This window comes from Dermacentor variabilis, chromosome 8 (genome assembly GCF_050947875.1).
Source record: "Dermacentor variabilis isolate Ectoservices chromosome 8, ASM5094787v1, whole genome shotgun sequence".
Taxonomy (NCBI): Eukaryota; Metazoa; Arthropoda; class Arachnida; order Ixodida; family Ixodidae; genus Dermacentor; species Dermacentor variabilis.
The window spans coordinates 85,585,446-85,657,534 of record NC_134575.1 but is presented as its reverse complement, the minus strand read 5'-3'; the positions used below and the strand labels follow the sequence as shown (position 1 = coordinate 85,657,534).

At 45.5% G+C, this 72,089-nt stretch overlaps 1 long non-coding RNA gene across 1 annotated transcript; it reads right to left on the bottom strand.

The window, feature by feature from the left end:
• Positions 1-24,276: 24,276 nt before the first annotated feature.
• Positions 24,277-50,012, bottom strand: LOC142591158 (uncharacterized). The gene is made up of 3 exons (XR_012830367.1): positions 49,922-50,012; positions 28,421-28,538; positions 24,277-24,461 (listed from the first exon to the last, which is right to left on the bottom strand). It is a non-coding gene; the product is annotated as an uncharacterized LOC142591158 (long non-coding RNA).
• Between the last annotated feature and the right edge of the window lie 22,077 nt (positions 50,013-72,089).

Here is a 72,089-nt window from a genome sequence, read left to right as displayed (position 1 = left end):
GCAAGATGAAGGGGCAATATAATGCTCACGATATATATATACCAGTTTTTCAGTGAAGACTTTCAAAAAATTTTAGAACTTCCTTGTGGCAGATAGCAGAATTCTACTTCATGAGCAGGTCTGCTCGAAAAGGTAGACATTACTTGCACAAAAGATTAAAATGCATAGTCAATTTATTAATAAAAACTAAATGCGTTTCTGGATAGTTACCTTATGGCACATTTTACCATTTATACATTCTAGCCGGTGAGATTGCAAGACGGATCCACTTGGAACAAATTCCCTAGATGGCACCGGTTTCACGATTTAAATTCGTGAATGTCACAGAATTGCATCTGCATTCCAAATACGTTTATGCTTCAATGCATAAGATGATGTTTTGTTGAGAAAGTAAGTGGAACGACAGTGCAATTTAGCGCAAGTTTGACGGTGCATACTTCGTTCATGGTGCCATACACACAATTCTTTTCACGAGAATATACCTTGCAGCCTCACCCGCTGCAATGTTAAATTGCAATACGTGCCATAAGTTAAACACTCAAAGGCGTAAGTAGTGAATCTTGGTTAATTAGTCAATTATCCATTTTAATTTCCTGGGTCTCTTCTTACCTTACCCTATATTTTAGAATGATGTTACATGTGGACAGACAAAACAAAGACACTACCAATGATGTATTTATAAGAGCAGCACAGGCACACATCAAGATGGTATCCAGTTCGTGCCAAGTAAAGATACCTGTCTTCATCTTCCATCGTGCAATGTCTTGTAAGTGGCTGTTGTATCGCGACAACATTATGTAAATCAAGTGATACGTATTGCTCGAATCAATTATATGCTGTGTAAAACCTTATATGTTGCAATATGTTGATATTAATTCGCTAAAAGGTGATGTGAGGATGCACTTAAATGGCCTGATGTCGCGGTACCTATAAAATGCCTATGCTTCAGAGCCGCTGGTACTCAAAGTCGATGGAAGCATCTCCTGGTCGGCAGCCAAGATAATTCACATCAACAAAGAGACGAGATTGACAGTGCTGGAAGCGTTACAGGCACAGGAAACTGTACAATAAGCTGATATATTATTTCATCATAATCATCAACAGTCTATCTTCAGGCCAACTGCAGGAAGAAGGTGATATCCAATCGCCCTTGTCTAGCGCTAGCTGATTTTACGTTCCGCCAAAAATTACCTCATTTCATCACCCCACCTAGCTTTCTGCCGTCCTCCATTGCGCTTCCCTTTCCTTAGCGTCCATTCTGTAACTCTAATGACCCACCGGTTGTCTGCACTACACATTGCATGGCCGGTCGAGCTAATTTTTTTTCTCCTAATGCAAACTAATATCTCGACTATCCCCGTTTGCTCTCTGATCCACACCACTTTCTTTCTGCCTCTTAACGCCTCTTTTTCGTTCCCTCGCTCTTTGCGCGCTCCTGAACTTGTTCTTGAGATACTTCCTTAACTTCCAGATTTTTGCTCCACATGTTAGCACCAGTATAATGCAGTGATTGTATACTGCGCTGTTACGCGAAAAAGTGTAATGCCTTGTATCTGCACAAGAATGCGTAGTTTGCAAAGTTAAGACATTTACTTACTATGATAATGTAAATGCAGATGATTGGCAGCTTTTAGGCGATAAGAAACAATTTAAAGCAAAAAAAAGTATATGCTTAAATAGATGGAAAGGGCTCCTTAGAAGATGCAACGGTGGGCCCACTGAAATTCGTGCTTGTGCCAACTTGAAATTTAGGGTTGGGTAAACTTAAATCTTGGATGTGGGACAACTGAAATTTAGATGTGGGCCAGGTTAAATTTTCAAGTGGGCTAACTTGAAATTTGCAAGTGCTCCAACTTGAAATTTGTGGGTGGGCCAATATGAAATGTGAAGTGGGCCTACTGAAATTGGAGAGTGTGTCAACTTGAAATTTCGACAGGGGCCAAATTAGGTTTGGGGGTTGGCCAACTTGAAGTTAGAAAGCGAGCCAACTGAAACTTGGGGGAGGGCAAAGTTGAATTCTAGGGCGGGGCCTACTCAAACTTAGGGGGGCAGGGGCAACTTGAAGTTTCAGGTTGGCCTAACTCAAATTTGTGAGTCGGCCAGCTTAAATTTGGGGGTGGGTCGACTTGAAATTTGCATTTGGGCCAACTTACATTTAACGGGTAGGCCAACTTCACGTGTGTGGCTGCGGGTTGTTCAAATGAAATTTAAAGGTAGGCCTATGAAATTTGTGTTGGTACAAATGAATTGTGAGGTTGGGCCCACTTGAAGTTTAGGGTAGCCTGCCTGAATTTGGTGGTGGCTAACTTGAAATTTGGGTGTCGGCCAACTAGAGATTTCGAGGTGGCCTGATGCCAAATTGAACGCTGCTGAGCTGCCTTCGAGTCATGAACTCCTCGTGGGGAAGCGAGCGCATTGAGACGTTTGGCGCGTTTTCACTGGGCCTAACCGAGGCGCAATCAGAACGCAGGCCAGAGCTTGCAAGGACAAGGAAGGCGCGCATAACACAGGCTCGCGTGAGCAGCAGCGAGGGTGACACGGCTTCGCGGCAACCCTCATTTCCCTCACGCAATGCGTCCCGCACTACAGTTGCAGCTGGTGTTGCCTTTCGACCACTTTCTTCCGTCGAAGCGTGCTCGTGCCCAGCGTTTCGGCTCAAGTGTTGCGATTGCATTGAAAGGGACAGATGCGGCACACAAATCTGCTAAAGTCTACTAAAGTCTACTAAATTCTAAGCATTCTTGCTATCAGAAAGGCAATGGGCAGACGTGCATAAGCAAGGAAAACCAAATAAGCAAAACTAAGCAAGGACGAAGTGACAGGCCGACTCACAAAATGCTTACGCATTAGTAGACAATGCTGAAAATTTCTGAAGCTTTTCTTTTCAATGACGCTGGTAAGCCCCCACTACGCGCTTAGTAATGGCTATCGTATGCACTCCAAGAATTTTATTTCTTCTTTAAGTTTCCTCCTCATGATCAGGGTCCCCTGTGTGTAATTCACCTATATAAATGTACACTCGCCCACAAAATATTTCGGGGCGTGTGAGCATGTGGCGAAACCACCCTTCTCCCCTTTTAGCGGCGCACCCCTGGCGTCGAGACCGACGCCTGCGCGTATGCGGGTCCCTCCGAGACTGCATGCGCGCATGTTTCGGTGCTTCCTCCTTGCGGCCCGGCGATAGCCGAATATAGCCGCGAGGTGCCCCTCTTGCGATTGGCGCAAAACTATGGAAAGTGTGGCCTTGCGCGCGCCGCTGAGGCCGCTTTTGGTCGAGTCACGAGCGCTTACGCATAGGGCCCGGTGGCGAACGCAACAAGTCGTTTTTGTTTCGCTTCACCTTTTCGCGGCTAATCTTAGTTTCCTCATGTTTAAGAATGGGGCGTTCTCACACAGAAGAGCGCGGCATAAAACCCGCTCTATAGAAGGAGACAGGCGAGACAAAAATGAACTCTTGATCTCCGTTGTACAAACGAAGTTTTGCACGTCGAAGCAGCCACAGAGCCTGTCGCAAGAGGGGCACCTCGCGGCTACATTCGGATATCGCCGGCGCGCAAGGAGGGAGTGCGGAAATGTGCACGCTTGCAGTCTCGGAGGGACGCGCATGCGTGTAGACGTGGCAGGCGTAGGTCTCGACCCCAGGGGAGTGCCGCTAGAAGTCAAGGAGAACCGTTTCGCCCCGCACTTACGCGCCCCGTAATATTTTGTGGGCGAGTGTATCTGTGTAAAAATTGCAGAAACATACTGTAGATCAAGAATCTTTATTAACTTGCTAGCTTATTGAAAATAATCTTTTTGCTGTGCTTGTTTATCTTGAACGCCACTCCCTCAGTTTCTTGGTTAAGGTACAAAATCATTGGTTTAATTCGCCCCCCTGTTGCTGAACAGTTCAAGGTTATCTGCAAACCGAAGGTTGCTGACATATTCGCCAATGATCATCTTTTCTAAGCCGTCCCAGTCTAATAGGTTCAATATTTCTTGGCATAGAGTGAATAACATCGCAGAGATTGCGTCTCCTTCCCTGATAAGCAAGTTCCTAATTTTCGCGTGGGGAACAAATATACCTGCACCAGCCGCCTTTCAACATACAAGAAGACTGGGAAGAAGCCGTCAAAAGCGACGACCTTCAAGTCCAGCTTCGGGCTGTCCAAAGGGCCTGCGACATGGCTGAAGATCATTGTATTCAACCCCCGGAGCGGATGCGGCCCGCGACTACGATGACGTAGTTTCTTAGGGCCAAATAATGTTTTTTGTCTGCATGTCTTTGAAAACTTTGTAGATATTTCTCAAAATATAATCCGTACGCCTCCTGTGCTCCTTGATTACGCAACGCCTCTGTGAATGCTGAAATATTAGGGTAATAAAATGCTTTTTCGTAATCTGTGAAAGCCATATAGCCAGATTGATTGTACTTTTTAATGTTTTCGGTTACCTAATTAATGGCACGGATGTGATCAATTGTAGAATGTCCCTTCCTGAAGCCAGACTGTTTTGTTGGTGGATTGAACTCAAGTGTAACCCTGCTTCCGTTTGATATTACACAACAAGCGAGCTAATGGGCGTATAATTGTTCACTTTAACGTAATCCTTCTCATGGATTGCTATAATGTTGACATTTTTCCAACTGTCCGGAAACGCTTCAAGTCGTGAGGCATTGCGTATAAAGGTACGCAAGCTTTTTAAGCATAATTCCTTTATCTTTTATTAAGCAAGCTGTTCCATCTTCTGCTCCCGCTTTTCCCCGGCATATGTCTTGCAAGGTCCTTCTAACTTCATTGCTTGTTATATAAGTAGCCTTTGCACCCTGATCATAACTAGTTCAAATGAAGGTAGCGTAGCGGCTCTGGGTATTGTACAAGTGAATATAGAATTCTGCCTTTATTATATCACCGAAATTGCTGATTCCCGTGCCTTGCTTATATTTCAATGCATGCATCTTGCCTTGTCATATGTCAAGTTTTATTCTGATTTAACTGATTTCATGCGGCGGAAATTTTTTACTGATTCTTCAATCATTCCCACGTTATAATATTGAATATCCCTTACTTTCTTTTTGTTGATCAATTTTGACAGTTCCGCGAATTCTATTTGATCTTTCGCTCTCAGGCATCCTTTTTTGGAGATTAACATAACACTCAGCCAAATAAGAAACAAAGCAAGGTAAACTGCGTAATACGTTCGTATCAGTGTCACCGCAGCTTAGAGGAAACAATAAATTCTGCTGTAATGTGGAGTTTGCACTTTTAAAAACTTGCACAAGATTTTTCAGCTTTTTCATTATTGTAATGATTACATTTTTTTTATTTCAGGGCATTGCATTCAATCTAATGTGTTCTGAGTGAAAAAAGAGGTTTTTTGTAGCCTCTTCATCACAGCACCGCTAAGAAGCTTACTGTATTTTTTATCATACAATTAATCAGTACACATTGACTGCGCACTTACAGTACACAGAGTACCTTTGCCTAATTGAAATGTGTCATGATATATAGGTTCCTAGCTAGAAAAACAATGTCAACATGTGCACAAAAGAAGAAATGCCACGTTAACTTATTTGGTGGGCTACAGGGTTTTCGTGTTTGCTTTCTTTGGCTTGCTGTGCCTCTGTGTGTACACTGGTACTGACCAAGCAGCAATAAAATCAGTTGGTAGTGGGACCTGTCTTGAGTATAACTTCTCTGTGTGGTTTCCTTTGTTTACTTGACATATTTATGTATCACATGCATACAGTACAGCAAGGTGCCTTTCATCCATTTTGACCAGCTCAAGGAACTTCTATTTCAGTATTACAGCTATGTTGAGATTGCACGCACACATCTTTCGCGTGAGGACACAATTACGTTCATACACCACACACTTACGGCTCACAGCACTTCTGCTTCCTGCAGTGGCGCTGGACAGACACTAGGTGCCATTCCTGTTGCCTGGCTGCAACGCTTCCGCCAAAGCTGAGGTGCCTGGTTGCTGCGAGTCACTCGGCGTTTATGAAAAACAAATTGTTAAGCTTAACAGAGGCAGACACAGGTAACGATAGTTACAAACGGTGAATCATATTTTGCAATGCAGTAGTAGGCTTTGCTCTTTGAGGCACAACATTGCCTCCAAGGCCTTTGTTTGTAATGGCAACTGGTGATTCGGCATTGTTTATTGCTTACAAGTTTTATTTACAATATCTGATTACGCCCTTCCTTTCTGCCTTGTTACACAATACAACAGGACAGGTGACAGTTTCCAACTATCAATCCTAGCCTTTCTAAAGGAATACAAATAAACAAAGCAGATTCTCACTTCGCAGTCACGGCTCATGAAAGGTGCAGGTCTTGCATGTATGGTGCTCGCTAGGCCAAGCAAGGCGAGCACTCGGCCCTTTGCACTCCCGAGAAGCCCACCGCCTGAAGAACTGCAATGTGGTTCGTGCAAACACTCGAAACAGACGTTACCGTTAAACATGCACGCCTCTTTTAAGTAAAAAACGCGTACATGCTCAACGCTAACGTTAAGCATTTCAGCGGAGAGATGGCCTGCGTCAGCCCTAGCACGACTGACGGATTTATTCCACCAGCAACCCCACTGCACCACGGGCTTTGTGGGAGGTCCGGAATGATTCAGCAAATTTGCGAGCTCTTCCAACATTTCCTCGTTTTCTTTTAGTAATGAATTTTTCGTCCAGATGTCCCGATGGTTTCACTAAGCGTGGATTATTTTCTATTAAGTTGATCATAATTTCTTGTTGACGATGGTTTATATGAGGGCCAATATACCGTGGTGCCATGGTATTTTGATGGACAAACGCGGTTATCTGGAAGCTTGACCGTAGACCAGTAAAATATTCAAGAAAGCGTTCAGACCGCCACGGGACTCTTTTATTAAGCACCATGAATAAAAGCTTCGCAATATACTCTTCTTCAACTCGTGTGCCTGTATAAAGATTCTTACGTGCAGTCAACGTCACTGCCCTGTGTTCATCACCGCGACTTACCTTTGCATGTCATATTTCGTCGACGCAGCAGATGATACAAATGTCGGTGTGGTACTAGAGGCAGTACGAGTTGCATGTTCTATCGAAGCATCGCAGTCGTGACGACTACTCATACATCGCCTGGTCCATCACCATTCACAAATATTTCAGTAGTACTGTCGGAGAATGCACCGATACAGCAACCTTCAACATGACATACTGCCACCACCAGTTTACAGGGGTTACCCATGCTCAGTAGCCGACGATCCTGCGTCATCTATTCATTGAAAGCGTAGAGGCTGCCATTTTGCGTTTCAGTTCCAACACTAGTGTCAGAGAATGAACCAAGACAGCAAGCATCAAGATGACACACTGCTGCCGTCAGTTTCCGGGTAGGCTCGGTATCCGACAATTTATGGTCAGCTGTTTCATTCATTGTAAACAGCTGCCATATTGCGTTTCGGGTCGCTAACGCGGCCTTCTGGTGACACACTAACAACTGCAACCATTACAATACCGCAAAAAGAGAAAAACGCCGCCCTACCGTATACAAAGCTTATGCGAATAGAGTTTTCAGACAGCTTATATTGTTAGATGTTGCCCGGCCAAGCTCGTTCCACATCTTCACTCAATAAACCACAACCGAAACTAATAGCAAACGGCTAAACGGTATTTCATTCGATTTGCAACATCGCGGGTGGCTTCCAGAGTGCACCAGACATTAGGTTATTCGTGTACGAGACCTTGCAGTTCAGTTTCGAGCCCGTCCGCATCCCCTTCTGATGACGTCAGCACTCGCCGATGTTTAGGACAACAGAACGCGCTCTCATGACGTCAGGCAGAATGGGACTTGTCCACTAAGTGGACGCTTGCGGATAAGCACCCCAGGCCAGGACTCCAGAAATGGCTACGCAGTAGTTGACACGAGGAAGTGTCCCACGCGCCGACGCGCTCTACTGACGAGAGCCGCTGTAGCTGTTGGTAACCACCAGCTCTTTTCCCGGCCGCCGAGGGTTCCGAGCTGGGTACAGGCCATCGCCGAAGTCACTGCGCACAACTTGCCACAGCATCTCCAATGCCCGGGTTCGCTCGATCATAGTCCGGGGCAGCAGTGCAGACATAGTGCATGTGACAGCAAACGTGGGGTGGCTCCACCCATGCTGCGCACATTCAACGCACTAGGCAAACACTAAAGTTAAGAAAATGAGAGGAATTCTGCATGCGCATCGCCCATTTGGTACGATATTCAATTTGGCTAGCAAAAGAGCAGGCTGCTGCTCGGATGCTAAGTTCACGTGAACAAAGCTTGCTTACTTGAGTCGAACGAGTAATTTCAATTCGTGTGACGCTAAATATACTGAGGGAGGCAAACTGCAACACATCAAAACCCCAATCCATCAGGTTGTGTCCGTCGACGTGGGACAGGCTGCTTCGTAAAGCATTAGGCCTAATGCGTGAATAGCCTGACAACGACCGGCATCCAAAAACACCCAAAATGGGCGCAATATAGGAAGCTGTGAGGAGGCGTGAACTTTATGAGAAACCCGCTAGGTGCACACAGCATCCAAGTTGACGACGCCCGCCGTTCCAGACGGTGTAGGAGCATCCTGTGCCAGGCCGCAAGACCAGTCAGCCCGTACTGAGACCCATGGACCTCGGCTACCAGGCTCCCAGAGCGGCGACATAATCAGAGTCAAAGAGATGGAAGAAGCTATTTACGTAAGAAATTTGGAACACCCACGAGGCCTACCTACTCACTTGCTTTGAGCTTGCCATTGCTCCATAACCGCTAAGCGTAGCTCTCCCAGGAAATGGATCATGTGGCTCTCGTACAGACTGATGTCATCAAAATACCACTCGGAAAAATGCTTAACATGTTCAAAAGTTCAAGCACACTACAGGCACGACAAGTCAGTGGGGGATTAGGCTCTAGGAATAGCAGGGGAGAGTTAATAGTAGAGTTTGCAGAACAGAATAATATGCGGATAATGAATACCTTCTTCCGCAAGCGGTATAGCCGAAATTGGACGTGGAGGAGACCGAATGGCGAGACTAGAAATTAAATAGACTTAATACTCTCCGCTAACCCTGGCATCATACGAGATGTGGACTTGCTCGGCAAGGTGCGCTGCAGTGACCATAGGATGGTAAGAACTCGAATTAGCCTAGACTTGAGGAGGCAACGAAAGAAACTGGCGCATAATAAGCCGATCAGTGAGTTAGCGGTAAGAGGGAAAATAGAGGAATTCCGGATCAAGCTACAGAACCGGTGTTCGGCGTTATCTCAGGAAGAGGACCTTAGTGTTGAAGATATCATTAAGGAATGTGCAATAGAAGTCGTTGGTAAGTGCGTTAGAGAGGATGCCAGTAAGCTATCGCAGGCAACGAAATATCTGATCAAGAAACGCCAATGTATGAAAGCCTCTAACCCTACAGCTAGAATAGAACTGGCAGAACTTTCCAAGTTAATCAACAAGCGTAAGAGAGCTGACATAAGGAAGTATAGTATGGATAGAATTGAACACGCTCTCAGGAACGGAGGAAGCCTAAAAGCAATGAAGAAGAAACTAGGAATAGGCAAGAATCAGATGTATAAGTTAAGAGACAACGCCGGCAATATCGCTACTAATATGAATGAGATCGTTCAAGTGGCTGAGGAGTTCTATAGAGATTTACACAGTACCAGTGGCACCCACGACGATAATGAAATAGAGAATAGTCTAGAGGAATTCGAAATCTCACAGGTAACGCCAGAAGAAGTAAAGAAAGCCTTGGGAGCTATGCAAAGGGGGAAGGCAGCTGGGGAGGATCAGGTAACAGCAGGTTTGTTGAAGGATGGTGGACAGATTGTTCTAGAGAAACTGGCCACCCTGTATACGCAATGCCTCATGACTTCGAGCATACCGGAATCGTGGAAGAACGCTAACATAATCCTAACCATAAGAATGGGGACGCCAAAGGCTTAAAGAAATTATAGACCGATCAGCTTGCCTACAAAGTATTTACTAAGGTAATCGCAAATAGAATCAGGAACACCTTAGACTTCCGTCAACCAAAGGACCAGGCAGGATTCCGTAAAGGGTACTCAACAATAGACCATATTCACACCATCAACCAGGTGATAGAGAAATGTGCGGAATGTAACCAACCCTTATATATTGCTTTCATTGCTTACGCGAAAGCGTTTGATTCAGTCGAAATCTCAGCAGTCATGGAGGCATTCTAGAATCAGGGTGTAGACGAGCCGTATGTAAAAATACTGAAAGATATCTATAGCGGCTCCACAGCCACCGTAGTCCTCCATAAGGAAAGCAACAAAATCCCAATAAAGAAAGGCGTCAGGCAGGGAGATACGATCTATCCATTATGCTATTCACAGCGTGTTTTCAGGAGGTATTCAGAGACCTGGATTGGGAAGAATTGGGGATAAAAGTTAATGGAGAATACCATAGTAACTTGCGATTCACTGATGATATTGCCTCGCTTAGTAACTCAGGGGACCAATTGCAATGCATGCTCACTGACCTGGAGAGGCAAAGCAGAAGAGTGGGTGTAAAAATTAATCTGCAGAAAACTACAGTAATGTTTAACAGTCTCGGAAGAGAACAGCAGTTTACGATAGGTAGTGAGGCACTGGAAGTGGTAAGAGAGAACATCTACTTAGGACGGGTAGTGACTGCGGATCCGGATCATGAGACGGAAATAATCAGAAGAATAAGAATGGGCTTGGGTGCATTTGGCAGGCATTCTACGATCATGAACAGTAGGTTGACATTATCCCTCAAGGGAAAAGTGTATAAAAGTTGTGTCTTACCAGTACTCCCGTACGGAGCAGAAACCTGGAGACTTACGAAAAGGGTTCTACTTAATCTGAGGACGACGCAACGAGCTACGGAAAGAAAAATGATAGGTGTAACGTTAAGGAATAAGAAAAGAGCAGATTGGGTGAGGGAACAAACGCGAGTTAATGAAATCTTAGTTGAAATCAAGAAAAATAAACGGCCATGGGCCGGATATGTAATGAGAGGGAAGATAATCGATGGTCATTAAAGGTTACGGACTGGATTCCAAGGGAAGGGAAGCGTAGCAGGGGGTGGCAGAAAATTAGGTGGACGAATGAGATTAAGACGCTTGCAGGGACAACATGGCCACGATTAGTACACGACCGGGGTAGTTGGAGAAGTATGGGAGAGGCCTTTACCCTGTAGTGGACGTAACCAGAAGGATGGTGGACAGATTATTCTAGAGAAACTGGCCACCCTGTATACGCAATGCCTCATGACCTCGAGCGTACCGGAATCTTGGAAGAACGCTAACATATTCCTAATCCATAAGAAAGGGGACGCCAAAGACTTGAAAAATTATAGACCGATCAGCTTACTGTCTGTTGCCTACAAAGTATTTACTAAGGTAATTGCAAATAGAATCAGGGACACCTTAGACTTCTGTCAACCAAAGGACCAGGCAGGATTCCGTAAAGGCTACTCAACAATAGACCATATTCACACTATCAATCAAGTGATAGAGAAATGTGCAGAATATAAGCAACCGTTATATATAGCTTTCATTGATTACGAGAAAGCGTTTGATTCAGTCGAAACCTCAGCAGTCATGGAGGCATTACGGTATCAGGGTGTAGATGAGCCATATGTAAAAATACTGGAAGATATTTATAGCGGCTCCACAGCCACCGTAGTCCTCCATAAAGCAAGCAACGAAATCCCAATAAAGAAAGGCGTCAGGCAGGGAGATACGATATCTCCAGTGCTATTCACAGCGTGTTTACAGGAGGTATTCAGAGACCTGGATTGGGAAGAATTGGGGATAAAAGTTAACGGAGAGTACCTTAGTAACTTGCGATTCGCTGATGATATTGCCTTGCTTAGTAACTCAGGGGACCAATTGCAATGCATGCTCACTGACCTGGAGAGGCAAAGCAGAAGAGTGGGTCTAAAAATTAGTATGCAGAAAACTAAAGTAATGCTTAACAGTCTCGGGAGAGAACAGCAATTTACAATAGGCAGCGAGGCCCTGGAAGTCGTAAGGGAATACATCTACTTAGGGCAGGTAGTGACGGCGGATCCGGATCATGAGACGGAAATAATCAGAAGAATAAGAATGGGCTGGAGTGCGTTTGGCAGGCATTCCCAAATCATGAACAGCAGTTTGCCGTTATCCCTCAAGAGAAAAGTATATAATAGCTGTGTCTTACCAGTACTCATCTACGGGGCAGAAACCTGGAGGCTTACGAAAAGGGTTCTACTCAAATTGAGGACGACACAACGAGCTATGGAAAGAATAATGATAGGTGTAACGTTAAGGGATAAGAAAAGAGCAGATTGGGTGAGGGAACAAACGCGAGTTAATGACATCTTAGTTGAAATCAAGAAAAAGAAATGGGCATGGGCAGGACATGTAATGAGGAGGGAAGATAACCGATGGTCATTAAGGGTTACGGACTGGATCCCAAGGGAAGGGAAGCGTAGCAGGGGGCGGCAGAAAGTTAGGTGGGCGGATGAGATTAAGAAGTTTGCAGGGACGGCATGGCCACAATTAGTACATGACCGGGGTTGTTGGAGAAGTATGTGAGAGGCCTTTGCCCTGCAGTGGGCGTAACCAGGCTGATGATGATGATGGACGTAACCAGGCTGATGATAATGATGATGATGATGACAGGCAGTGCGCCTTACTCCAGAAGGCACGCCGCTGATGCTAGCGATAAAAATACATGCTGACCCTACGCGTACGTTCGATCATAGTTATCGAGCGAAGCAAAACAAAAAATATTGTCCGATACCCCATGATGTCCACGTTTGGCAGCCAGATGTGAAGTTCTCACCGGTGCTCTTGGGACAAAGGGGACAAAGGAGACAAAGGAACGACAACACAGTAGTTCAAATAGTCATAAGGTTATTTATTGCTCCTTTCATACGCTAATGTTTGCTATCCGAGTTGCTTTCCACAAAACATGCCGATGGGCGCCCGACAAGCAGCGGAAGTCCTACTCACCGCGACGGCATAGCGAACGAATATGCTCGCCCCATGCTCGACTCTAACGCCTCGTAGTTTGCGCGTACGGTCACGCGAACGGTGGCGCGTTCGAACGATCGTATTTGTTCATTCAGGTGGCCTCGCGAGACGAACTCGCAAGAGCATGGATCGGTGCACGCGCGGATGCTCCGCGCCGTTTCCCGAACTTGAGCGAAGGAGGATGAGCTTACTAGCTATGGCACCCTACTAATCCCACCGTTGGGTAGCGCTAGCAGGTCAACACTCGCGCCATCTTTCGTACAACCCTGCAAGGAGACCGACCTCAACCGCGAAGCCACGCGCCAAAGCCAGATTGTGGGCGAGGAGAGCTAGTCGGGAAAACAACATATCAGGGTACGCGTGAGAGGCGCGCAACCCCCCATACATTTGCATCAGAAATCATGTGACTTGAGTTATGTTGTGGCGAAATTGGGATGACACCTGCCCCAAGGAGTGCCAAATCTTGCCATGTGGAGGACTCATCTCTATTGTCAAGTACGCATCTTTCCCGTCCTGGGGTAGCTGAAAGCAAGCGAGAAAAACAAGGGCTGATAAATAGGCAAAACACGAAAGGTGTGATACTCGAAGAGATATTTCATACAAGTGCAGAGTGCATTAATCCTTAGGCACTTTAGTCAATGAAGATTTTCTTTCAAAGCTTTGCAGGTTCTTTGGTGTCATCATATCATGCAGTGAACCAGGATTCCAGAATTGCAGTCCGCGTTATTTATACGATGGCCCGTTTTATTAGAAACAGGCTTGAGGAATAATAGTTCTGCAGCGCACCATAGTTTTTGGCATGTAAGCCACCAAACACGCCTACCATGCTTTTTAGTCTAGTTCAGTGCAGAGCTCATAGGTAGCTCTACATAAAGGCCGGACATTATGGGACTGAGTAATAGGTTTCAAAGGCACCGATGCTTGCGTGAGGGGGAAATGTGTAATTTACAAAGGTATTGAAATAATAAATAGCAATATATATGTTTCAAGCTTAAAACGGATAAATATCATTTTGGCGGTCTTAATGTGACAGAGGTAGGATAATTCTATTAACTTAAATTAGAACTTCTTTTTATACAGTGACGTAATCTTAATGCAAATTTTTCACATATACATCTAAATTGCCACAGAAATAATCATACTCAGTTACATAATAGTCAACCCAGTCTTGAATGTCGGCGATGTAAGTTTATGTAAAACAGTGTGTACTAGCATCGTTTTCTTGCAGCAGGCTTGGGACAGGAAGAGTTATCTAAGAGGTCGCAGATTTTATGCGTGGAAACATCTAGGGGGTGTGCCACAGTGATTGAAGACAACATTGGCAGGCATGAAATTTGGATAGGGTTGGTTAGTACTGACACATTCGTCTAGGTTGCACCAACGTTAAAGTGTGCACCACCTTGGCCCAAAAACACGTCAGGTTTACGAGAAGGAGAAATAGCTGTGTAGGTGGGAGCAAAGTATGAAGTAGCTGGCGGAAGCGATGTTCTTTCACCAGAATAGCTGAGTGCTATTACGTAAATATAGCCACTACTGAGCTCCATGGTGAGTACCGGAAGCTATCTGCATCTACAGTGATTAAGACCACGATCAAGTGATAGATGGCAATGTCATGATACATATGGATAAGAGGTTTAGCAAGCAAATGTTGATTAAAAAGCATTATTCAATAGCTTCGTGAAACAGTGTTATGGAATCAAGCGCTTGGTTCTTCTCACCACACAGTGTTTGAGGACGGTACAGTAGAGGACGGCTCAGTTACGTTATTAAATAGGTTCAAGTGCTGGCGTAATACGACAAGTAAAATGTTGGAGTACATGAATTGTTAACCATAGGTACAACATAATAATTTTGTTGGTAGAAAATTTTGTGGCAACATGACGAGGTTTGATTGCATTGCTGATCGGAGGTAACTGTCAGTTTGCTTTTTAGGGTGCTTAAATGTAACAAAGCCTGAGGATGCTGATCACCTGTCATTTGAAATGGTTGGAACATCGCTTCATATAGGGTGCGGCATTTTAAACAGCTTCCACATATTTTGACAGAGGGTTGGCCAAAACAGCTTCAACGCAAGTGACATAACAGAGGTCGACGTCATGACACCTCAATACGTTTCAAGGTAAAGCTTTAGTGTTTATTGCTATATTAGGGATTAGGTAGGGTGGGTGAAAAATTCTTGCAACTTAAATTCACTACTGTCCACAGGCGCCGACTACGGAAAGTAGGGGGGGAGGCGGGGGGGGGGGCTCCGGGGCCCGAGTCCCTCCAAAGTTTTTCGGGGGAGGGCGGATACCTTCTTGGAGATGCCGAAGGCAACCCCCTCTAGAGTGACATTACCAGAGTTCTACGATAAGACGCCAACAATGACACCAAGGAAAACAGAGGAAATTACTTTTACAAATTAAACGAATTAAAGAAGTGATAAATTAGGCAATAAGGTGGATAAAAAAGCAACTTGCCGCAGGTGGGGAACAATCCCACTTTTTCGCATTACGCGTGCGATGCTCAACCAATTGAGTTATCGCGGCGCGGCGTGGCACCTTGGGAGTGTTGACCAGAACCACTACTCACAAACCTTAGCGGCGGATGTCGAATATCCTTTCTGGCGCAAGCGTCACGAGTACGTGATGTTTCTGGGTGAATGCAACTGGTCAATAAACCCGCACATGCTACCTAAAGGGGTCAATGTTGCCGGATTCGAGACCCTACTTATGTAAGAACGAGAAGAAACGGGGCTAACCGAAGGGCCAGATTTTTTTATTAATCATATGATGAGAAGCAAACAGACACCAAGAAAAACGGGGGGAAATTACTTCTACTAAATAATTGAATATGATAAATAAATGACAATGAAAGTTGACGAAAAACAGCTTGGCGCAGGGGGGGAACGATCACGCGTGTTCGCATTACGCGCGTGATGTTCTAACCTACTCTGCTACCGCGGCGCGCTTTCCCCATCCACTTTCTTGGGTATTTATGTGCTACTACTAGAACTAACCTTGCGTTCTGTTACTTACATCATTTGAGGTTTCTTCTGAGTGTCCGCTACCTTCTCACTTAAATTTTTGTTGTGATGGTGCTGGTGAGTCGTAGCAAGCGGAGGGTTTCTTCTGGCGATGAAGGGCGGTAATTGCTCCACCCAAGCGCCCCTTATATTATCACAGCGGTGTTTCACCACTTGTCTATCAACCCAGTCTCTCTTAAGCTTGCTTTAAGGCGACGTGAAGTTTCTTTTTGGGCTATAACCGTTGCTTCGGAGAACACAAGGCGCTGCAGGCCTGCATTGAAAAGGTCCTATTCTTGAAGATTTTCCAGAAGAGAGTCCCTTACATCTTGGAATTTCGGGCACGAGCACAGAAAGTGTTTAATGTTCCCTGTCTCGTCACATGCTGTACACTACAGATAATTGATACGCCCCGCCTTAAGTAAGCATACTGGTGTACAAGGAGATGCTGTGCTTATTCCACATACAAGTGAGGCTTCCTGTTGAGGTGGTGGTGGTGGTGATAAACTTTATTGAAAGGGGGGGGATCGCTTGGTTGCGCAGGGCATATGTGGTGGAGCCCCAATTGACAAACAGTTTTCAAATATCAGATTTTTAATTTGATTACTCTTTGGGGCATTGACTTTGGTAGGATGTTTGAGCACTGGATATGCAAGAGCATCAACGTTTTCGTTGCCAGCAATACCAGTGTGGGAGTGAATCGACTTGAACTTTACTGTGAAGCCTATGTTGCTGAGTTCTTTCACGAAGGCTAGTGATTTGCACTGGAGCTTGATTGAAGATATACCACACTAGAGCTGTCGCAATGTGGCTTTTGAGTGCGTAAGGAGAACAAGTTTTTGGAGAGGCAAAGTCTTTAGTTTGCTTAGAGTAACAGGTATTGCGACTAGGCTATACATTCCAGACGGCCAGACAGGGAATCTAGAATGCGGCCGCGCAGCGGTCATTGTCTACTTTGACAGAGCCATCTGTGTATACTTGGAGGTGATTCGGGTAAGTCGCCTCCAAGGGTTCCATAACAAGTGACATATCTTCTGGAGATGAAAATCAGCTTTTTGGCTACGATGGTGGTAAACTTAAGCTGCTTGTGATACCTTCGAAAAACCAGGGTGGGTCAACTGTTTCTCTCTGTCTCGAGCAGAGCAATCCTAAAACTGGAAGCTTGTTCAGTGCTATATAAAATGTGACCATGGTCTGCTACTTATACCTATATGACAGTTGAACTGATCTGATGTCACCCTCAGATAGTCAATACGAGCACTTAGAAGACATGAACAGCAAAGGTCGTCGACTGTGCCCGGGATGTCATTAGCCGGCGTCGAACAAAAATGTCCTCTACGAAGCTGAGTCACACCCTCTGCGACTTCAGGCTTCCCAGACTCTCATGACCCAGCTATTAGGTTTGAGTAGGTCTTCGCCCGGCAAAGCACTCACAAAGAATTTGTTGCGGCTCAAAGCTTACTGCATCATTGTTGGGGAAGACGTGCACGGCTTTAATTCATAATTTCAGTTTATTTCTGCATATCTCGAGAATTGTAAGACAAGCTCATTAGAAGCACCAGCAGTGGCTACCTCATTCGTTATTCTTTACCTCAACATGTTTTTTTTTAATTCCGCAGATTTTGAATGATTCCCGGCATACATTCGAAGAATTAACCGACGCCTTATTATCGAAAAGGAAGTGCAAGTTCCACGAACCACCCTGATATCATTCTCAAGTCGGTGGACGGTTTATTTTCGGCACATCGCCCACTTTTATATAACGCCACGCCGACACGGCCGCTAAGCCTGACCCAACGAAGCTGGTGGCTGGAGCCCCGATGGCTGGAGCCCCGCCGCTTTTCGGGCTAGAGCTGCAAGATGGCAGCGGTGAGCGTCGAAGGGGATGATATAAGGAGAGAAGAGTATGAGGGCGAAGTTGGCGTGTTGTGAAGGGAGGGGGATGTGCCAATGAGCGGACAAAATCTCACGGAACCAAGGATCAGGCAGCGCGCTTCTCCAGCGAGAACGCATTCAATAATAGGTGGAACAAGCGACAAAAAGCAAGACAAATCATGGCGGCAAGCAGGATGCCCAGTTTGCCGAAGGCAGAGTACAATATAATAGTGCGCCCACAGGACAGCTTCAAGGTCACCGGCTATGGGATCAATCGCCTAGAATGCTGCGTCGCCAATGCCGCGGGAATCCCCAGGAAGGAATCGGAAGATGACACGGTGTGTCCCAACTACAAACAGAACATTCTTGTGATCAGCACGCCATCGGAGGAGCGCGCCAAAAAATACAGGACTATCACTCGACTGAGGATGGGAGACAATGAGTTCGAAGCCAACGCGTACGAGTCGGCTCCAGAGGATACATCTAAGGGAGTGATAAGAGGAGTAACGCATGAGGTGTCTCCTAGAGAAATAGTGGAGATGCTTGTAACACCAAGAAATCCCACGGTCCTCATGGCCAAAAGGATGGGAAACACCACGAACGTCATCATCCTTTTCGACGGGCATCACGTCCCAAACTACGTGCGATACGGAAGGGCACTGGTCAAGTGCTCACTATACCGGAAACAAATAGACATATTCTACCAGTGCGGACGCCTCGGACACAGAGCCGATGTCTGCCCGAACCCGAACAGCAGGATATGCAGAGGCTACGGGATGGAGAACCCGCCACAGGACCACGAGTGCGAAGCGAAATGTCAGCTCTGCGGCAAAGACCACCCTACGGCGGATCGCCGATGTAATGCCAGATACAAGTTACCATACTTGGTAAAGAGGCGCCGCTGGGAGCGAGTCAGACGAGAGGAAGAAGAAGCGATGTACCACGAAAGGGAAGCTGAGAGACTGTACAGGCCAGGACGGGAAGACTGGAGACAGCGGTCGGAACATCGGACAAGGGATGGATCTGGGCAAGAAGACTTCCCCAAGCTCCAGGCAAGGGAAAGGAGCCGCTCGACGTCGAACAGAACCAGATCGAGATCACGGTCGAGATCGAGATCCAGACCCAAGACCAGTAATACCGAATCTCCCAGAGCACAGGGGGGAGGAGGATCCCAGAGCCCAAAAGGAAAGAGCAACGTCAACGGCGCCGCGGGACCCTTACAGGTGAGCTGGGCGGACGCGGCTTCCGGGGTACGTGCGGAGGCAGAGGCTGCTTTTCAATATAGAGTTAAGACGCTAGAGAAAGAATTGGCGCAGATCGGGCAGAGCAATGTTGCGTTTATGGATGAAATTAAAAAACTCAGGGAAGAGAACGACCGTTTGAGGAGCGAGAAAGTGCCACGCAACGAGGAAACCTCGCGAGTTATAAGGGAGGAAAAAGAGACAGCAATGGAAGAAGACGTAGCCCTCACCGCCATTAAACGTAAAACCGAGAACGCTCCGATTGAAACCGGAGTAAAGAAACCCAAGCCAGCCACGACGCTCCAAGGAAGACAGGAGGAATTTGAACAGAAAATCGAAACCATCATCAAACAGAACGAAACAAAATTTGAAACTAAACTAGAACAACTGGAAGTGAGGATTGAGGCAAAGATAGAGGCGCTAGGAAAGGCGATACTACAGCAAGTGCAACAAATGATGGCTGACATCGAAGCGAAACTAGCAATATGGGGGCCGCAAACAAGTAGGGGGGGACCGGTTAAGACGGCCATTAAGCCGTACACTAGGCCCCCGGTACCCGCCGAGGGATTGGAGAACCTGTAATGCCGGCATGGACAGACGAATTAGATACACGATTTGGCAATGGAATTGTGGAGGGTACGATCGAAAACGATACATTTTGCAACAACACCTTAAAGACAAAGAAAACCCGGATATTATAGTGATGCAGGAAACAAATGGGCTGGCAAAATTGTCGGGTTACAAGTCCTTTGGTACTGCCGAAGGGGAGACGAAGGCGCCAACGACGTTGGTAAAGCGAAATCACTCGGTCGTTCAACATGACATGGAAGTTAAGTCAATCGATCACACTCTTTTAGAACTTATACCCATGCGGAAAACGAAGCACAGTCTCTTTGTATTAAATATTTATAGCAGTCTAAAATGCAGACACCATAAATTTCGATCGTTCTTTAAATAAACCCTAGCCACAGCGGACAACCGAGCGGTAGCGATCGGAGGCGATTTTAACGCCCAACACGCGGCATGGGGTTACAAAATCGAAACTCAAAAAGGCAGGAACCTATGGCTAGACGCGCAACAGGAAGGCCTGACTCTGGTGACCGACCCATCGGTTCTCACGAGAATAGGAACCAGCGTTTGCGCGGATACTACGCCAGATTTAACATTCACCAAGAACATACGGGACACGCAGTGGACAAATACGCAACACGACTTTGGGAGTGATTACAATATACTAGAAATAACGGTAAGGGCAGGACCGCGCAAGACAAAGGGTAGATACTTAAGATTGTCGACTGGGACAAATTCAGGAAAATAAGGTTGGAGGCCGACGACACGACACAAGGTATTGAGAAATGGACCGAAAACTAAAGGGAGATGTGGCGGCAGCTACGAAAACGGTCACGCCGGAGGCGCATTTAGAGAACGTAGACAGTAAGCTTCTACACATGTGGGAAGCTAAGGCAGGGTTGCAACGGAGATGGAAAAAACAAAAACACAACCGGACGCTTCCTAGAACGATAGCCAAATTGAACAGTGACATAGAACAGTACGCCCAGCAGTTATGCAAACAACAGTGGGAAGAAAAATGCAACAACATGCACAGTCAGATTGGAATGGCAAAAACGTGGAACATCCTTCGATATTTGTTGGACCCGGACGGTAGAAAGTCGGCACATAGGCAAAATATAAATCGGCTAATACAAATGTACCGAGGGACAGAGCAGGACTTCCTCAAGGAAATCGTGAAAAGATACATCTCGCAAGCACTGCCCGTCATACACCCTTACTACACAGGGCAGGTAAATGACGAATTAGACCGCAAAATCGGCGAGTCAGAGGTCAGGGCAGCCCTACAGAAACTCAATACCAAGTCGGCACCCGGACTAGACGGTGTAACGAATAAAATGTTAAGGAACTTGGACGAGGAGTCTATAGCTAAGCTAACCGAATATATTAACGAATGCTGGGTGGCAGGGCGGATTCCGCACCAATGGAAGACGGCACAGATCGTGTTAATACCTAAAGCGGGCAAGCGACTGCAAATTGAGAACTTGAGACCCATATCTCTCACTTCTTGCGTGGGGAAACTCATGGAGCACGTGGTCCTAGCGAGGATAACCACCTACCTCGAAGACTGCGACGCGCTCCCGCCCACGATGATAGGATTCAGGAGAAACCTCTCAGTGCAGGACGCTCTGTTACAACTAAAACATCAGATCATAGACGATTCGGGCAGATCGACAAAGGTAATTCTCGGGTTGTACCTAAAAAAGGCATTCGATAACGTAACACATGCAACGATACTAGGTAGAGTAGGCGAACTAGGACTGGGAAAACGCACGTACGATTATGTACGCAATTTTCTAACGGGCAGAAAGGCAAAGATTACGATAGCGGACCTAGTTTCAGAGAAGATCGAGATAGGAAGCGCAGGTATGCCACAGGGCTCGGTCTTATCACCGATGCTATTCAATCTGGCGTTAATCGGGCTGCCAGTCAAGCTACAAGAAATCGAGGGTCTAAATCATATCTTATACGCTGATGACATCACCATATGGGTGAGAAACGGAAGTGACGGGCAGATATAACAAGCGCTTCAAACAGCGGTCGAAACAATTGAAAAATATCTAGAGGGGATAGGGTTAACATGCTCGGCAAAGAAACCGGAGCTGTTGCTGTACAGACCGACTCGCAGAGGTCGCAAACCAGGCAATTACAGGGAAGATCTCACCCATAGAGAGGAGATACAGGTAAAGACGGCCGACGGGAAACCCATACCCAAGGTCGATAGGATCAGGTTATTGGGGCTCCTCATTGAAGCCAAGGGCAACAACGGAGAAACTCTCAGAAGACTGGAGGGAACTGTAGTGCAAATCATGAGGCTAATCAGAAGGATAACAAATAAACAAAGCGGGATGAAAGAGGAAAACACGATCAGGTTAATACAGGCTTTCGTAATAAGTAGAATCGTATACGTAGCGCCGTACTTAAGATGGCAGGTCGCGGAAAAGATCAAACTAGAATGCCTTATTCGGAAAATATACAAGCTAGCCTTAGGACTACCGATCAGCACCAGCACGGACAAGTTGCTGCAATTAGGCCTACACAACACGATAGACGAGCTCATTGAAGTGCAATGTACGGCACAATATGAACGCCTCTCTAAGACTAGAGCAGGCAGACACATCCTAGAGAAATTAGACATGGGTTCCCACACACAGCATGGTGTCAAGGTGGACATACCGAGATAGACGAAGGAAAGATTGGTAATACCTCCAATACCAAAGAACATGCACCCAGAACACAATAAGGACAGAAGAGAGAACAGAGCGAAGCAAATACAGAAGAAATTCGGCAGCGACAAGGACGCAGTGTTCGTAGACGCGGCTCGATACAGTCGCAGACGGGGGTTTACGGCAGCCGTGATCGATAGGGAGAAACGGTGCAAAACGAGCGCGACGATAGGCACCACAAGTAACGAGATAGCTGAAGAAGTAGCCATAGCGCTCGCAGTAGCTCAGACTAACGCAACCGTGATAGTCAGTGACTCTCAGACGGCAATAAGAAACTTTGCCAATGGCCGAATCTCCCCAGAGGTACTACGCATTCTTCGTGCACGAGGCCAAAATTACAAAAGAAAGATATACATCACCTGGACACCCACTCACAACCCCGCGGAGGACGGCAACAACGAGGCGGCACACGAGGCGGCTCGAGGGCTTACGGACCGAGCCGCAGTCGCAAGTGACGGCCCGACACCCTCCGGACGTGACGGTGAGGTAAATGAGTAGGAATGGGAGGACAGAATGACAACATATAATGACATTACGAAACATTATAGGTTACAGAGGCGCATATTCCCGCGACCTCACGCAAAACTGACAAAAAAGCAGTCTGTCGCATGGCGGCAGTTACAAACTAGGAGTATCCGAATCCTGCGCTGTCACACATCATATATACGGATGTATATCCTTCGGACAAATGCAAAACATGTGAATCCAGAGCCACTCTGAAGCATATATTATGGGAATGCCGAGGGATAAATAACAATAAAGAAACCGCGGCCTCTAGCAGCAGCCTTCGCGCGCGCTGGGAAGCCGCGCTGCTCAACCCCGCCCTCGAGGATCAACTATGGGCCCTCCAGCGGGCCGAGGATGCCGCCAGGACCCACGAACTCCTGGCCGTCACATAGGCGGGGCCTTTGGCCCTCCCAACCAACTCGCAGGGCACACAATAAAGTTCTTTCCTCCTCCTGCGGTGAACACTATGCGCTAACACAGTATATTTAAATATATAAAGAGCACAAAGTTTAGTGCACTTTTTAAAAATTGTAAACGGACGGTGGTAGCCAACTAACTCATTTCTAATGGTATGGATATTCTATGCCTAGAGAATGAGCGTGTTGCTGTATGTTCGCCTCTCTTTATGTGTTCAAATTTCTTTGCGTACTTTTATGACCCAGCAAAAACCTGGAGATTTCACTGAGCTTTCGACAAATTCTTTTATCAACTTCGTATGAAATGCATGTGACTGATATGTGTCTTTTTTGGGATAGAAACATCGCATTTGCATGTAGAGGTCATAAATTTATGCAGTTCACGCACTAACCGTTATGACACCAATACGGATTCACTCGATATATATATATATATATATATATATATATATATATATATATATATGGCCTAATAGTTCTACGGAAACACGCAATGTGAAGAGAAGCAATTATCAAAGGAAAAATAAGACATCCACACAATCGTAGCAATTGCTACAAAGGAAACCTATTCGGGTCCCTCGAAAGAAACGCCTCGCAGTTGAAAAAAACTTCCTCCTGGACCGGGACTCGAAACCGGCACCAGTGCCTTTCCGGGCAAGCTGCTCTACCATTAGAGCTTACCAGGTGTCTAGCTGATGGGCATATATAGTTCCGGGGACAGTGCACCGCGGAAGAATGAAAGCCTTCCCCCTATGCTACTGTGCAAACAATTCACACTATATCAGATTCGATGCTTACGAAAAAAGTTAGTATCTTTAGCAGCGCTTGTTCTGCTGCGACCCTTCACAGCGTTGGACCAGGGCAAAACTGAGCTGTCAAGAGCTAAACTGAAGGAGCATGTCAAGCAGAAATAGTCATCTCGATAAGTTTATATTTTACGGACAAGCTTTATTGCAAATAATTTTGAAGCAAATCGAACATTTCAGTTTAGTCACGGTATCATCTGCATGAGGGACTCCGTTGGGCAGAAATCTGGTGAGGGAGTAAACGCGCTATTTGGTATTGTTGCAGCATACAGGCCAATGATAGGGACTCTCTATAGGAGGCAATTGACCTTTGTTTGCTGGAGGCGGACATCTGCAAATATAAAATGTTGGCCAATAATTTTAGAGCAACATTTTGCACAGAGAACTGCATAGCACGCACAGACAACCTATGTTATAGAGGTCAGTTATTTTGTATATAGTAATTCATTTTGCAGCAAAACCACCTAACCGCTGGGTACACACCCACTTGGTTGTGCACTGCCTTTGGCGCTGCGCTTTGCTGAGCCCGAGGACGCGAGATGAAATCCCGGACACAACGGCCATATTTCCATAGAGGCAAAATGAAAAAAGAAAACATTTCTCTTGCACGATGTATTTGCTGCAAGCTAAATAACGTCATGTGGTAAAAACAACGAACATTCCATCGTACAACTCGTTTGCAACACTGGTGAAGGTATGAGGCGTGCAAATAGTGCACTATGCTCGCTCAGCGGGATATAGTCCTTGGCGTAACTGTCTCAATAATTGTACGAATAAAGAACATTGCTTTTGCTCGGCACATCATAAGTGACAGTCATAAGTGAGATATTAGGGCCTTTGCGTATTTACATCAGTTACCATCAATTACTGCGGCGGTGAGAAAACGGCGAGGAGCGGATGGTCACATCAAGAAGGGAATTCGGTTTCCCTATTGGCTAAAGAGTCCCGCACCTTGCACCGTGCTGCAAAAACTTTCGCTGCACAGCATATGGTGCCCCACTATGGGCGCGGCTCTAAATATATTGTAGTTTTGGCAAGTAAGAAACGAAGCAGAAAATTTTAATAAAACTAGATATACTTGGTTTCTGCATTCCCTCATTTACACTGTCAACTATCATTTCGTGACAACTACGGTCAAATCATAGTTGGCAAGCGATCTCCTCATCATCAGCTGCATGCTCGCCATAGCACAAAGGAAAAACACTTTTCCCCAACATCCACTCTCTGACGCAGTTTCGAATGAATTATAGTACGTCTATTCAACATGACCATTTGTCGTTTATATATATATATATATATATATATATATATACATATATCATGAGAACCCAACAAACACCGACACCAATGACAACATAAGGGAAATTACTTGTGCTTAATAAATGAAATAAAGAAACGATAAATGAATGGAATATAAAGTGGATGAAAAAACAACTTGCCGAAGGTGGGAACCGAACATACAACCTTCGCATTTCGCGTGCGAGGCTCTACCAATTGAGCCACCGCGGCGCCGTTTTCCCATCCACTTTCTTGGGTATTTTGTGTCCTAGTAGAACCCTCGGAGTGTTAGCAAGCGCTACCACTCCCGGACCTTGGTGGCGGACGTGGAACGTCCTTTTTGCCGCAGGCGTCACGAGAGCGTGATCTTTTTGGGTGAAGGCAACTGGTCAATAAACCGACATATGCTACCTGAAGGCATCAATGTTGCCGGATTCGAGACCCTCGTTATGTTATACACGAGTAACCCCCTCTTTTCTCGTATGTATATATATATATATATATATAGTAGAAAAAACGAAGGGGCACTTAAGAAAATTGCATGTTTAATTTGTTAACGTTTCCGCCACGGCAAGGCCTCCGTGAAAATAAAGACATACAAGCGCGCAGCCGCTTTTATGAGCATGCGCACGTCCCATACTCAGTAGTACGTGCACGTGTACACTTATAAATATTAAAAGAAGAAAGTTCAGCAGCAAGTATAACTTAGCACGCTAAACGAAGTGTATGAAATATCATTATGGTGCCACGATGAATGTACAGGAAGTTACAGAATGATATCAATTGCGACTTGGCAAACTAGGGACACATAGATTTGGCATGCTTTATCAATTCTGTGCAAGAACATAAACATCGAAATATGACAGAAAGATATGACATTTTTCATACGCTCTCGTTGATACGCTCTCGTTGATGCTGCGAATAGTTCTTGGTTCACTACACGTATGAGATGGTGCAGCTTCTTATCTTCACTCATGTTCCGATCAGTACGCTTGAGCAGGTGGGACATGTCCTCGATGTACATCGCCACGTTCTCGTTTGTGAGTTGGTTCCTAGCTTGAAGTGCTATTTCCGGCTTTGCTTTACGATCCGTGCTGGCGTTTGTTGCTAGCAGCTATCGTCGAAATTCCTCCGAAGAGGACAAAGAGGGTTTTCATACCACGTTTTTGCGAAGTCCTCCAAAGCGAAATATACGTTACGGAGCTTCTGTCTCTCATCCCATTCATTAAAGCTCGCCAGTCTCTCAAACTGTTCGAGCCAGTCTTCCACATCTTCGAACGAATTGCCGTGGAATGTTGGCGGTTTGCGAGGTTGGCTAACGGCTAGCTATGCCGATGTTACCTGGCTAGTCAGTGTGATGACGTCGGTTGTATGAGTTTCCCTTGGCGTGATGAGAAGAGGGCCGAATTCGGGCGAGTCGCCTCGAAGACGGCGGCTGGTCCGCTGGTACACAGGTGTCCGTTCCATGGGATGGACTCGCTGGTGGTTGGGGCCACGCTGAGTTTCGTTCGTGGGGCTTCGACTCATACCCAGCACCTCCACAAGAAACGTAACGATGTTGAGGAATCCACATTAACAAAGCAACAATATTTATTAAGGGGGAACCTGTGCCCACAACTAAAGGTCACTGCGGTGGTGAAGAATCCCCGGCAGTCGCGTTCTCAAACTGGCGCTGAACCGACTCCTTCTTTCTTCTCGCGTGATACCTCGTGCGCGTGGCGCATGCGAGCCGTGTCCAACCGGCTACTCGTGCCACGAAGGTCGCTGCCTGTTGCTGAACAAGACCGCGGCACGGCATGCATGTTGTCCAATACGAAAGGCGCGCCACTTGACGGCATTTGAGCTGTCGCGGCAATATTATTGATCGGTTTTTAACTATGCCAAATCTATTTAGTAGTATTAAGAATATTTTATAGTTCGGCTGATGACTGAGTGAATATTATACAGATAATCGTTCTAATGCGCATCAGTTTGTAGGCGCATTATTTCTTCGAGATATCTTTGGCCACCTAATTTTCACTAACTTCCAAAACCGCCTGAAAAGCGGCAATGACACCACCAACAGCTTTTTTAAAATTATCTAGGCACAGTCACAAATATGATCAATGATCTGGTGCCGTTGTGAAAACGAGGCTTCCTGGCTCACACGTTGGCGAGAGCGACTACCTACTGGTTTACGGGAATGCCAGCTATTATACGGCGCAAAGAATTTCAATATACGCTGAATAGAATATACCACATTGAAAGGTTTTACCTCTCGCATTATGGGTAACTGAGAGACGATAGCTTCATAAACCGTTATTCCTTGAATAACGGTTTATGACGGTTAACGGTTTATAACGGTTAACGGTTATTTATTCTTTGAATAAATTGAAGTTGCTACTACCTAATTTAAAAAAAAATACTTAAGAAATATTTGCATCCCTCATCTGAGATTGCTATTGATATTTGGTACGAGATTTTGAGGTAAGTAACAGTGTAGCACGCTATCTGTGCTTAATTGGCGATGATGTTTGGGAAAATGAGCTAAAATGCTACATTGGTCGGCGCTGGAGCAACTTTATAGAAGATGAGTTTTCATGAAAACACGTCATACGTGTTTGCTATGGACAAAGTTATTACGGTGCAAATTGTTAAATTCCCGAACTATTGTCCTAATCATCATGCTATTGTAACCAACTTTGTTAAGTTGTTCCTGGTAATGAGAATCAAATAATATTTCTTTTTATTCCTAACGGAGATAATCAGGTACCGTATTTGACATACGAAGCAGCCGTTATCCTCCATTAATCGTAACACAAAGCAGTTTTATTTATGGGCCCAGAATTGATAAAAACGGAGAGTCACTGACACAGTGACAGTGCGGCGAGTACTGCAAAGGAAGATTGCGGTAATATATAAAAACCTTCATTGAAACACATATGAGGTCTTCATTTATTGCAATATCTAATTTAACGATACAGGTATTTGTGTATTTCTTCCACATTTATAATAAAATCAAGCCTAACATACCCCGTGACATGGATGGTGGATTTTGTTGCATTGTAGGTATAGAACCACCTCTCACAGATGCCATTAGGAAAATAGTGCATTCCATCCTTCCCATTCCAACCTCGAAACGTACAAGTGCCTAAAATATATGTAAAAAAGCAAACTGACATTGAAAATTGTTATATTCAATCATTTTATTGCGATTATAATTAGTCGCTTACTTCATGCATAATATGCTTATCTATCTATCTATCTATCTATCTATCTATCTATCTATCTATCTATCTATCTATCTATCTATCTATCTATCTATCTATCTATCTATCTATCTATCTATCTATCTATCTATCTATCTATCTATCTATCTATCTATCTATCTATCTATCTATCTATCTATCTACCTACCTATCTATCTATCTATCTATCTATCTATCTATCTATCTATCTATCTATCTATCTATCTATCTATCTATCTATCTATCTATCTATCTATCTATCTATCTATCTATCTATCTATCTATCTATCTATCTATCTATCTATCTATCTATCTATCTAATTTTGCGAACACAGTGATCCAAGGCGTCCACTAGCTTGAGCCTGTAGGGCATGATGCCCACGAGGATGGTGGAAATGATGTTATCATTGTTGTTCCATTGTCATCACTCTAGCTTTGTCGTCCGACTTTAGTATAACTGTCTTCGTCACGCCGTCATCATTATGCAGTCGTCGCCATTCATTTCCGCTAATTTGTCATCATGTCATCGTGGTCATACCACCTTCATCTTTCAATCGACGCATTCGATCGACATTCCATTTTCATTACGCTGTCGTGATTCAACCGTGATGAGGCCGCCGCTGTCGTGGTGTGATTGTCATGGCGTCATCGTCATGCACTTGTCGTAATGAGTGTTTCCTGATGCGACCCAGTTATGCCGTTGTGGTCATTCCATCGCCCTGATCCAAAATCTATCGTTTGATTTTTATCATGGCGTTATCGTCACGCCATCGTTGTCATACTGTTGTCATATTGTTGTCATACCACCTACCACGCAGTCGTTGCAATTCCATGATAGTGAGCCGTGCTAGGCCTTTCATTGTGGTCATTTCAGCTTCATCGTCCAATTTTCGTCGTACTTTCGTCGCCACGCCGGACTTCGTTATCCAGTCGTCGTCAGATTTGCTTCGTAGTACTATCAGTGTTGTTTTCTATTCGCCACTCCATCGAATTTATATTGTATACATTCAATCGTAAAGATGCCGCCGATGCGATGCCATCATCGTCATTTGACGCAATTCCATCATTGAATTCTCACCATAATGTTGTCGTTACGCCATCATGTTCATACAGTTATCTTGACACCTACGTCACAACAACGCCGCCGCCGTTCCAAAAAAATAACTTGTGCTTCGTTATTCCGCCGTAATCGTAACCCTGTCATTCACTTGCGCATTTACCATGGTTGTCGTGCCTTCTAGCTCGTAGCGTCGTCATTGTAGATTCACTGCCAAGCATTCTTTCTCATACAGTTGCAAAGCCGCCGCGTTTGTTTTAGCGTCGTCATTCTTGTTTCGTCGCCCCATTTTTGTCATATCGTCGTCATCACAGTGTCACAACCTCGCAAACGTCGTCACAAACACATCGTCATGCTGCCACCACCATACATTCGTCGTCATGCTATTGTGTTGCTGGCTTTCATCGTCAAGATGTTGCCACACCATTGTCACCACTCGAGAATCATCATTCCACATTGGTGGTGCAGTCATGCCATACCGCCTTAGTTATTCTATCCATTTCATTCGATTGTCATCAATGCGTCGTCGTCATCTAGTCATCGCAACGATGTCATGATATTTGCCGAACCTAGCGAGAGTGCTTCATAGCAACGTTGGTCAAGTCCGGAGAGCATGTATGTCACATGTTGTCAAGTGTACTCATCTATACTTTATGTACGGGACTGTATTTCACCCGCTAACTTCAAGTTACCAATCAACGCAAGCACGCCTGCGTGGGGATATTATTGTTAATTCTTTCTGTTGTGTAGGTTCTTGCCGAACCTAGTGTAATCTAACTGTATTTGCGACACAACTTGTGTAGAATTGTGTGGAAGGCACCTGGACGCCAGCGATGACGATGGAGCGTTCGACAAGTCAACTGTAAAAGCCGGCGTCCAAGTCAGGTTCTGACGATCGCCGAGTGTGTTCGCCGCTATCGTTGTGCTTTGAGTGCAGCGTGTTTTTAACACCACAAGTTCACTAAATAAAGAGTTAGCTTCGCAATATACAGTACTGTGTTCTTCGCAGTCACTACAACGTCACATTTAGTGGAGAAAGTTCGTTGCGTAACAGAAACCTCCTGCAAGCCCAAGCGTTCAAGGTCTCGTCAACGTCGCCACGGAATATCGAGTCAGGCGTTATTTGCAAAAATTAATGCTCTTGCGCCTGGGGTTTGTCGACTATAGAGACGTATTCTTTAAGCACACGAATACGAGACGAAAATATTTATACAATATGCACAGATACAGCCGGTTATAGCACACCAATAGCAATGGAAAATCGCAGGAGACCAATCGGGCGGCTAGTGGCGACTCTGTCTCTTAAGAATGGGCCGGTTAACAATGGGCAGGAACGATCGGGGTGGGCGGTAACGTCGCCCTTGTCGCATTCCGTTTCTGTCGCGGCAAAATTCTTGGCGCGAGGCGTCACCGGATTCCTCAGTTCGACCGACGGAAGCGCGTGGGCAGTTTCGTTGAACTTCGAAGGTTCTTACAGATATTTAGGCCAGTTTGCTTGACATGACGATGCCAACGTTGTCAGTGTATATTTGATGCTCTGAACAAGCAAAACCACTTCAGAAGAACGAGAGGGGAGGGAGAAGCACCAGTTGTCTCACTGATAAGCACGCAATGTGGCACAATAGCAACACCGCCGCCAGACAATTCTATCCAGAAGTTCAGCTGTCCCACGCAGCTCGGACGATAGGATGCGCTATTTGAGCGACGTCTTTGATTGATTCGAGAGATCGGCTTTGCCGCTTTATTTGCCGGTGGTATTCCGTGCTGCTCGGCTTTGAGAAGGTCGATTCGAATGACCCAGAATCAACACCGCCAGACCACTCCGGCCAAAGCAAGGACCCTCTGAATGCTCTTCATACCACCAGACCAAAATCTCTGAACGAAGCACATTCTGAGATCTGGCTACGATAAACGAAAAAAGTGGGGTTTTCAACAACAGGAGACACGTATCCGAGAGAAAATTGGAGATGCGGATCTTTCGTCCATTCTCAACGCGTGACAGTGTCAATCAAATCAGATTTGCTTCGTAAGCGATTCTCAACTGTAATGCGGGTAGGGTGGTGAAGACAAAGTTGCTAAAGATGACCTGATTTCACCCTTGAAAGTCATGGCCCAAGGGCTGAGCGCTGCTAATTTGTGGGCTTGAGCGCTACTTCGCAAAAGTACGGAATCACATCCGACAGCTGTAGCCACTTCCTAAAAAAACATCTTCAATTGTCTTCGCATGGTGGAAACTTTCAGGATCACATTATCAACGTTTCGCGATTTTTCCTCTAGTGCGTCTAGCCTTTTCATTGTACTAGAAACTTTTGAGTCAAGGTATTTTTGTCCACTTCTTATGACCTTAACATCAGCAGTAATCTCGGCGTGGAATTTTGACATCTGTAAGGAAAGCGTATGCATGTCCTATATGAGCTTGAAGATTATACTCATCTGCTCAGAGGGTTCATCTGGAAAAACTCACTGTAAAGTGGATATTTATCGCTGATGCCTAAGATCACTCTCAGAGAACAGAAGCGTTATGCTCAAATTGAGAAAGAGGTTCTTGATTTAGTGTGGGCTTGTGACAAGTTCAGCCATTACTTTATCGGCAAACTGTTCAAGCTGGAGACGGATCCCAAGCCTTTGGTTCCCATCTTTACTTCTAAGAGCCTTCACGGGCTGACGAGATTGCGTGCGTTCCAAGCAAACACCTTCTAGCTGCAGACATTCTGTCTAGAGCACCTCTACGGAAAACAGAACACACGAATGAAAGCATTCGTACGCTCTTTGAAGACATCTATTCCGACAAAGGAACATTGCGTTTATTGATTGAAGGTTTCTCAGCAAACAGTACTTCTTCGTCCGCAACTTCGCTGGTTGAGCAAAAAAGAATGGCCCTGCAGGTGAGATTTACCAGTGGACCTAAAGCCCTTCTACGGGCATCGAAACCAGCTCACACTGGAGAAGAGATTACTCTACGCTGCTCGAGGGGTTATCCCTGCTACTTACCAAAAAGAAGCCCTACAACTCTTAAACGAAGGGCACTTCGGCATTAGAAAGACACTTGTTCGAGCCAGAGATTATAGGGGCTGATGTGACGTCCCTGGTGGAGCGATTTTAGTCATGCATTGAAACAAGAGCTAGTGGAAAAATGCCACTAATAAGCTCCCAATTTCCAGAACGACCCTGGCAGCGCATTGCACTGGACATGTTTCACTTTAAGTGCGAATGTTGGCACTCGGATCTTCAATGTTGAATGATAAGTTTGAATTATAATACCTTGAATATTAATCAGGTTGATAGCTACTCATTTGTATTCAAGTTACCCTGAACTGGTTTGACTGGGGAAGCTCACGTCCGCAGCTGTAGTCTACCACTTCAAGTCATATTTCACACGCCACACAATTCTTGAAGAAGTGGTTTCCGACAATGGCCCATAGTTTTCGTCGATTGAATTTTCACTTTTCGCTGAAGGCGACGGTTTCACGCATACTGCATCTATTCCTCACTGTCCTCAGATTAATGGACTTGCTAAGGCTGCAGTAAAAATCATCAAGACTTCCGTGACAATCGCGAAGGTTCCTTCCTTACCTCACATATTTAGCTTCCAGGTGGACTTCTTTGATGAATGGTCCTTGAAGAACGGATAGTCGACTAAAAACTAAGCTTCCTCTTAGTTCCACCAAGCTGACACCCCAACCGCCACATCAAGAGTGCCTTTGGAACTTCGAAGAAAAATACTAGAAATTTCAAAGGAAATACTTCGACATGTTTCTTGGAGTCCGCGTTCTGCCAGAGCTTTTCTACGGAGAGCACCTCCGGTTGACAGAGCTCAAGCGCAAAATGACAGCACAAGCGCCAGCCGACGCGCCTCTGTTTAATGGGTGAACGCTGACACTGTTGTTACACGCAGAAATAGGACCCAGCTAGTTCAGTATCTGCCTGCATGGGTGAACGCTGACACTGTTGTTACACGCAGAAATAGGACCCAGCTAGTTCAGTATCTGCCTGCAAACACCAGCGAAGAAAGTTCCATTATCAGTGAAGGTGCTGCAGACGCTCTTTTGCGTTGCCAAGAGAATTCCCACAAGCATACAAGAAGTGGGAGATCCGTGAAGGCACCTGCAGCAGCAAACTTCTCTTGCTCTATAGGGGACCTGTAGTGTTCCTGTATATGCTCCTGCAGGCAGCAGAGTTCAGCTTAACGTTTTCGCGCCGCTTGCACCGCTATTTTCCCAGCGCTATCACGTGGTAGAAAGCGACGTGAAATATTGAACTGCGCAGCTGAGAAGCCAACTTTACGAGCGTGACGCCGACTCATCGCTTCCCTCAGTGTCATGAACATTGCAGTCAGCCGACCGTCGAATGTGCGTTTCATTCATCGGCTCCCGGTTACTGGTACGGTATTCGAGGATATTATGCCAGGGACCCTGGGGATGTGAACGAAACTGACAATATTGACACTTGTATTACAGTATGACAGGATGCAGGGCATCTAACTGCACAAACCACAAGAAACTAGCCAAAGCTTCTTACGCGGCGCCTTGGGGACAGACAGACGTGCGCCGGTTATTGGTATGGCAACTGCGCATGGGCTGAGACAGAGCGACTACGAAATGGACCAGAATTTGCGTGATGAGTTCGCTTAATTTACAGGTAAAGCAACAATTATTTCGACTAACACCTCTTTACCTCTTATTTCGACTAACACCTCTGTACGCCTTGCATGAGAAGTCCTTGACTTGTATGACTTTTGGCGCATATGTGAAGCGTGATGCAGTCGAAGGTCAAATAATGAACGACAGGTCTGCGTCGAGCTGCACATATACGCCAAGAAGGTTAATCTAGCAACTCATCCAAGTTGCTGTGTAGCTTGTACGAATGTTCTGACTATGCAGGGGCGCTATAACGTAAAGTTATTACAAACTTTTCAATTGTAATTCTGCAATCAGCCTTCCGTGATTGGTCAAAAGCTTTTTTGGACCACCCCACTTCGCCTGTCTGTCGCGCGACGTCAGGATAACCATGATAGCTCTCCATCTGATATGACGGGTACACACTGATAATGCATGATTGGACCGGACAAAAGAAAAAATAGTTATTTCTCATTCGACGCTATTTCGCCATTAGCCCACGACTATTGGTCAAAAGTTTCCAGGCTGCACTCACTTCACCTGCCTGTCACGCGATAATACAAAACCTCGAAACCTCACTACGTCAAAGTGACGTGTACGCGTTAAAGATTCAATAATATACTGAAGAAAACTAAATTTCTTCCTGAATAGCTGCAGGCTGCCCCATTCCGAAAGAAATAAAACATGGATGCCGCAAATCGCACCTGCCGGAGAGCATGGGCTTATTTGCGTGTAATAAAACTTTCTGCGTAGACCTGTAACGTTTCGAGCACTTCCGGCAGGTTTACGATATCGGACTACCAACTCTTCCTTGCTGAGAATCCGTTTTAGCGGCATTCTTGACCTTCCGTTGCACGCCACCGCGATTTTCGACCAGCCACCGCAAGCAAAAAAGGGGAAGCGGACGAATCGTAGACGCCGGCACCAGCCTCTTCATCTGGTTATCTATATTAAGTGCGCTGGTTCGGACCCATCGAAACCCTCTCGCACTGAGCGTGCTCCTCGCCTCCTGGCAGCCAATTACTAACGAAAAACCGTTCAATCTAGATAATGTTATTCATTTTGAAAACAAAGAAAAGTTACCTCCTATAAACTAAGAGGTCGTTTGATTGGGCTGTTGAGGCAACGTTGTCGGTCACGGCGCAATGGCAGCGTCTGCAGTTGTGGAAATTTGACGACTGGCGATTGGAATAAAAACACATCGGAATAGTTTTACGTTATATGGTCCCAATTCTAGAAGATTATTTTCAAAGTACTTGAAATACTACCACATCCAATTTGCCCAATGCACTCTGATTTTTCTCTCCTCTGTTTATGTTATTTTGGTCGGTGTTCTGATTTTTCATGTAACGTTGATTGATGCGCTAATATTCATTGTTTTCTACTAAGCAAAAACCTCCCGCCCTCCTGCATAATGGACTTGCATCACAGCTTTAGCATTTACCGTCTGCAATATCTTGCTCGCTCCATCACCCTTACTAGAAAGGAGAAACGTAAAAGTATGCTTGTATGTTTAATAAGTGCTGTGCTATAGTAAATGGAGCTCAGTATCCCGCAGTCTCCCGTTGGGATTAAGTTTAATGCATAGACATGCAGATGGCTATCGTCTGCACTACTTTTTTCGTTCTATATTTACAAGACCCGCGTGCCTCTGCTAAGTGACAAAGCACAGCTGTTGAATATTGCACATATCTTGCAGTTGTGGTTTACTTTTCACTGAAACTGCTTCTTATGCAGCACCACTTGACAAAATACCACTTCACATGGCCTGCAAAAAATAAAACGTCTGAAGCCGGACGCAGTACCAGGAACCTTTTTGTGTAATTTCTGAATGCACTGTTGAATGGCGTAAATTTTCTGTGCTTCTGTTTCTATAGGTCACAAAGCCTTGTAACCTAGCTTTGCAGCCATTGCCTGCTTTAATGATTTTATTCGCTTCATACACTGTCCTTAACTACTGGTTCTTCTGTTCTGTGCAATGTGAAGAAATAAAGAAAAATGTGTTGCCGTACTACAGGATGCAATGCATGAATAATTACTTTCCAAGTTTGCCATCTTGCGGTAAGCAGTGCAATAAAAGTAACCTGTTATTACTCTTCATAGCTTGTTGCCTTTTCAGTTCCTTTCGATTCTGCCCGCCAAGGCTCCAAGAACAAGCACTCTTCGCCCGCTGCCAGCAGCCACTGGACATCCGTTCTCTTGTACGCCATAAATTTGATCTAAAAGCTCCAGCGTCTTGGATCTTTCTTTCTACTTAGACTTTTTGATACGAAGTAGATGTTTAGTGTGTGGTACGAACGAATTGTAAAAATAAACTTTACATGAAATGTGCGCATCTGAACACTTGAAATATGTTTATGTGTACGTGTCCACACTGCATACATTGAAAATGCGCAGCTGCTGCGAACGATGGTTAGTGGTAAATAACACTCTGTTAACGGCAACTGATGTAACCGCTGGCACGGTAGCTCTCTTCGCGATGAGAATTAATCCGCCAGTTTCGGCAGGGAAAAGACGCTCACATAATTGTCCACCTTACGTGTGTGAAGTTTTCTTTGAACACCCGTTAAAAGATTTCTTGCTTGCCGGCCTCGGGCAGAAAACTTCATATGCGTGCTGAAAACCATTTAACTGCTTTTCGTTGCAAGGTGCTGTGCGCTCGCATGGGAACTTTTGAGCTGTTCGAGCCACGGACGTAGTCAGGATATATTTCGGGGTAGGAGGGTATTACCGCTGTATTGCACGTTCGTGCGTGTTTGTAACGTGTGTATATATATGTGCAAATTAGAAATTTCGGCGGTTGGAGCCTTGCACCCTTTTGGCTAAGCCAATGGTCGCAGCGTAGCCTGCATTAAAAAGCGTCATACTGCTTAGCGCATGCGAACAATTGCCCCATGTAGCTATCGATGAGCAGACAAAAAAAAGAAAGCAAATGGAGCACCACGCGGCACTTGCCTCCTGTTGACACGAGGGTGGCTTCACTGCATAGCTAGAATTTAATGACGAACCTATGCGCAACTCTGCTCTCTGCTGGAGCATATAGAAGGCCACTTGGGAGATGTAGATGCTTACATCTGTTTAAAGCAGGGCGAGATATTTCTCCTTAACGGCGCGTGGTTGGCGATCTGCCAGCGCGTGCTTCCTTCCTTGAAACAGAACACGTCTGAGAGGCTATTAAACCTGTGGTTATGCGAGTCCTAGTCTGGCCATATCGCTCTTCCCTCCTTACTACAACAGCTTCAATGGCTGCTCTCTTCTGGGGATCAGAGCGTATGCCGTGCTTATCGACAAGCACAATAGTTTGCCGGTGTCTGAAGTGGCATATATTGAATTTTAAAAGTAGGCGTGCATTTGTGGTGCAGTTCAGGACAATATCATAATGCGAGTTGCGTTCACTCACGGTTCGGTCAAAGACGACGACATCGTCGAGGTACCACATGCAGATTTTCACTTCAAGCTGCGCAGAACAGTGTCCATGAGACTCTCAGAAGTTACCGGAGCACTGCACAGCCCAAATGGCATCACGTTAAACTCAAAGATACCGTCAGAGGTCAAAAGGCAGTCTTTTCGCCTCCTCAGAATGCATGGTTTTTGCCCAGTAGCCATATCGTAAATCTACTGAGGAAAAGTAAGAAGCGGATAGAAGGTAGTCTATTGGGTCATCAAAATGTGGGAGAGGGTACACGTCCTTTTTTGTTACCGCATACAATCGGCGATAGTCGACGCAAGATCTCCGAGATCCATCTTTCTTTTTAACAAGAAACATTCGAGCTCCCCACGGACTCGTTGACTCTTGAATGACTCCCTTTTTCATCATTTCGTGTACTTGTTCGTAGATAACCTGCCGCTCTTATGTCGAAACGCAATATGGCTTTTAATTATACTGGCCGAACCCGTGTTCATAGTATGGTATGGTCGAGACGCGGGGATTCAAGCTATTTTTTCCTGCGCAAAGTCGAATACCGAAACGTGCTTCGAAAGTACGTCCACTAGTGTTCAGCGTTCACTCGGGTTGAGCGACTTATTTACCATTGACAAAAGGGCGGTTTCCGAACTGCGGCAATAAGTTCCGTCGGCACAACTGTAAATTAAGCTACCGATCAGGATGCATGTTTCCTGACGAAGGCAAATTTTCAGCCGTCAGGCAGCATAATGGGCTCCGTAGAGCGGTTTACGGTCCGTAAGCCAGCGCACCCGCCTTTCATGGACGCCACACAATGTGGAACAAGCACAGTCTTCTTCAGGCAACTAATGTGCACCGGTTCGACGGTAGCATCAAAGCTGTCAAAATTGGGGCGCAACAATGGGAACCCAAGTGGTAGGTGATGCATCTACAACCCTATTGCCACAAACACACAGTCGCTTCGTGACCTACAGTGTTCTCTGGGAGTCCTAACGGCATCCTTCCATTTATGAATACCTTCCTTGCGTGACCATCGACAGCGGTACTACACTCCTCCAAGACGTGCACGCCCAGAATAACATCATGGGTACACCGAGGGATAATGACAAACCCTGTCTTTATAACAAAGCCTCCCCAAAAACCTGTCAGCACAACACACACCAATAAGTCGCAACGCCTCGTCCCTCACTCCACAGTACTTTGAAACTTCGTCCCATTTAAACACATCACAGGCCCATTATCAATAAAAACGCGCGCTTTTTCTCTGAGCTTCGACACCAGGAGGCATTTCCGTCATTGGCATATCTCCAGTTACTTCAACTTCATCGGCCACGCTGGCTAGTTTTCCCGTGACTAAGAGAACGTGGTACGACGCAGTGGTGAGGGAGAACGGAGAGCACGAGGACACGGTGGGGGCATCCAACTGCTGTCAGATGCCGGGGAGCGATTCTGGGAGCTGCTTGGCCAGTACTCGTCGCCAGTTTATACGTGTGCTTGCCACGGGACACCGTGCGGCCGTTCGGAGGGTCGTTAAAAATCTGACGGCTGGCCATACCATGTGCTTCTATGGCGGTTGCAAAACCGCAATATATGACTCGGAACTCCACAGGAGTAACACACCGGGAGAGGTAGAAACCTTGTTTGTTCGTCAATGAACCGATTATTATCATTTTCACTCGTGTAGTGGGTTGCTTCATGGCGTGTGTCATGACGATTGACCAGGCGTCGAAAAGGCGTGCGCTCAGCACGTCGGTCATGGCATGGAGTCGGAGAGCGTGTTCTCTTCCTTGACTGTGGGGCTGCGCTGTACACCACGGTCGCTACGCTAACCATCAGTTGCCAAGGGGCCGAATGTGGCCCACTCACAGCCTCACGTCACGTGTACACGCCATTGTGGTCAGTTGTTGAACGCGACACCCATTCGTGACGAAAAAGTTTCTCGCGGACAATCGGTCGGATGGTTGCAGGAAGGTCGAGGCAATGGCTCGTGTCTACATGACAACCGTCGTAACGTTTGCCAACCGCCAAATCTTCGCTGTAATGCGGTGCACCTTGAGCGTTTAAAAAGTTCTGCAATGCTGATTTACGTCGTACACGGAACTTAGGATTTCTTTTCCAATTAGAAAATCGTACACGTCTTACATCTTAAGCCACTCCTTTCAGCAATCGTCCAACTTTATCTTCTTCCAGCATACAAGCACTGACCACCTTGCACATGTCTAACACTTCGATATATGTGATGCATGGCTCCCCTGGTAGCTGCGCCCGTTGCGACAGTGCTTGCGAAGCACGCCTGTTTTGGCAACTGAGTCCCCAAAACACGCCTTAAGATCGTCAAGAAAAAGTTCCCACGTCATAAGCGTGTCCTCGCGGTTCTCATACCACACGATTGCGGTATCAGTCAGAGAGAACAACAGATTGGTGAGCTGAGCGGTTGCCTCCCACCCGTTGCAATTTCTCACTCATTTGTAGTGAACGAGCGACCCGTCGGCATTTTCTCCCGCTTTTCCTCCGAGGGTGGGCGGGACTCGGTAGTACTGCAGTGGACTGTTATGCGCTGCCCTCGGAGCGGCTCCTTCTTCAGGCATGTCTAAGTCGGTCACGGCAGTTGGGGGGAGGCCGGCAAGCGCACTGCTTCGAAAAAGCAGCGCCAGTGATGCATCCGTTGTTGTTAACGCTTACCCAACACATTCACAATTCTTACGAGGGAACGAGCCAGTTTATCACCCTGACAGCTGAAGGAGCCGTTCTTTTTAAATCGCGAACCTGAGCTGAAGATTGGCCAGCTGGTTGAACATCTCGACGTCGTCTTCTTCGTCTTCCCGAACTTGGGGCCGCAAGCACGTTCACCGGTCTTCGTTCTTACAGCGACATGGTTGAGGGCTATCTTCGGCGGGTCGTGCACGTTTGTTAAAAAAAATCGGTCATCATCAGGATAGATCCAGCGTCGTCGTCTTCTTCCACAGCTGGCTCGTTGGCGCCCCTCGGCGCTGCTGCACGAACACGCTCGTGCCAGGGCTTCCGCGTTTGTCGTCGTCATGAATTAATTAATTAATAAGCACAAGTACCTAACTAATTTTACAGCGAACCTATTAAGGGCCAGTTCTCCCAGCATCGTGTCCATGTGTACATACAAAACTCCCTATAGATGGGCCGATCCCAAAAATAGCGCAATACCGTGCCATCCCGCGGCGGAGAAGAAGCAGGCGTTAAGCACTGCCCAGACGTGACCCAATCCCGAAGATAGTGCAATGCCGGGCCGAACCGCGGCAGTGGTGAGACAGGTAAGCACTCCTCATGCGTGCGCCTATCCTGAAGATCGTGCAATCCTTGACCGACCGCGGCGGCGGTGTGGTTAGCCACTCAGGCACCCACATACACAGCTTCGCTAGTCATCCTTCTTCATAGAGTGGAAGGGTAGTGAGTTTTTGTCACTCGTATATGGCACAATATATTAGGAATATCTATAATGTTACAAACGCCTAATGCGATTGCCAAACACCACACATTGACAAAAATGCCTGCTTTTTCTACTGTTACCTTTGCGCCTGGCACACCAAGATCGAAATATTTGTGAACGCGTGTATCAGCAGAAAGGCTGAATGTATTTTTCTGCCTGCAAGAATAAAAGAAGAATTTCAAGCAAGCGCCCTTTCTGTGGTCGTAAGCCGTCGTTCTCGCCTTTTGGTAATATTGACACCGCTTCTGATACGATAACAGAAGGTATTTTCGCCGTCAGAGTGCAGATTAACTACTCAAATTCAGTCCTTTTATGTGTAGGTTATTTCATAGACTAACCATGTGCCAGAAATATATGCGTTAATGGACTACTACGATCCGCATTTGCTTAGCGCCACACTGTACCAGAAAAAAAGTAGGTGATATACTGAAAGATCATGCAGCTTATCCATGAATGTTTCGAAGCGACGAGGTGAAGCGCCTTATTCAGAAAGCTAAACTGCTACATCTTATTATGCGTTCAAGACTATAAACAACAGCTTGCGAACATATAGTAACTTCAGCTTGAAGCATTACAGGTATCTGGTTTTATAAAAAGCAGAAGCGAGAAATTCTGCGAATCTTCAAAGTTTCGTTTCGCCTGAAACTTAAATATAACACCTAGAGGCATGGGCACTGACTATGACATTTTGTCTTATTTTCACTTCGTAAATCATTACAATTTGCAAAGCAGTTGCATAGTTTACATATTCGTACAGATTTTTCGGGGCAAGGGCTGACCTCAGGCGATGCTTTTTATCGCTTCTTCTCCTGTTTTTGTTCCTTTTCTTTGGGTTGCTTTGGCGTTGTTACAAAACGGATGATCTGCAGATTTATTCGAAGTCACGAATCAGTTAGATTACTATTATGGGTGAGAGTATGATAAACATGTATGTAATTGTACAACACTCCCCGGATAGAAAGAAGCCAACCTGGCGACCTAGGCAGACGGTTAAGCCTTGCAACATGAACTGTTTCGCGTTCTTGGAAACAATTTTTGGAAGCTGACTCGACCGGCCCGATGTTATAATTCACGAGCGACGCTTGCTCTAGGACTTTTTAAGGACCGCGCTACACGGACAAGAGCTTGGTAGAGAGGCCGAGAGTGGTGCATGGAACCCACAGCCAAACCAGCGTTCCGGGCAAATAGTGAGCAGTAGATGTACAGGCGTCATGGCAAGAGTTTTGACCACACTAGTATTACGTGTTAAACTAACGCTCCAGTTCTCCTGCCTAAGCAGCCGTTTCAGTAATAGGTTTCGCTTCAGAAACGTCAGGTCGGTATGACAGAATTGTCTCTATGAAGTATGATGGTTCACGTTCATAGAAAAGAAAGAAAGGTGAGAAACCAGTGGTAGCTTGGGCCGTAGAGTTATAAGCGTTGGCTATGAATGGAAGTACCCGGTCCCAGTTCGTGTGATCGTCCGACACTTAAATCGCCACAATGTCGGCAAGGGTGCGATTGAAACGTTCCGTCGTGCCGCTAGGTTTAAGGATGGTTGGCTGAGGCGGTGTGATGTACAAAATGGCATTCCTTTAGGAGGCCTTCGATGACCTTTGAGAGACGCACGCGGCCACGATCGCTTAGTAATTGATCTGGTGGACCATGTTGGAGAATGATGTGATGGGGAAGGTAGTAGTCAACGTATTTCGCGGTGGTGGTTGGCAGTGCAGATGTTTCAGCAAACCGTGTGAGGTGGTCAACAGGGACAATGACTCACCCGTTGCCGTCAGGAGTGTTCGGCTGGGGACCGAAAAGGTCAACTCCAACGCCGTCGAATGGTTGGTCAGGCAAGGCAAGGACTGGAGAGGAACGACGGTGCTGTGAGGAGGTGTCTTGCGGCGCTGACACGTAGGCATGACATAACATACTGGCGAACATAGCGATACTTGCCGCGGCAGCAGTACCGCAGGCGAAGGCGGGAGTACGTTTTGAATGAGCCAGCATGGCCACACTGGGGTCATCGTGGAAAACATTGCAACTGTCCGTGCGCAGATGGCGAGGAATAACAAGGAGCAAACTGCGGCCGTCGGTTAAGCAATTGCGACGGTACACCAAGCCTTCACGAACGGCAAAGTGTGGAGGTTGACGACGAAAAGTGCGTGAGGGTGTCAGGCGAAGATCGAGATCCATAGTGAAGCAGCGAAGCAATCCAGGTATATTTGCCCTGTTCCACCTGTATGTCGGTGAGAGCGAGGGATGACGAACCGCAGGTGGAAATTGTTGAGCGCACAGGTTCACAAGAAAGGGGCGAACGGGAAAAGGTGTCAGCGTGCGAGTGTTTTCGTCCCGAACGATAAATGACACGAATATTCCATTCTTGAAGGCGTAAAGTCCAGCAAGCGAGGCGTCCAGTGGGATCTTTCATTAACGATATCCAACATAGGGCATAGTGGCCGGTGACAACAACAAACTGACGACCGTAAAGGCAAGTAGGAAATTTACGGATTGCCCAAACGACGGCCAAACATTCCTTTTCCGTTACGGAGCAATCTTACTATGCATTTGTTAATGTACACCTGCCATATGCCAAAAAATACTCGTCAACACCCTACTTACGTTGGGCGAGTACGGCACGAATTTCTATAATACTAGCAGCCATGTGCATTTCAGTAGGTGCGGTAGGATGAAATTGACGCAGTATTGGAGGTGATGTGAGGAGTCGACGAAGCGTTGTAATTGACTTATCACACTCGGGATTCCAAGTCGAGAGGTCAGTGCTGCTAGCAAGAAGCTGCGGCGAGAGGGCGATAATGAAGGCGAAATTGCGTATGAAACGCCGAAAATACAAGCACAAGCCGATGAAGCTACGGGGCTCCTTGAGAGTGCAGTGCTTGCGTGAGTAGGTAACCACACGAATTTTCGCTGTATCCGATAAGATGCCTTTTCGGAGACTACGTGGCCTATGTTTATAAGATTATGGGCGCGAGGATGGCATTCTTTTTTTCAAGTTTACCTGTCATTTTGCGGCAGTGAGACACTCGAGAACTTGTTCAAGGTGAGTGATGTGACAGGAATATTCTGCATAAAATACTACTATATTGTAACGAACAATTAAGGGAGTCCAGACACGTCTGGACTATTAGATACGTGTCTTAGATACGTCTAAGTAGCACAGACAGGCCTGCCATTTGCATCCTATGAGAGTAGAGTTCATCATCCTCTCGAAAGTTTCAGATGCGTTGCAAACGGCATCCCATTAAAACCACATAATTGGTCCTGGCTGAAAAAAGCCGTTTTCAGGTGGTCGGATTATGCCATGGGCCCTTGCCAGTAGCCGGAGCGCAGATCCAGCGACGTGAAATATTGGCGGCGAGGAGTTACGGAGTCGCCATCTATCGGAAGCGCCTGGCTGGCGTAGTATGAGGGATCACGTGGCGCGCTCCTCATAGGTTTTGCTGTCAGCGCTCACGGAAAACACCACGCACGAGCTCTCCCGCACATTTCTGTAAGTACTTTCGAAACGAGAGATGTTTGTTACTGTCAAAATAATGATCATGGGCCAACTGAAAGCACAGAATCGTTCACAGACGCTATCTCTTTACCGAATACGTACAGTGAACGCCACTGCGCGCGGTGGCCGCGATGGAATTTCCCGAACCGTCTTCTTGCGTGAAAGGTAGGCAAACTCTGAGAGCAAACTATGTGAAATATGTTCTTATAGTGTTTGTATAACTGAATGGAGCGTAATAGAATGAAGCCTCAATGCAGCGATCGCACAGATTCGCAGCGACCGACTGCGCGTCTGCATGCTTGTCCGCGCACTGTTTCGCTTTGACCGCGTGCGCGTTTTCGCACCGTGCCATGAGCTTTAGGCCGCATAATATGAGCACTTGACAGTATACAAGCAACCACTGTTGCGTGGGCGCTATCAGAGTTGTTCAAAAATAATTTCATTGTAGAGACTTCGACGGGGACTGTGATGTGCCGTCGCGACGATTCAATCTTTTTTTTCCTCTTCTAAATTCTTGGACGATCCAATATTATTTCTCGAGTTGCGTCGCACTGTATGTTTATCGGTGTTCTCAGCGTGCGATTTCCCTCTGCTTCTTTTTTTGTAATCCAGTGCATTAATTCATAACACAAACATGACCATATGCCATGATATTTTTTAATGTGCTTCTTACCGCTCCCTTTCCACTCCAGTGAACTTGCCAGTATCTATAGCATCGACAAGTTCATAGACCAAACCGTCATGACATTAGTCGGGCAGCGGACTCGGGCGAGAGTCTCAGTGCGCGTTTTCCGAACATCACAGACCCGGCGCCGTAGCAGAAATCATCCTTGCGTCTGTGCTTGCTGCATACCCGAGTTGTAGCCGATGGCTGTTTGCCGGTTTTATGTTTCGCGAGCCAAGCTTCACGCAGCTTCTTGTCCTGCGGCTACGTGTGAATAAGACTGACACCGGGATCCGTCGCGTACGTCCGGCACTGCGGCACCGAGCAGTAGCCTGCCATGTTGCGCGCCTTCAAAGGGAGCCACTACCTATTGTGGTGCTTTCAAGCGTTGTAAAGGAGACACTCGAAGCGGGAGAATCTCGCCACTAAATGAGGACCGCAGCGTACGAGGGAATTTAAACTCTCGTTTTCAGCTCGCTTCGGCGCTCCCGAAGCAGCCGACGGGAACGCTATGTCCACGTGATCCCTAATAGCACGTCACGCCGACGGTGGCGCCAGCTTTTCATGTGGTGGAGCTCGAGGCCAATTCTGCTCCATGAAAGCAATCCGCGGCGTCTTCAATAGGCCGTAGCGGATAAACATCCTTGCGTGTAATCTTGTTTAGTCGGTGGTAATTGACGCAAGACCTCATCGTACCATCCTGTTTACGCGCCAATACGGCCGGGGAAGTCCAGGGACTGCGGGATTCTTGTATCACGCCACGTTTCACCATATGATCGACGTCGTCGCTAATAACGTGGAGTTGGGTTGGTGATACTCGGCAGCGACGTTGGCGCAGGGAAGCATGGTCACCAGTGTAAATACAGTGAAGAACCGCAGACGTTGGCCCCAAGGAAGCTTGGTCGAGGTCGAAGGACGCATGAAAACGTTGAAGTAGTTTAATGGCTTGGCTGCGTTGGGCTTGAGTGAGGGCGTTATCTATGCTGTGCAGCAAGATGTCTTAGTCACGTTCAGCGGGCGCGGTGGCAGAAGGCACTGCATGAAGAAGCAGTAGTGCTACATGACAAGTCGCCTGGGATGAAAAGATGGCATGAAAGTGTCCAGATGACCGATATTCGCCGTGTAATAAAGTGTTGAAAGCGCTGGGAAAAGGAACGCACGCGTAAGCTGCACCGCAACCATCAGGAAGTTTTATGACAGCAAACGGAAGTACGACTTTGCGACGATGGGCACAATCTTCAGACGATGTAAAAAGGCACTTGAATCGGTGACAGAGCCAAAGCGGATGGACACTAAGGCGGCTGAGAACGAAGAAATGATGACATCGGCAGCGAAGACCATTTTAGGTGACGGGCACGTGGGATCTGCAAATATCGTACTGAACGGATACAGGGCCAGTTGTGCACGAGTGCAGTCGACTACAGCATGATGTTCGGAAAGGAAGTCCCAGCCTAGGATAAAATCATGCGACGCCCGCGAGAGGACGAGAAATTCGACAACATACGGCACGTCTTCAATGAAAACACGAACGGTGCACGCCGCCAAGGGCTTAACGTGCTGCGAGATCCCCCTCCGTAATTACAGGTCAGGAACCGGTATTGTCACTTTTTCAGTTTGCGGCACAGTAGTTCACTTATCAGTGAAACGGCAGCTCCTGAATCTACAAGAGGTATAGTCGCGACACCATCTATAAACACTGCGGTTTCATTTGGGGCAAAGTGTGAGAGCTTGAAAATTTCGACGACCGCGCAGTTCTTGACTCAGGAACTGCGGCTGTTAGTTTTCTATCAGTGGAAAACTGGACCGCTGAAGCATGGGGGAAGTGGAGCAGTGGCAAGGGGAAGGCGACCGACATGACCTGAAGGTAGCACGACGTGAATAAAAGTCGGAATCGTCAGCGTCAACATGGCGTTCTGCTCTTCGTGGTGTGTATTCAAAGCGGGGCGGGAGGTCAGGAAAATGCCCTACATGGCAGCGACAGTGGCACCCAACATGCCCAGTGATACCGCAGGCGTAGCCGACGGGGCTGTTACCCGCAGTACGCCATGGGTTGTGGGAGGGTCTTGGACGTGTGTACGCTGGATACGTGAACCGGACATACGGGATGTGGCGGCGAGTACAAGCTGGTGACTGGGCTGCTTAGCGCTGGCAGGATCGTGCATATGAGCGAGTAACGGCTTCAGCCTAAGTGAGAGGCGCTGTAACGTGCGTTGATGCCGCAGGGGATGGGAATGTCTGAGCGACTTGCGTCTGAATGACATGACGGAGCGGGCTATCCAATGCAGTAGGGGTCTCAGCAACAGATGCCACAAGGGAGAGCTGGCGGGCCACTTCCTCGCGGATGTACTGCTGATTTTGTGGCAGCATGGTGGGATATTCAGCTCCAGTGCGTGTGGTTTCCAAGTCTGAAATTTTCGCGGATTTCATAGTGGTATAACGCGTGGAAAAGCGCTCCTCACGCAGCTTATCAAAGTTTTCGTAGAGTTCGATTACTTTGGTGATGGTCTGAGGGTTCTTGGCTACCAGCATATGGAAGGCATCGTCTTGTATGCCTTTCAGGATGTGCCTTATTTTCTCGGTTTCCACCATTGAAGCGTTCACCCGCCTACAGAGGTCGATAACATTTTCAATATAGCTCGTGAAGGTCGCACCATTTTGTTGAGCCCGGCCACGCAGGCAGTGTTCAGTTCGAAGCTTGCGCACGGTTGGCCGACGGAAGAACGAAGTGAGGGTTTCCTTGAAAACCGACCAGGTCATAAAATCGGCTTCGTGATTGTTAAACCATAAGCTGGCCACATCAGTCAGACAAAAGATTACATGAGTCAGCTTGGCAGCGTCCTCCCACTTGTTATACGCGCTACAGCATTCATACTCGGCCAGCCAGTCTTCGACATCGCGATAGTCAATACAGCTGAATGTCGGAGGGTCACGCTGACGAACCGCACCAGACACATGGCAGGCACAGGGGTGGGTATGGTTTGAGAGGCAGTGGCGTTCTCAGTAATTGCAGCGGGAGATGATAAAGTGCGGCTGCAGAGCCCGAGGACGAAGAAAGGGACTACCCAGCACCTCCACCAAATGTAACAGGCGTGTTCGTCTCAGCAACGTGGGCACTGCGTCTGAAAAAGGGCCACTAACGCAAGACAGCCACAGCCCGAAAAAGTGTCAGAGCGAGACACACACAAACGTCAACTTCGTTCTGCGTGCTGGAACAGAACTGGCGCCAAAGTGCTCCGGCTTATTATTATTACGATATTATCGGTAGATACCCGAGAGACGAGCCACCGCGAGAACGACGACGAAGTGAGGCTGTGCCCTTGGCGCGAGAAAATGTCGGCTTGGCGCTCTGGCTCCAGTCCAGTGTAAATAGCTTGTAAATAGCCTCTTCCGTCTTTATCTTTCTACACGTAACATTCTGGTGGAGGTGAGCGATCCCCGTCCTCGCCACGGAACTCCGGAGTGGTCGGTACATCGAGCTTATCACCATGCCTCCCGGTGACGAGACCACCTCTGCAACGCCTTCGGCTTATCCAACCGCTCCTGTCGTCACGGTTGCCCAACATCGCGACCCTGGTGTGTTCTCTGGCCTGGAGGGACAGGACGTTGACGAATGGGTCAAGCTATATGAACATGCCAGCGATCATGCTTGCCATTGTCATCTTTTATCTCCGCGGCACCCCACGCGTGTGGCACCAGACGCATGACGACGAGATAACCAGTTGGGACAATTTCAAAGGTCGCCGTGAGAAAGGCTCTTGCGTCTCGTGTTCAGACATCTACAGAGCCGTACGTTTCATACATCCTCGACGTCTTGGCTCTATGCCGAAAAGATGACGACGCTATGTCTGAAGCTGATAAAGTGCCACAGCATATATATGTATAACTATATATATATATATATATATATATATAAATATATATATATATACCTGCAATGATTGCTCCTCTTGTTTCGCCGCAGAAGCCTTGATTGAAGTCCCACGGATCATTATACCGTTTCAGCTATGCGCCAATAAATGGAGATCCCAGCTAACGTATAAACGTTTTCTCAGTTTTTCTATATGTTTAGTCAAATTCAGTCATACGTGTCTCTAGAACCAGGGCATGGTCGCGTAGCCTGCACATTTTCTTGATCGATGTGGCTGCCAATTTTTCAACTTACTCTATATTGTGCTGGAAGTGGGTCTAGAGCAAAAATTTGTTCAGCCTGGCAAACCCTGCTTAGCTTTGCTTTGAAAAAAGTGTTTTCAGAACAATGAGAACTTCAATTTTTCATTTACTATGTAGTTGAGGCTACTTGCGCAAATATTTGAGATGTATATGTTAGAATCAAAGAACATTTTGCGTCCTATGCCTTAAGGATGTTTATTCCTTAAAGAATAAGTTTAACATTATAAAGATGCCGCCAGCGCCCGTAAAGTAGAAGGCCGATTGAAAACATAAAGTGGCACTTTTGCCTTCAAAATCAACACGAACGCCGAAAACTGCGTTGCTGTTATGTGAAGTATACTTACTCCATAGGATGCTGAAAAGCTACATAATAATATAAAAGTTAACATGGCTGGTAAATATTTCATATAAAAGTGTACTTACGATTTTCAAAGGAATATAATCCATTGGTGTATCTTTTAGTCGATTCCTGCATTGTAATACTCACTGTATAAAGCAAGAACACACTGTACAAAATCATCATTTTTTTCACTTGCGAGGTTTACAGGACTTTTGTTGTGAATCCGTAGAAATATTTTAGTACCGGTATATCTTGCACCAACCTGCACGAATTGAAAAGTAAACCATATTATTTGGCGTTATCGATTTACTTACACAGTTGTTTTATAAGATAAATTATGTTTCACGTAGTGTTTAAAAGGACTGTGCAATCTTATAATTGGAATACGTTTGATTATCATATTTATTACTTCAAATAAAGTGTTTATTCTGTTCGCGTATATATTCGGGTACAACTGGGGTTATATTGTCTGGTTCAATATTATACCCGTTCAGCGTCGTAGAAGACTCGTCACAAATCCGTTGCAAATCAGTTTATCTTGAATACAGGTTTATGTATTTAGAAGCAGAAATATGTGCGGCCATGCACTGGTACTCATTCTGAAAATAGCGCGATAAAGTACACGTGAATTCTTAATATAAATGTCACGTGCGCTTCATGGACACATACCAGTGGGATGGATTCGCTTAGCTTTTTTCATAAGTGACCTTTGCCATTGGCCGGTCGCCTTCCCTAGTAGTATGTGAAACACCGATATAGGGTGAATTTTACTGTTACGGGAAATTCCAGCGTAAGGCATTTTTTTTCTTGAATACGGGCTTGTGCTTTTAATTCCCTTTTATAGGAAAAGTATGGCAACATGAGGAGTCGCTAATTCCGCAACAGGAGCCGTTACATGAAAAAAAAAAGCATACCGCGTTTCGCCAGCGCGTTGCCACTTTTAGTTTATGTGAAAAAAATCACGGAGTACAGAACTGTAAATCAATAAAAGCGATAAGTAACTCCACAGATATGACCTATCTTCCCAAATCTTACGGACCCCACTATGAGCTGAACTAATAGGAGCACACACAGTGGTCAATAGTGCTCCGCAATGTAACGTTACTGCGCTCTTTTAAGGAGCTATTGTCGTATTGTGTCCCTTGAAATAAGCAAAATTATGCATGAATCCTCAGCGTAGGTAAGCCATAAGAGGATAATATTGGGAGCTTTTGAATGCGTGAATTGAATGAGTGAGGAGTAATACAATCGAACATACCGGATGGTCGTTTCCAAGTTTTATGCAATTTTCGAAATCCCCTTTGGCAGATTGCATAATTCTTGTCCTTGAGTCGGATTATTGTATGAGCCACACGATATGGAAACACATGCTCAACTAATTAATGAAAATTCACTAATTACATTCATATTTATTACTTTGTGACACATATTGCAATTTACGAATTGTAGCCGGCGACCTTGCAAAACGTATCTACTGGAAATGTATTTACAGGATAACCCTAGTTTCGAGATATTATTTTCCGAATTGTGGAACGAAATACATGGCTGTTCCAGTTCTGTGCTCCAATGCACAAACGAGCGTTTCGTTAAAGTAGTAAGTGGAACACGTATTTTTACTGGAAATTTGAAGGCGCATATCTCGATACTGGCATGATTCTCGAAATTCATTCCAAGTCGACGCGCCTTGCAATCTCACCGGCTACAATTAGTAAATTACAACATGCACCGTAAAAAAATGATTTGAAATATAATGAGTTGATTTTCGTTAGTTGAATATCTGTTTCAATTTTCGCGCAACTAATGTGCCCCTCTGTCAGTTATCTAGCTCAAGGACTAGACCTGCATTATGTGCAACAAGCAATTTTTAACATATCCATAAAACTTAAGAACAAGGACCATGTATGCACCTTGACAACAAACACAGAGAGAGCAATAAGACGGCCGCGACGATTTCTATGGGAACTTCATTTTCAACGAAAGGATACTACACACAGGCAGGAGCTCGGATATGACCACCGAATCACCCAATAATGAGGTCTCGTGAAACTCGGAATCAGTGCAATTGGCTAAACATGTTATGCACTCTGCTTGATGTGCTAGTGCATGTCGTCATTTCACAATTACTCGCAGCGTGAAATTTATAATTCAAGGACATTTATACCCTTTAACAAAACTTGAGGTGTGAGCTGGTAAAATCTTCAAACTTTTGAATAAGACCTGGCAAAAAAGTTATAGGTTATAGGTTATAAGTTGTGAGGTTGGTATTACGGTTAAATTTTCAGTTATCTGGCCCCAGCGTATGCTACCCAACTATTTAGGAAAATACTTTTTATATCGTTCACGTTCCTGAGGCAATTGAGCTTGGCGTTTGGTAGTTCCACTGCAAATTCCTCATTCCTCTTTGAGAGCTGTTTATCTCTTTAACCTAAACGCAGAGAGCGAATTTCAAATTAGCCATGGCGAATACTTGAACTTTCAGTGCCACAGAAGTGTTGCTAGCTGTTATTTTCTAACATAGAAATGCGAAATGTTCAGTACCCTAGAAGAGCGATGCGAATCCTAATATTACTGTAAATTAGTGAGCAGATTTCTAATTTCCCTAAACTCCGTAATCAAGCAGTGACATAAACATCGGCATCATCTTCGCACTGACCCATTGATGTGCTTTGCTGCTCCTTTATAAATACGTCTCCCCACTGTGGAAGTGTGACAGGGAACGTATTCTCGGAAGGTCCCCTCCGGCGATATAACTTTCAGTGCGCATTTATTGGCTGGTTGAGTAAAAGCGGATTATTTGATGGGCTGGTTCTGCACTACATCACGCGAAAGTGACAACATCGTCGCAGGCGATCGCCAGAGAATACCCCCAGTTATCCGACTGTCAAATGTAACTTTGGCGGTAAAGCCTCTTAAAGAAAGTAACATAAAAATTCAGCGACTAATACGATACTACATAACGCTAATTTTGAGCGCAGCTCTATGCTTGCTTTCACTTCACGATATACTGAGGCAAAGAATTTGAGAGAGACATTAGCAGAGTAGGCAGTGGTCGAAAATCTGATCTGCGGTTCAAGCGCTTCGGCTTTTATACATGCCTCGTCGAAGGCTCATGTGTAATCGGTGGCGCCGCTTGGCTTACACAGAGTACTACACAATTGGCGTCGTGCATAGTCAGATTACAAAATATGACAATTTAAACAAGCGTGAACGAGACCGAACCAAGTAAACCAAACCCGCGCGATGCAGAGCAGACGCGAGTAGGCGATAGTTAGTACGAAAGAAGCGGTCCGGCTGCGACCAGATACGAGTACACAACGAGGTGTCGGGCGGGTCCCCATGAAACCGCGTACACATGACTGAAGCGACCGCTCACAATGGTATCCGCCGGTTATGCACCTCGTATTTCAAATGCCGCTCCGCGTTGGCGTTTTCATCTTTCGCTGTTGTGCTCGTCCGCTCGGTTATGCCGCCGCCACCGCCGACGCTCGCCTCAAGAACGGATCATTAAGAGCTGGGCTCTAAATGTCAAAATTTTAATAGAGGCATAGTAGTTTCTAGTTTTTTCTAGTAGTCTTGTACTAGAGACTAGTAATTTTCCAGAAACTGGTATTAGTTTGCGAAAAATATCTTTTGCGTATGCCCAAGAAACTCGGAAGACCAAAAAAGATTTTGGAATACCGTCATCAACATTAAAAAGTTCTTTATTTCGTGTATTATTCATTTAATATTTTCTACGAGGACTCTGGAGGTACACTATTTCGCCCAGTGGATAAAAGAAAGGCGAATACGACGACACATATTGTTTACTTGTCGGTTCGACTTTGTTGCAAAAGGAAGAAATATATATCTTAAACTTCTAACGTGGCCCAAAAAAGACATGCAATATTACAGTAAGCAATACATTGCAATCTTGCATTCCTTGCATGCAGAACGTTACCTATCCGTGGTAAAACAGCATGCTTAGAGAAAAACTGAAGAGCCAAACAATATATCGTTATCCATCACGCCTTAGCCTGATTAACGTGTAAGTTAAATCACGAAAGAAAGGATACCAAACGTTACATGCATTTCGAATAGTGGAAACCATTCTGCGAAGTCAGAAATGTTTGATTTACCTTTACATTGGGGGATGCATTATCCATTGAACAACATTGGTAAACCAGCCCTATCAAATCGATTGAGTTCTTCGTTCAAAGCGAGATAGTAACGCGAATTTACTTTCTAATTTATTTACGTTTCAGAATTCTAAATTGAGATGTTACGGAGATGCAGAGTAAACATGTACTAGAGTAAACAAGACCACATACTGTTTGGCATCAATCAAAAGATGCTTTTTATTTAAAAAAAAAACCACAGTGTTACGCTCCAAATTCTGTAGTACTGTCAGTGAACTACACCCTTGCAGAGTTTCGATTACAGTTTCATGAATAACCACACCGCTTTTTATCCATGTATGCAGTTTTGAAGAAAACATCCATTCCGTGGGTTTTCTACAGCTCGTCCTTGTATCGGCTGCAGCAGAAAGGCCATGGCCCTGGGGCATTTTTATATGGTTCGAAGATTTCGGGAGGTGGACATCTGTTTGCGAAAGGCAGTATAAATAACTTCCTCATTCTCCATTCAGTGTTGCACCAAAAATCGCTACAGATTCAATGTATTGCGGTTGTGGCCTACAACGTCAATTTTATCTCCCAATTTGTGCTTACTTTGTTTATAGCTGATGTCAGCAAGAGCTGAAAACTGAACCTCACTGAGCAACATCATACAGTGCCACTGTCACTTGGTTGGCTGACGTAAAGTTAGAGGTCCACTAACCCTGTTGATCGATTCCCTTGTTCGAGTGTATAAGTATTCTGAGTTTCATGTTGTATTCCCATGGCATTGAGGGATTTTGACTGTGGCCATGAGGCATAAAAGTCACCCTGCTCATGATTTTTTTCTTATTGCCAGGAGAATTTAGTACCTAAAACATTATCGCCTTACGAAATTTCAACATGTTACCTTAGGTAACATTGATCCAGTGAGACCCATGCTTTTTTAGTGTCTAAACTGTGTATTAAATTATTTCTTCGGGATGGCATCAATAAACGTACTCGTTACTGCTTTGCAGCTGCCGGCGCCATACACTACCTAGACGTGTGCTTAAACATTCGCACATACGAACGTCTAAAACAGGAAGTCATGTGTATGAAAGTTATAAAAAAAGATGCATATATTAAATCTAGGGAACGATGCATTAAAATTGTTGTCCCCGAATTTCTGAAGAGCGGGTAGGCATTGTGCCCATTTTGGTGGCAGCCACCAGCCTGTCCCCTGCTTTCTTTTTTGATGCGATCAAATGGGCTTGCGTTCTCTTCTAATCTCGGGAAAATACTTCCAAAACACTCGCTATTTGAATACTCTTTTATGTTTAATTTCTCATAAGATAGGAAGACTTACTGAGATGGTAATATTTTTCATTACTGTCAGCTCTTTTATTATTTCATTCAATTTCCTCGTGCGCTTGCTATATGTATTATTACTATGCCCAATGTTCCGCATGTAATAAAAACATTTTACTAATCAATATTCTCTTACCCCTCAATTGAAAGTCCAGAAATTGTCGCATTGCATGTCCATCTCTCACAAGGATATTGACTTTGGTGTCGCTTACCATGCGAAATATTTACGCCACGATAATGGCAAACATCTGCGTAAAACAAAAATAGTATGTTTTTTGCACTTGTTATTATTGCTCAAATTTCTCGTTGAGTGGCATACACTTTCTTTGGCTGGCGAGTCTCAGTACACTGCTTTTGGGATATGGACTTCATTTCAATGCTCTGTAGCTAACTGTGTCATACATTTACATCATTAACATGTGTTACACTGCACTGGAGTGGTGTGCAGAGCTTTATTTACGTTGTGATATTTTATGGAAATATGCGTTCTGGACAACATACTTTACATGTAGGTAGAAAAATGTTTTTATTTTGCCCCTCAATTCAGGAACAATGAGCTAAAATAAAAAGGAAAGAGGAGATAAACGCAGCATTTTTTTTCTACGAACAACACAGTAAATGCGACACGTTTCAACTTATATTGGGTACGTAAGAAATTTGAAAATACTGATGACAATATCTCTATATAAACACAAGCAGCCCCAAGTTGTATCACTTTTGCATTTAGCATGTTTGTTTTATTTTTTTTCTCCCGCCCGCCCCCCTAGGAGCTCACATTTAGCACATATTACTGGGGACTACACGTCGCTTTGTGTTCGCTTGGCGCAAGTAATTTGTCTGCTCAATGTTCAGATCAGGAAAGCAATACTATTCGTTATATTGAATGTTCTCAAAGAAAAAGAAGTGATGAACTAGCGAAAGGCTCCGAGAATTATTCTTGTGTGAAGGCCTTTGTAAGAAGCTTTCTTCTACAATATCAAATTACACAAAACAATGCCTTGAATGCATATTGTATGAAATTAACTTGCAATGAATACTCGTGAATTGGAACAATATATGCACTATTTCATGTTTGAGTGCATTCATGGATTATTGTACTGCATTTTCTGTTGTATGACACTGAAGCCATATCATTTTATTTTCGTTTGCAAAATAAACGCTTTTGTCGGGAGTGGACTTTCCGGCCTTGGCGTCTGCTTTAGAAGGAAGTGGCGACGACCCGTGTGTAATGCTATCTTAATATTGCCGGTACACTTCCTAGAACGATAAATAATTATAAACCGTGAAGCTGTGTATGTATTAATTCCAAATAAATGCACAATGAAATGTTTAGGGGAAACGGCGAAATAGACGGCTGATGTTAAAGATTGCTAAACTTACTATCTTTAATCCGAAGGGTATTTTTTCCCGGTGAAGTGAGAGACAGACAGAAGTATGTCGCAAAAATAAGCACCGCCCACACCAAGGTCGCCATTATAATAAAATATTCTTCTACTTCAGAATGGCTGTAAAAAAGGTAGAGTGTACTTGTCAGAATATTTAGCTTTAGCAGCTCCAGCATTGCCAATAGAGGCATCAGCAACTGCGCAAGTCTATGACAAAATGTTCCTAAAGAAAAAGCAAATCTTCGGAGGCTTTCAAGCATGAGCAAAGGTAATAGGTTGGTCAGGCATACAAGAATAATTGTGTAGGCTACAATTACCTTTCAAATGTCGAATACAGTGCTGCCAAGAGGCTCCAAGGAGAAAAGGCACTCCATCCTTTATGGCTAGATTCTTGCGTGAAAAAAATACTGTGGTGAACGTCCTAAAACAACACTATTCATTCTAAGGGATGACGTCGTGGAGGGCTGCAGTTGGATTCTGACGAGGCTAGGTTTCTCTAAAGAACACGGAAAGCACGGTACCCAAGTGTTTTTGCATTCTGGCGCCAGTATATAGCAGACTCTAAGATCAGCAATCGAGCGCGCGATGTCATGCCCACCTGCGCATCACCATACTCACTGAGTCACCGAAGCAGGTATTTGTTGCGTTTAGGATGTAGGCTAAAGTCTGCAAAAACTAGCTGTGCGTACAAAAAGGAAAAAGTAGGTTTAATGAGCTTTTCTTTAGTAAATCCCGAGATATGCCAATACCTGGTCGAAATCCCGATATGCATGCTGATTTTGTTTTTAGATTTTCTATTGCGCACACGTTTCCCGCCATCCATCAACTACAACCGCTAAGGAAGAAAAAGAGGTAAATATGTGCGTGTATATATGCCGAATTTATCCTTCCAAAAAGAATGTTTTCGAGGTCCGGTATGCACGCAGTCTAGAAAGATGGGCAGAGATACGGAAAATGCATGTTTACTAGCTTGCGTTCGCCCGTGGCCATAAATAAACATTTGACGAATGCCACGTCACTGTCGAACCTTCGTGACGTAATGATGCATTATTAGAGCGAAAGTATTACGCGTCCCCTTACGCGAAAATCCTCCGTCCCCGGCGTCGCCACTAATTGATTGTGCCAAAAATAGCTGACGGCGCAAAGAGTAAAAAGGCTTCAGCAATTCTTGAATTGACGCCAAGCATTTCGCAGACATTGCTGTCAACAAAGTAAATTAATGGTTTTGAGGCGAGCACGCTTCCCCGACGCTACGGCGTGTACATGGTTGGGGGTCTACTAAACGTGTGCCTGTTGCGTGCGTTGCTGCACACGTCACGTAGCAGTAACCAGGTTGACTAAATGTGTAGACTAGTGCGTGCGTCTTTGGGCACGTGACCGCACCACCAATGGAGTGGAGGTGCTCTATGTCTTTTGTGTTAAATTAGCCGGCTTCCTCGCGTGCGTCACTTGCTTTCTGGATTTCAACGGTGCTTTGTCCACCTAGATGGAACCTCAACGCCACGTGATGAGTGTATAAAATGATCCAGCCTGCGGCCAATTTATAGGCAAAAATACGCACCGAATCAGCAAGAGGAACTTTAATGCGTGTAGAAAACATCAGCAAGGACATGTCACCGAAGGGGCTCTAATTCTGTCACATTTGCACATGCAAACAGTGTTAAGTCCCTCCGCAGAATTTTTCGTATATGCTTTCCTTCTTTCTAATCTGTCGCTCTCTCCTCATATTTATTTATTTATTTATTTATTTATTTAGTCAAAAGAAGCCTACAGTCGCGATGGCATGGCGTAACGTAAGGAGATTTTAAACAGTAAAGATATAAAAAGTACAAATTTCCAACAGGAACAATGCAATAAGAAGATTGCCGTGCTATAATATATTCAAGGCACAGGGAATACAAATCAATATCTGAAAGCACACGAACACTTGTTACCATTGACAGAGCAAAAGGAATGCTGTTTATGCAAATAAGATACAACACTGCAAAAAATGCGCAATCAATTACACTAGACTGGGCATTGGTGGAAGGTATCAAATGGGTAAAGCGTGGGTAACTGACAGCGGAACGTGTCGGGGTTAGATATGGAGGCTATGTTATCAGGGAGGTTATTCCAAAGACGAATGGCTCGAGGTAGTGCAGGTGAATTAAATGCATTTGTTTACCGTATATGCGCATGAAACTGATCTGATTATGTAAACTGCGTAAAGAAGAGCCGGGTGTTTGCAGGTGTACCCGGGTTCGTTTATTAGTGTAAGTGTATTCGTGGAATAAGCACGGAAGGGCGATGTTGCGGTGGATATCTAATGGCGTCAGTAGAAGGTCTAGTTGAATGTGTGTAATGCTTAAGTTTATACCGTAGTTACGTGATGTGAACCGAGCTGCTCTAGTTTCTGTCCTCTCCGTCATATTGATTAGGTAATTTTCATGGGGTGACCAAATTGAGGAGGCGAATTCTAACTGTGGTAAAATGACTGTTTGGAAAGCGAGTTTTAGAATGTTTCTCGGGGCATTTCGCATGTTGCGTCGTAGGATGGCCAAGAAAACGTGACGCTTTAGTGCATGTAGAAGAGATGTGTGGGACCCATGAAAGATTCTCTGTAAGAAGGACACCAAAGTACTTGTATGATGAAGTGTGGGAGAGCATAGTGTTATTAAGGTGACACAATAATTTAGAATTTACACATTTTCGGCTGATGCACATCAACTCGCACTTTGTAAAGTTCAGTGTCATGAGCCATTTGTTACACCAGTTAGCGATAAGGTTGAGATCTGCTTGAAGTGCCAAGTGATCATCAGTCGTGTGGATAGGACAGCAGATTATGCAGTCATTGGCAAAAAGGCGCGTTCGGGAATTAATCGGGGTGGGTAAGTCGTTAATGTCGATTAAGACAAGTAAGGGACCGAGGACACTACCTTGTGGCACACCAGAGCTAAAAGAAGAAGGTGGGGAACAAATATTGTTAACAACAGTAAACTGTTCTCGAAAAGAAAGAAAATTACGAATCCAGGATAACGTTAACGAGTGAAGTAGTAGGGCAGATTATTTATATATTATGCGGCAGTGGGGCATGCGGTCAAAAGCTTTAGAAAAGTCAAGAAAGATACAGCCAGTTTGAAGGTTGCTGTCCATGTTAAAGTGCAAGTCAGTCGTTCGTTCAAATAATTGTGTGTCACAGAAAAATTACTTCCTAAAACCATGCTGATTAGAAAAAAAGATGTGAGCTTCTAGGTTGCTGTACACGTGTGAAAAGATTAAGTGCTCAAGCATTTTGCAATATATGCAGGTTAAATATATGGGCCGATAGTTGTCAGGCGAGTGAACATCACATTTGTGAATCGTTAATATTTTTTTTATTAACCAATCCGCGGGCAACTTTCCAGATGCTAGGGATTGTTGACAAATATGTCATAAGAATATGCTTGAGGCAGCGACGCTGTTCTTTAAGATCTTGGAATTAATGTTCTCAATACCAGCTGAAGGGGATATGTTGAGGTTACTAATGAGTAATTGAATGCCTTTAACAGTGATAACGATAGGTTCCATGTATGCGGCGTCAAGTTCGGGAAAAGTTGGAACATTGGAAAAGTACTCCTGAGTGAAAACAGATGGCACACACACACACAAAAAAAAAAAACGTGTGGAATGCGGTGGGGCAATCGGCGCTAGAAATAGGTATGTTTCCTGTTCTATATAAAGTTATGGTGTTAGTATCTCTTGTCGAAGATATGGTTTTCCAAATCTTTTTGACATTGGAAGTTATTAGCGATGGTAGGTCTTAAGAAGTATTTATCTTTAGCGGAAGCAATCGCTGAGCCGTAATTTATTAAACAGTCTTTGTATATCTGCCAAGCCTCAGCAGTGCGCACGCGTTCAGCCTTGTTATACGAACGCTTCTTCCTATTCCTTAGTTTGCGAAGAGACTTGTTGAACCAAGGGCTGGATGTATGGTTAGGTATGGAGACTATCGGTACGTACCGGTCTACTAATGTAGTTAGTTTTCCCCCGTAGAGTACCCAGTTGTCGTTTACGTATCGACAATTAAATGAAAGTAGTAGCACTTGGCAAAATCATTCTACTTGGGCGTTAATCTCATCGGAATTTGCTCTGTTGTAATCGCGAATTTTTTTTGTTGTGCCAGACACGGTCTTCGCAATGCTAACAGCTAGCTGGATGAGGTTATGTTCACTAAAGCCGCTCATATTTGAAACGGAAGTTAGGAGCGTTTAGGAACGGTTAGGAGAGTTTGTGAAAACCAAGTCCAAGATATTGGAAGCGCACATAGGCGCCTTCACTATTTGGGAGAGGATAGAATTTGACGTTATATTGATTAGTTCCAGAGACACATGACATGGAGATGACATTTGTTCCTAGTCGATAAGCGGCAAATCAAAATCAACAAGAAGATAAACGTGGTTGGATGGTCACAGCTGCAGCGCTTTAGTAACACTGTTCCGCAAGTCATTCAAAAAGGAATCGTTACATTCTGGTGGCCAGTAACAGGCCCCAATCAGTACTGTGCTGGAGGACGCATGAAAAGCAACCCACACATGTTCGAGAGATGACCCCGAATCGATAAAGTATGAATGAAGGGTTTTTCTAATGGCGATATCTACACGCCCACCGTGCTTATTGATGCGGTTTCTATAAATTCGGTAAAGATTATTTTCTGGCAGAATCTCATTGTGGTCGATATCTGGATTCAGTCATGTCTGCGTTAGTGATATTATGTATGAGTCACTATCATCTAAAAAAGCGCAATGTGTATCGCGTTTAGTAGCAAACTTGGGATGTTAGTGTAGGCCACTGAGATCGCGAGAGCGGCTTGCGGCAAGAAATGCAGCTGATTATTTTGCGAGCTTGGGCTTGTATCTAGCTATCGGGTAGATTTAATTACAGCGTCGCTAGCGTTGTCGTAGACGTATATTTGTTTGTCTATGTACAGCTTGTCGAGCACCAACATAAAATGCTCTTCAAGTGGCCAATGGAAAATGTTGTCGCCTTAAGTTTACGTGCTGCGGACAGGATACATTGCTTGTCCTTGAATGAAGACAATTTTGCGATTATGGGACTTTTTGTTTTCAGCAGAATATTTTTCCAGGCGATGAACCCCTTCGTGCTGCATACTGGTTGTGGGAAGTTCGAGTGTTTCTTCGCAAAACTTTATATTTTGTCCTCGTATTTATATATATATATATATATATATATATATATATATATATATATATATATATATATATATATATATATATATATATATATATCCATGCAAACAAGACGAAGGGTTTCGCGCTAGATGGGAAAGTATGGCATTCAAAAAAGAAAAAAAGGACGGACGGTATTGCATATCTTGGTACTGACGTTTCGGCCGGAGGAGTGGCCCACTGCAGCGAAGAGGAATGCTCTCGGCACTGCAGCTACATCGCCATTTGTCCGGGGACGCGTGAGCTCGAGTTTGCATAGGCTGCTCAAGCTGAAGCGCTGCAAACGCGGCTTGATGCGTTCGTGCACTGTACCTTGCTTGCTCCACGTCTATATATATATATATATATATATATATATATATATATATATATATATATACACGCGGATTATTTCGCAAATCCCAGTAACAAGGCTTTCCTAAATTTGAAATTGACGAGTATTTGGCGGCTACTTCACCTAGTTCTTGCTCTGCGACAATCTGGCTATTTGATTTCCTACATCTCCTCAGTAAAACTAAAAAAAAACCTTTTTAAGTTTGTCCTCATGCTGCGTGGAATGTAACCCACGCCACAAAGGTTTTTCTAGCAAAGCAGCGCGACACATTACCGATTGCGTCACAAATGCGCTCTGCTCCGTACGCGGCCAGTGAGATAACAATAGTCAGCATACGCGCGCACAGGTCCGCCACGCATCTCAGAACCATACGCAGGCTTCTCTGAAACGCTGTTTGAAAGCTGAGCGTCTCCAGAATGAAGCCACAGCTTCCAGACTCCTACCGGCAGAACCTGGACTGCTGAACCACCTCAGCCCAGTGGAAGGTCCCACCTCGCGAATACCTGTAGTTTGCTCAAGCCCCGACCAATACCATCCGTCGATGACAGTTCGGCATTCTTCATCTGCGCGACCATGTGCCCGAACAGTTCGTGAGCCGCACCCCGCTCTCGTTCCACTGTCCTCGCGTAGTCGGACAGTCCTAGCAACTGTAGAATTAGAATAGCAGTGACCATTCCAGTTTAGTATTCGACGTCTTGCTTAAGTTAATAAGAGTAGTATTTACTACTAGGAGTGCAGCGTGTTCCTTTCCTTCTATTAATGTGTAAGTTTTCTTTCTGCTTTATCTATGGAAATATGCATTCTTCATGTACTAATAAAATCCGTATGACTATAAACGTGAAAAGTTTTTTAAATTTTACTCAAAACATGTGGGAAATCAAATACCCAGATGGTCGAAGAGCAAAAACTAGGTGAAGTAGCCGGAAAAAAATAAAGCCGTCCACACATTAAAGATTGCGTGAGAATTGCGCCAGGCTGCGTAGTCTTTCTTCATTTGAGTAAAAAGTTGTACACGGAAATTATTCGAAGTCGCTTTCGTTATTCGAACTCCCTAACAAAACTGGTGCCAGCTGGAGGGTCCTATGAATTTATAGACTACTAACGTGTTGTCCACTACGGCTTAACTGGAAGTCTTCTGGGAACTTTCTTTGTAAGCATAAAAACGGTCTATAGTTCGACCGATGGTTCGACGCACTGGCGCCGCCAACGTAACCAGATGCGGCCAACCCGCTCCGACGCGCCCGGAGTCTAATCACGCTCGCCCGCGCGCCCATAATATCGGACTATAAACGCGCCTTTAGAGCCAACTGATCCCAGGCAATCCGACAACACCGAGAACATCGCGAGCTGAGGGAGCAGGATGCCGAAACAATACGGCACCATTACCTGCGGGTTACTTAACCGTGACGAAGGTCATGTACACGCAGGACAAGCTTCGCTTACTCCCATTTTCCAATAAGGGAACAGTTCGCAATTTTATATTTATTTCACTACCATCAGGCCTTTTCGGCATTAGCGAGGCGTGTGAGTTACACATAAAATAGGAAGGAAATACGTTACGCGCTTATACACACTACTTGGTAATTTGACAATATTAGCTAAAAATATGATAGGTACAGTAATAGAACATTGCGTATATAAGTAACATTGAAAAAGAAAACAACCAACAATAGATCGTGCAAATGCTTGCTAGTCTTCCGTAATGCTTTTCGGAAACTTTTATTATTATTGGAAACAATATGAGAGGGAAGTAGATTCCAATCTTTTCAGGTACGTGCAAAAAATGAAAGAAATATACAGTGTTACCTGCACGAGTTCTTACTTTAGGCTGATGATCAGTACGGTGACATAAATAATATGGTCGCGAGATGAATTTCGGATGAACAGTTGGGTAGTGACAAAGATTATGAAAGAATGAAACGCGGAAAATCCTTAGACGTGTTGCCAGCGGCTGGAGACCCAGATATTATTTCATTGAAGATACGCGCGCTGCACAGTTGCCGCTTCGAAGAATAATAGTTGCTTAGTTTTGTATTAGTTCGAGGGAATGCATTAGATTTTCGCGAAAGGGTTCCCGTATAGCTGCAACATACTCTAATTTTAGGCGTAACAGGGTTTTATAAATTAGTCATCTTAAAGGACATGGAGTACGAGAAAAGTTGCAGCGTAAGTTTCCCGGCAAGGTGGTTGGCTTGGCTAATTAAAGATCCAACGTGATGATTCTACGTTAATTTAGATGTTACGTGGACCACTAAGTACATATATGAATTTTTCGTTTGTAAAGCAATATTATTGAGGTAGTGCACAGACAGGTTATCGTTAGATTGGGATACTCTCACAAATTTACACTTGTTAATGTTGAGTTCCATTCGCCACAGTCAGAACCGATTGCTTACGCGGAACGTCTTGCTGACGTTCCGCGGAATCTTCGGAAGTTAGCGATACAGTGCTGATGAATGAGTTATTTTTTTATCTGGATGAAGCCATGCATCGCGAAAAGCAGGAAACTCAGGCAGTCCTTACGTAGCAGCAGCCCGTCAACCTGGTGACACATATTCAGTCCATTTCTTATGCCAGTCATTAGATTTGCAGACAATCCGTGCACATATCATCCCTCTACCCTACATCATGTTGCAGCATAAATGGATCCCACTGCTTTACCTAACACACAGTTGTATTTTCGGCAGCTGATCGCATGGAAACAAGTAATACGCGGTAATGATTTCGTATTCGTGCGTTTCGCTGAGGCAAGGTGTGGCACACCGCCGGAAGTGCTACTCACTGCTATAGAGCAAACTGCTGCACGAAATAGGTCTTCAGAATATATACAGCTTAGTATATTGAAGCGAATCTTTCTATGGCTCTTGCTTCGACGTTCCCACTGCTGCTGTGGGCTGCTGTCGCGCACGCCGCGTCAGGAGGTCTTCTCTAACAGGCCTTCTCTAACCAAAGGCGGTACACTAAAGTTGCATCACGGCGAGATAAGTTCGATGGAATTTGCAGCTTCATTGTAGGATCCTGCCTGTGGAGAGGGCAGTTAGAGAAAATGTTTGGAGAGCAATGTTTCAGCATGGTTAGAGCAAGTAAGCGAAGACCCCTCGCAGCATCTGTCCTTTAAAAGGTTATAGAAAGTGTCTGAGTTTCTTTATGGGCAGACCAAGCGGTATCATCATCAAGCTGATTTCAAGCTAATCATCAAGCTAATTTCTGACAAAGCCACAGTGCTCCGGAAGCCACTGGAAGATGATGTCATGCCCGTTTATGATGGCTTGCAGCAGAACCTCTCTGGTTTCAAACACCAGCTGTTCATCGGTCTTGCGTCGTAAAGCTAATTTCAGACTGATGGGCTGCCTTGGAGTCACAAAAAGGGACGCACTTTTGAGGTTTGGCTTGTGCGGTGTAATTAACAGTGGCATGTAGAACAGCAAGTTCTGTTGCCGTAGAGGTCGTTATATGGCATACTTTGAAAGTAAGTGTAACTTTTAAGGCCGGCATGATAACAGCGCCTGTGGAGTTGGTGGCTGATACACATCCATCGGTGTAAATGTGCGTTCTTTTTATATGCCTCGTTAAGTAATACCAATGTGAACTGAAGTAGAACTACTGTTGAATGACGGGTCTTCTTCGTGATTCCCGGAATTGCGAGTTGTACTTGTGGCTGTCGTAGCAACCACAGGGGTAACAACGGTCTTGCTGCTGGTGTAAAGACCCACTGAAGGTAGCGTTGATGTCTCAACCAGTTTGGAAAATGTGGTTTGAAGTTGTGCTAGCAAAGCAGCAATATAATTAATTGGTACGCGACACAGTTGTCGAGTGTGGGCACTAAGCTTGTCACTTGTTATATGTTGGAACCAAGAAGTCTCTAGCAATCATGATTGTAGCGTGAATCGGGGGGCGTATTGTGGTAATCCAATACATGTTTGTAGAGCCTAGCCTTGTAAACTTTCGAGGGTACGAATTTTGGTCTCACATGTGTTCGCCAAAAGTGGCAATCTGTACGGGAAAAAGCCAAGAAACAATGTCTGTACCGCTGCAGCGTGGACCTTACTGACGTGGCCGAGGTTTTTCCGCACAGGAACATCATTATATGTACAATCGAGATTAGTCTTCTCTTCAGGGAGTTGTACTGGGGGCTCCATGAAAGGTCCCTGTCAGCAATCTCACCTAAGCAGCGCTGATACTTCTGGTATTCGATAGACTGGCCATTGACAGAAACAGAGTACGGTGCCTTGGGTTTGTGCGTAAAAGCGAATAATGCGCTTTTTCGATGGACGCACTCAGGTGGAGATACAAACAGGTTAGGGTGTCATCCCGCTGAATTCTTGTCCGAAATTGAAGACAAGTCACCGCAGAAGACCAAACACAAATATCATCAGCGTACATTGATATGTGATTTCTTTTGGGTAATACTTCAGCAAGACCAACCATAGCTAGGTTAAAGAGAATAGGGCTCAATACACCGCCTTGTGTGACGCTAACGTGTGCAAAATAGTTGGCAGTCAGGCCATCTTAGGTCATCAAAAAAAAGGACCTAGTCAAATAGTCGAGGGTTCACTGGCACATTCGGCCACCGATTCCAAGAGCCTCCGATGACTTGAGAATTGCTACATGTGGAACATTGTCGTAGGCCCTTTGCAGACTAAGAAAGAGCGCCTCTGATATGGCCTTGAGGCATTTTTGTTGTTGCATAAGTGTTGTGAGTCAATAACATTGCCTATTGATGACCTGCCTAGCCGAAGGCATGTCAAGGAGTCAGGGTACACATTGTGGTGTTCAAGATACCATTCCGGGCTCGTAAGAATGCTCTTTTCTATTACTTCCCCTATGCAGCTTGCCAAGGCAATGGGGCGTATGAGGGCCAGTCGAAAGGTGGCTTTCCTTGTTTGAGAAGTGGTATTAGCCTACTAATCTTCCTATGCTGAGGAAGAATGCCTAGGTGCCATGAGTGGTTGCAGTAATTTAAGAGCTCTTGTCTGGCCTCTTGTCGAAGATGGCCAAGAGCTGCATAGGTGATGCCGTCGGGCCCTGGCGAAGCTGAGCGCCGAGACGCAGCCACACAGGCGTCGAGTTCTTCCATCGTAAATGAAATTTTCATTTCAAGGATGCGAGAAGCAGGGGCTCACGTCCTCGATGTTCGGGATGACACTCACTCCAGTGATCCACACACAGAAATCATTCGCCACCTCACGTCTGGCAGTGTTGTATGGCTAAGACCATGAAAGGATGTCGCTGTTGCAGAGACGATCGCAGGCCACAAACCGTCCTCCACATGCATAAAATCCGTTTGCGATTGTCCAGTGATTCACAAACGGCCTAACAGCGTGGTCTCTGCAATTTGTCCGAACGGCGCTGGATTTTTTTGTGTTCCTGTGCCATTCTCAGGACACAAACTGTCTTCGCGCGAGTGCATCTCCTTTCAGCTCGTCGTCGAAGTACGGTTCGCCTCTCCAGTTCTACGTCAAATTGGGGATGGTTCGCTGTCAACGTTAGGAGGCATGAAGCTTCCTTCGTTGCCTCTGTGATGGCATACTCCAGGTGGCGGCCAACATCTTCTTTGCGCGCATTTTCTATGTGCAGTTTACATTTATTCAGGCGATTCCTCGTACTGCATTTGATGAGGTAGAACTGATAGCCCCGCTAATCCGAAAATATGAAGGGATATGGTCACTTCCATATGTTTCTATGTCTGAAAACCACCCAACTTGCGAACTGAAGCGTCGTGATACCAAAGTCAAATTTAGGCAACTGCTATACTTAAGGCCTCGCTGGTACGTAGGACTGCCATCATTCATGGCACAAAAGTCGTGACCAGAGACGAACGATACCAGATTCCTGCCCCTGGAATTGATTGCCGAGCTGTCCCACAGTAAGTGATGGGCGTTCAAATCTAGCGATATATTCCAAGGACCATTAGTCTGGTCTCGAAGTCCATCGCATTCAAATCGACTTCGCGGGGATATGGAGACACCAATCAGGGTTAACGTAGACACACATATTGGTTTTTATCACGTGATTGGACTGTATGATGTGCATACGTAAAACCCGTGCGGATGTACACAACTTTGTTGCGTTCTTCGCACGTCGACGTAAGAAATGATTAATACCCTGACAATTTGATGGGAGTAAGTACTTTGGATTTGCAAATAGCGATTATGGGATTCGATTTGTGAAAATATATGTTGACGGCAGAATGAGATGCGGGACCTCAGTCCTCTGGCGTTCAACTATAATATTGAAGCTTGTCTGATCTCAGTGCGAAACGACTGTTTTGGTTGAGTCATGGTGTCTGCTCAAGGGTAGCAAGTACTGGTCTTATAGCATTCTGTACATGAAGTGCACTCTGAGCGGACGGCGCTCGAATGGCATTCATCAGTGACAGAAACATTACGACCACTCGTTCGCCCTCTTCCTGTAGTTTAATGGCAGGAAGATCAGCATTGTAGGTTGCCGATGTGCATCGTGAATTTGCAAGTGCCTGTGGCTTTGACAACCACGACAAAACTGCATCACCAGCAGCCTTGCTTTTTTCGCCAATCTGGTTCCTATCAGCAGCGATCGGTCTGGGCGGTGAGATAGGTGGAGTAGCAGTGCATGCGATGGATGCGGTAGACACCGAGTTTCTTCAACGAACGTCGGCGATGATGTCGCCATTTTCTCATGGTTTTGCAGCGCCCTAATGAGACGAATGGTCTCTCGCCATTTATTTTAGGAGAGCCGACTGTTTTTAATGCTGAAGTGACTAGCACAAGAGTGAACACGGGACACTAAAAAGGTGACAAGGACAAGTGCTGGTACTTGTCGCCTTATTAGTGTCCCGTCTTTACTTTCGCGCCAGTCATTTCAGCATGGAATACCAACTAGCCCCGTCTCACATCCTCTTTTTTGATCTTTGGGAAATTCTGTGACGAAGTTTCATGGGACCCATGAAGATTCGAACATCTAAGAACAGTTGGCCTGCAATCACTCGCGGAGTGGCTTTCAGCGCAGAGAGAACACACTGATGTATTCGTTCATACGCATCTGACGTGGCGGAGCTTCATGCATTTGAGGCATTGTAGTGGCTTCGGTACGAATGGTCGTACAGGAAGCCCAAAATGGCCCACCATTTCGGCTTTCTTGAGTACTATTTTCAGAGAACTTGAGTTGCACAGGTGGGTAAAACTATTGATGACAGCAGCTTCACTGGCTGGTTTTACAAGAACTTCAATGTCGGAGCTGGGAATGGCGGCATCTACCTCGTAGATGACACTAGTGATGACATGAGAACTCAGCGGGACGTGGGAACGGACCTTCATTCCGTCCTGGTCAGTGACGTTGGGCAGCGTATTCAGCGCGGCCTCGTGCGTGACAATCGCCAGTACGACATTACATGTACTCACTCCGATATCAGTAATTTCATTTGGCACCTATCCTTCCAGTTCCGCCGATACGGTTTGCCTGTTGAGGTGTTTCATGTTCCCGTCGGGCACAGGAGGAACAAAAAGGATGGCAATGGTCACAGGCCTCAGTTGCGGTCGTTCATTCAATGTGCTCGAGGACGAAGAGATCCTGGTGTAACGTCTCTTAACCTTACGGCTCACAACAAGTTGGGAATCACCGTCGAAGGTCTCCTCGCTGCTCAGTGAGTAGATAAGGGTGTCCTCGCTATCGGAGTGGCTGTGAGGATCAGTCCGCTTTCTTCACACGGCCACTACTGATGTCGTCAGATCTGGCAGACCTCCGAGGTGGCCCACGTCCTTCGCCGACGGACAAAGAAGCCACGCCTCAGAGGTACACGGACACAAGAAAGGCAAGAGATGTTCAAACAACGTTCTGTCAAGTAGAAACTTCGCTGTCATAGAAGTCTTTTAGAAAATGGCGCATAAAGGTTGAATGTGTCAAAAAGACATTTCTTTCGATAAAACTATGTTATGATGCAGCTGCTTGAGGAACGTTCACAGGTTCTGAAACACTTCTAAAGCGATAGCCTTATGGGCCTTGTTGCACGCAAAATCCGGAGTTATCAGCGTTGTTCACGCGTTGGGCATAAAGGAAAACTCCCCATGGACGTAAAGATTTAATAAAATTTGTTAACAGGCCAAAGAATGTTCACACTGGCGCAGAATGTCTCACAGAGATTCCCGTAACTAAGGGAAAATGATTCAGCTGAAAAGGAAATTGCGATTTGGGTGGAACATGGAGCGAGCACTTTCGGGATGCGAAACAGTCACGAAGGCTCGTTGGTTGAAGTGCGTTAGAGGGGGTCTTAGTGAATGCTTTCTGGTTTTTGGCTCAGTGATGAGAAACGACATCACGGCAACCTTATAGCTGTCGCGTCCTACTCTTACAGGCGAAGCTTAAGCGTTGCCAAAGCTTTTACAGCGGAGCTGTTATACGCTAGATTCAAGCGTATCGCTTCGTGGGTAGAATAAGCGCGTAGACCAAAAAATGGCTGTGGCTTAGCTAAGGTTAAGCCCAGGATGCGAAGCATACTAGCCTTTATTTTAGTTGTTGAACCACTGTTTAGCCTGGGGAACTGCTGTTGCTTGGCTATATTTGGTTCGGCTAGACGAAGAAACAACTCATGCGTTACTCTGCTTCGCCTTCAAGAGTGGAACGCGACAGCGTTCCCGTCGACCCGCCAAGGGATGTAAGACAATGGGCTACGGCGCAGCGACTATGCACCCCGCATTGGACGCGGTGAGCGTCGAGCAAGGCAGCGTTCGGCGCGGCAACGAAATGTGCGCCTGAGCAAGCGACACACGCCTGACCCTTAGAAAGAGCTCGTTTTTAAGGCAACACCGCATTCACTAGAGGCGCTTTTGTACCGCTTTGAAGCATCGTACTCGTGGCTCAGTGGTAGCGTCTCCGTCTCACACTCCGGAGACCCTGCTTCGATTCCCACCCAGCCCATCTTGCAAGAGTTGAGCCAAAGCCACCTAGAAACAAGCACAGCTGCTTATATACCGCCGCGACGCCGCGAGCGACGGCGCGAGTTGGAGCCCCGTTTCTCCTCTGTCGTGACGTCACGGTGTCACGTGGTCAGCCTTGAAGGCGACACCGCCGCGCCTGAGGAGCTGGGTTGAGCTCTAGTAATATGCTTCGCATAAAAACGCTTCAGTCTCGACAGAAAGGAAGAGCGTATCGTCGGTATACCTCTCCATTCACCACCTGTGCGTCGTCGGAGCTGGCCTCACAGCTGCGGCATACCCTGGCCACTAACCATCTATGCATCGTCCGCAGATGACTCTATGATAGAGTCTCCCTACAAACAAAATAGCAATAAATAAAATAAATCAAGAACGGCAAACTGAAAACAACCACCTGGGTGTCTCCCTTTGGCTGGTGACGTCGCACACTGCATGGGCCCGCCGGCACGTTATCACAATTGCCTTCCAGCTGTATAATGCGTAAGCCGCGAATTGTGCGGACAGAGGAAGAAAAACATGCTTACGAACAACGACTGAGTGAGTGGGAATGGGTGCGAAGGCGGTGATAGGCTGCTAATGCCGAGTCCACCTTAGGGATCACAAAGCTACGGTCAACTTAGTGACGAAATGTTATACACGGTAGAAAATGAGTATTCATGCGGTATGTGTTTTTATTTAAGCCAATATAGTTTATCAGCGTATATAATGTCACCCACATTCACAGAGTGTAATGGCACTGAGCTTTTTTCTTGCCGTTTGAATTATTAGGTTTTTGTGTATATTGGTGTTACTACAGCAAGTTTCCATGTTTTTTGGAGTCGCTTTGTTAGCGTTGCGATTCTTTCCCGTTCCCGTGAGCCTGCACTCCATCAATTTGTTAAATTGAGACGGTCGAGAGCACGATTTGTGTTGGTGATCGGACCGTTGTGTGGTATTTCTGCGGGGCAATCGAGTGGCAGTAAAGTGCGGAATAAAAAT